The sequence below is a fragment of the Megascapheus bottae genome, chromosome 8 (assembly GCF_031878675.1).
Source record: "Megascapheus bottae isolate mThoBot1 chromosome 8, mThoBot2.hap1, whole genome shotgun sequence".
NCBI classification, from domain to species: Eukaryota; Metazoa; Chordata; class Mammalia; order Rodentia; family Geomyidae; genus Megascapheus; species Megascapheus bottae.
Window position 1 is genome coordinate 2,745,008 of NC_143516.1, and position 72,089 is coordinate 2,817,096.

The following is a 72,089-nucleotide window of genomic DNA, read 5'->3' on the forward strand; positions in this document are numbered from 1 at the left end:
TGGAGGTATCTAAAATATATTAGGGAGATTCGGGAGTGATCAGGGTATTTTTGGCAGAATAAATCATGTCTAATCTTGAAGCATATTCTCTAGGCAAGAATGAAACACAGAACTAGAATCCAGAAAGTGTTGTTTGCAAACTACATGTGCTGAATTTCCCAAGCAAGTGGAGTAGAAAGAATTAGAACTCTATGGGAATTGACCTGGAAATGCATCAAGCCAGGAGGTAGAGAAGGGAAAAAGCAAGACTTAATATCCCACCAGAGGGGCGCTTTCCAATTATACAAACTGTGCCTGTGGAAAACTCATTCCTTAAGGATGCAACATTGGTTTCTGAAATTGAGTTCCTAATACAGTCATATCAGTCTCTCCAAATTCCTGTAGGGTAAAGGAAGAAGAGTCCTGAGAAACTCAGAACGCTGTCATATTTATAGTTAATCTCCACATGGATATCTGATATAGGAACCACGGCCAGTGTCACAGTGGGCCCTGCAAGGCGGCCAGCCTCTTGCAGATCCTGCATTTCAGTCTCGTAGGATCTTCATGCGCTACTGGTAACTCCAGTAAAAAGAGTTCAGGATTTCCAGAGCTAAGTGGAGTCTCCACAATGGCTTTCTAAGAGAATTTAAACTGTATGAGGCATTCCTATTCCTAATCAAGAGGTGAGCTGAGGTGATAATACAGCAAACCACATTTTCCAACAAAATGGTCTTTCTCAAAATAATTCCCAGACAGAATGCAGAAGAACTGAAGGCTTAAGGAATTTATTAAGTTTAGTAGAACTGAAAGTGAAAATCTATGAGAAAGGTACTAACAGTAGTTATAAATACTCAGAATGTTCCTCTGACACAATTGTGACTGAAAATCATAGGTGTTTCCTGTTCCCCTTTTATTCAGTTCCAGTCTGACTTTCTTAGCTCATGTTTTCCTCATTCTCAAGTCTACATTATCGTCTACTGGTAAAAGCTTATGAAAACCCAACAGTGTGACAGAGCAGAACTTTAGCAGATGGAATCTCCCTCTCAGGCTTGAGGGAAAAACATTGGGAAAAATGCTCTCTCATTTTTTTTTCTGGAGGGGCATGGGGCTTGAACTTTGGCCTGCGCACCGTCCCTGAACTCCAGCTCAAGGCAACCGCCCTACCCTTGAGCCACAGCTCCACTACCTGTTTTCTAGTGATTAGTTGGAGATAAGAATCTCATGTTCTCTAATGCCTGGGCTGGCTTTGAACCTTGATCCTCAGATCTCAACCTCCTGAGTGGCTAGGATTACAGGTGTGAGCCACTGCACCCGGTTCTCTTTCCTTTTTAATAATGTTTAAGAAGTGATCATTTTCTTTCCTCCTTCATACTATTTAAGATATATGAACATCCAAATATAATTTCTTACTAGACTAAATTTTGCCATATATCCAATGGGCTTCCTCCCTATCTTAGACAAAACAAAATAAAAATTTGCTGTAATGTTTCTTAGTTATATGAATGGTCATGTGGATGTAGCACTGGAAGAATAAAAAGTAAGAAGTCAAACTTCATGCTGGTTGTGGTTTTAAATTAAACCCCACGTAATCTGGGCAGGAGAAGTGACATTGACAGAGACACGTCATGCTTTTGGCCTGATTTAGGGAATAGAACCTCTTCATACAGTTACTTAATAATAAAGTCTAAAAATGCTGCAGAACATCCTCACCTTGCCGTGCTCAGTGGGTAGCTGGAGCTTATGTGGATTCCATGAAAAAGAGCACTGTCCAGAGAGCAGTCCACTGGTGAGCGGTCCATGACTGGAGCTACGCTCGGGGTTCAGAAGAAAGGAATCGTAGTTCTAAAAGAGATTCCCTGGAATTAAACCTGTTTATGAACGTATACCTGTAGAAGTGTCTCCTTTTTTAGGGGGGGAGAATATGGATGCACGAAGGCCTGAACTCAGAGCCTGCCTGGGTTCTGTCCTTCAGCCGATTTGCTCAGTCCTGGAAGTCCAGCACTTGATCTGCACTTCCACTTCCAGATTTTTTTTTCTGGTTAATTGCATGTAATAGTCTCCTAACTTTGCTGCCTGAGCTGGCTTTCAGCAGTGCTCATCAGACCTCAGCCTGATCCAGAGTAGCTAGGATTCCAGGCGCGAGTCACAGACACCCACCTTTTAGGGTCACTTTTTAATTTCATTGAGATGCCAGCAAAATCAAAATATAGTATGTTTAGTGGTTTACATTTGTGTAGTAACTTTGATCATTTAGTTTTCTCTTCCTAAATCCTATTATGTTTGCTTTCTGAAAAAGAAACAGTAGTATCTCATCATTTAAAATCAGAAGTTTATCTTGAGGCTCCTTTCCCGTAAAATTGCAGTATGTTATTTGCGTTTTTATTCTACATGCTTTCAATAAACTCTAGAATTTTTCTCCGGAACTGAACTGAATGTGAACCCTTTATGGCAGACACATGGGGCTCCACAGCCTGGCCTCCTGGGGCAGCAGTCTCCTCCAAACAACCCCTTCAACTGTGATCTGTATTCGGGGCTTGGTAAAGTGTGATGACCATAGAGTTTGGCTCCTCTTTCCTTCCCAAGGAAAGAATGTCCTGTAGGGTGGCCAGGCGCCACCATCCTGGGTCACCCAGGTCTCCTGTTCCTGTCCATGCTGACACCTAGCCACTCTGATGAGGAGTCACCTCACTCATGGAGAGCTGTGGCTTTCCTTCCCACGAGGGGAAACGCAGACGCCTGGTGTGGGCTCTGTGTGGAGCCCGCTCCCCCTGTGCACACCCTGGACGCTCTGACGGCTTCACCCTGGGCAGGGGTCTTCCATTTCATTTTCATGCATCATTTACAAGTCGCTCGGTGGTTCCACGTAGTCAGCACATCTCGCCAAGTTAAGGCCAAGTGGATCCGAAGGGAGGAGACGCCTTCTGTGGCAGCCAGGCTCGTCTGTGTCTGCCACGGATTGCGTTTAGATTAGAAGAGGAGTCAGGAAGGACGATGGTCACTTCACGGGGGTGCTGGAAAACGTGCAGGTCTGCACTTTGCGTCCTCTGCATGCTTGCATGGAGGCAGTAACGTGACAGACTCGAGCTCTGAGGTCTAAATTTAGAACACCAGGATGGAAGTATTACATGTTTTACATAAATGCAGGGGAGAGGCAAACTCACAACTGCCACGAATTCAGTGGTAATCTTGCCAGTTATTCATTAAAAAAGTAAAAGTCGAAGATTGTACAGAAGCCAACTAAGTTATCCACAAGAGCCCAACTTTCTAGTGTGGAGAACATGAATCCTGATTATTTTGAATATTTAAATTTGGTTAAAATTCAAATTTTTCTGAACAGTTGGGGGCAGGCCCTGGTCATTGTCTAAGAAAGATAAAAAGAAAAGATGTCAACACATTTTAAATACAGGTGACAAAGCACACATCCACGTTATTGCAAAGATCTTTGCCCATGCAAAGATCTCAGCTTCAGATCCCTGATTAGAGTTGGTGAAAGAATTGTTGCTAACTAGTTATCCAAGAGCAAACAAGAGTCTGGTGGTAGACACATGGGGTGGGTGTTGGTAAAAAGAGGGTATAATAGAGGGAAATGGGCAAAGTTATTTGTTAAGTGAGAAACAAATAGGAAAGAACAGGGTTCCAAAGAAATTCATGAAAACCAAGTCGCTTGAGGTGCTGTTTGTTAAGTTTGCTAAGTCGTTAGATGAAACCTGAGAGTGGGATTTAGTCACTGCATCCTCGGGCTGTGTCCTCCCCTGGGGCCCCCGTGGGGCGGGACGTGAGAAGAGTGAAAGGGTGGGCGCCAGCTGGCTCCTGCCTTCTCTGAGGACTCGTCCACAGGCCCCACTCTTCATATCGCCGCAGTGGAGAGTCGGATCTAGCATGAATTTGAGAGGGGACAGCTGGAAATGATAGCAGATCTGCAACTGACCAGTTGCTATGGATTCCGACTGATATCAACCCAAAATGCATGACTAGTTTTGAGACCCGGTTTTCTAAAACGTGTGAAATTTATTTTATGCCAGATTGACTCCAGTCAATGTGGTATAGCGTATGTATGGCACATACATACATGAATGACATGCTTACACACGCACATGTCTATTGTAAATTATGAATATGTACATGCAGTGTATAGTTTAAGGGCATGAGGTAAAGTCAGCCTCTCCCTCGGTGAGATGTTCACAGGACCACACATTCTGCAGCAGTGTCCGTGCCACTGGCATGCCTGATTGGGGCTGTGAGGGTTTGGGCCAAACTCTACTAACATGCATAGATAGATAGATAGATAGATAGATAGATAGATAGATAGATAGATATACACTCTACTAGCATGCACATATATATATATATATATATACACACACATACAAACACACACATATGCACCATAGTTGAAGAATTAAGAAATCATTGGAGGGGCCGGGAGTTTGGCCTGGTGGTAGAGTGCTTGCCTAGCATGCATGAAGACCCGGGTTTGATTCCTTGGTACCATATACATAGAAAAGCTGGAAGTGGTGCTGTAGAGAGCTAACCTTGAGGAAAGCTCCAGGACAGTGCTCAAACCCTGAGTTCAAGCCCCAGAATGGGCAAAAAAAAAAAAGCAATCATTGGAATAACTTTTAGCATAACTGACCTCAGAAAGATCTTTCCAGGAATGTGCACACATTTCATTAGAGTGCACTGAGTTCACTTCTTGAGCTAATTCAGGTGAAGGCTTAGGGATTTGTCACCTGGTGGTGAGCTATGCAGACCTGCTGATGCCAACAGGATCGTAAGTGTCAAGTTTTTATTCACGGAATTCTTGTCTTTAGATGAGCAGAAGCTGGACTGTTTCCTGCCTGAACTCTGGAGATGCACACGACTACTACCAGCTTTTCTTTTACAGTAGAACCTGAAGTTTTCATATCAACACATCCTTTTTAATGAAGCCATAGAAAATGCATTACTTTTTATCCAGTAAGGGAAGAAAATGTTTACAGTGTCAGGTTATATTCCATTTCTGATTTTCTTGATGGAGACATGAGACCTTTCTAAAGGAACACGGTATAAATGGTTGCACACAATGAATGCCACAGTGCTGTTTCCTGACTTCCTAACTGGTCATAAGGGCAAAAGAGTTTGAACAACAACAAATGATGTTTTTCCCTTGAAGATCGTTATAGGAATGCAGCTTGTTGTGAATATTTTATTTACTACTGTTCAATTCTTTATGAGTAGAAATGTGTTTTAACACACAGTCCGTATTTGATGATCAAAATAAAATAAAGGAATCTATGCTAACAAATCTCTACCAAAATACTTACTTTTACACTGATGACCTATGTGGAACACTAAAGTAATTCACCTCCATCATTTCTACTCTTTTCTGCTTTTGTTTATTTTCTTCCAAGATCCAACTACTAGAAGTTCCTACAACAGAATACATAAAACTGGGAGTAGAGTGCAGAGGCACAGGTAGAGCACCTGAATCTGCAAGGAGGATTTAGCCCCCGCTTTGCCTTTCAGGATCGAGCTTTTCAAATAGTTTTAACATCAATTTCTATCCGATGACCTATACCATTAGGTAAAAAATATTAACATTCTCAAAATGTGTTTTTGTAACTGTTACAGGCTCAATTGATTCAAATATTGAAATGCTTTAATGAGTATTCTATGGACTCTTATTGAAGAAAAATTGGATTGCATTTAATTGATGTTCGATAGAAATGAGTAAGGATATACCCATTATTCGAGAAGATACAAAATGTTTGCTTTCTGATTATAGAGTGTTTTCTAGAAACTTCTATTAAGTTTGTCTTTTTATTTATTTAACTCATGGAACACGGATATCCTACAAAATACGAAATGTACTTTGAGATTTGGCTTCTGATAGTATTTTAAACAGTCACAGCTGAAGCCTAGGTAATGCTAATATGGTGTCACTTTGTGATTCACAGATTTAAAGATTTTTATTAGTGAGCACCAACTGTATTTTCTTTGTGTTAAGATTCCAATGCAATTTAACTTTTGGATTATCTTATATTCCCATTTAAAAAATAAGCTTCCATTTGTTATTTTACAAAATAATGGATTTCATTATAACATTTTGTTACATTTATGCAGCATATTCAATTATATTGTACTTCCCCATGCCCATCATGCTCTATTTGCCTTCCCCATTCTTTCCCTCTTCACATTTTCTTGCTTGTGTGTGTTTAGATCTGAGTCTCCAGGGGAAAGGAAGTGTATGACAATGTCTTTCTTCTTATTTCACTTAGCATGATCTCACATCACAGCCTCGTTCCTGCAGTTGGCATTTTTCTTCATGGCGGAATAGGGCTCCTTCGTGCAAGCACACTGAATGGCCTTTGCTCATTCCTCCGCGGATGGGCACGTAGCCTGAGGCTGTGCCCTGGCACCTGTGAGCAGGGGCACTGTCACCGCGGTGTGCAAGCCCCTTTATACCACGCCCTCTCACTGCCTCTGTGTCCATGCCTAAGACAGGACCAGAATCTGGGGGTAGTTCTAATTTTAGTTCTCTGAGGAAGTTCCAAACTGATTTCCCCAGTGCTACACTGATTATATTCCAATGAAGTTTCCTTCCTTACACAGTCACAGCATTTTTTGTTCCTTGCTTCATTGATGATAGACTTTCTGATTGAAATTCTGTAGTAAAGGAAACAAAAACCCTTTTGGTATGTATTATAGCATATTGTATAATGATCTATCCTTCTCAAAAAATCTGGGAAACAGGTATTATTGACTAACAAACAGAGAAAGTCACAAGAATTTCTATGTGTTTAAACATTAACTTTGTGCTAGAAGTAGCACATTTTGGATTTTGTTTGACACAGCTGTAGTCAGATGTGGGGTAAATGTTTAATTCATTTCACATAATGTCATTTTCATGCTTACCAAAATTGCATCTGTAGGAACTGAAGTTATGTGATGCAGAGAAAGGGATTTGCAAGTGCTTCATGGCCCCAGTGATTACAAGGACATGATCACGGTAGTTCCAGGCAAGAACCGCAGGAAAACACACATTGTGGGCTCTTTCCTTTCTTGGGAATTATTTTTACTGTTATTGTAAAAGTGATGTGTACAGGGGTTACAGTTACCCAAGTCAGGTAACGGCTATGCCTCTTTTTTAACATTGTCACCTCTTTCCACCTCTGGAATATCTTGAAAACGTATAATCATTAGATTTATTTTATTCTTTTTGCATGTATTTTTATTGTAATTAATAGAAGGGTTACATTATATTCACCAGATAGAAGGTGCATTACTTCAAAACATTGATACCTTTTCTCATGTCTTGGTCCCCATTTCCCTCTCCCCACCCCCGCCCCTCATCTTGTTTTCCTCCCTTCCCTATCCTATTTCAAATAACCAAATAAACATATATACAATATATCAGATAATGAGGTAAAATATTGTAACAATATGAGATAACCAAGACACAGCAAAAGAGGTAAGAGATAACATAGTACGTGAAGGACAACAACAACTTATTATATGACTTTTGTTTCTATATCCTGGAGGTCCTTACATTTAGCGGCATACTGTATGGCCTTATGTATCTAGGTTTTCTTTTACTGTAAATCTCTGCTAGTAGAGCCCAAGGTTTCTACTGATTATGACAAATGAGGGAAACCATTCAGCCTATGTCCTTTGAGTCTGGCTTATTTCACTTAATATGATTTTTTCTAAGTCTTTCCATTTCCTTACAAATGGGGGAATATCATTTTTTCTGACAGCAGCATAGAATTCCATTGTGTATAAATACCTCATCTTGTTGATCCATTCGTCAACTGAGGGACATCTAGGTTGGTTCCCTATCTTTGCTATGGTAAATAGTGCTGCAATGAACATTGTTGTGCTAGTGGGTTTAGTATGTCCTTGTTTCTGGATGGTTGGGTAAATGCCAAGTAGTGGAATTGCTGGGTCACAGGGGAGTTCTATGTTTAGTCTTTTGAGGCACTGCCATACTGCTTTCCATAGTGGTTGAACGAGTTTGCACTCCCACCAACAGTGTAGTAGTGATCCCTCCTGGCCACATCCCCTCCAGCATCTGTTGTTATTAGATTTCTTGATCGTGGCCATTCTAACTAGAGTGAGGTGGAATTTTAAAGTTGTTTTGAATTGCATTTCTTTTATGGCCAGAGATGTTGAGCATTTCTTCATGTGTCTATAGGCCAGTCTTATTTCTTCTTCAGAGAAGACTCTCTTTAAGTCTTTGGCCCATCTTTTAATGGGATGGTTGTTTCTTTAGAGATTAGTTTGGGAGTGATTCAATTTTTTAGCTGTTGTTATGTTATAGATGAGGCCTTTGTCCGTTGTATGGTTAGTGAAGATCTTCTCCCACTCTGTAGGCTTTCTAGTTAATTTGCTAGCTATGTCCTTTGCCATACAGAAGCTGTCCAAACTTCCTTTAATTTGTTGAGTTTCTAGGTCTTATTAAGAAACTTTAGACCTGTGCCAAGGAGACCTAAAGTATCTCCTATTCCTTCTTGTAAAGTTTTCAGTGTATCTGCTTTTACCTCAAGGTCTTTGATCCATTTGGAGTTAATCCTGCTACAGTGTGACAAAGAAGGATCCAACTTTAGTTTTCTGCAGGTGCTTAACCAGTTCTGCCAGCACAACTTGTTGAAGAGGCTGTCTTTCTTCCATTCTACTTTTTTGCCTCCCATATGAAAGATTAGGTGGCCACAGGTCTGTGGGTTAATATCTGGGTCCCCAGTTCTATTCCACTGGTCTTCAGGCCTGTTCTTGTGCCAGTACCAAGCTGTTTTGGTCACTATAACTCTGTAATAGAGTCTATAGTCTGGTATTGAATTTCCTCCTGTGCTTTTCTTTCTGCCAAGAATTGTTTATGCTATCCAGCGTCTTTTATTATTCCATATGAAATTTTGGATTGCCTCTTCTATTTCTTTAAAGAATGACATTGGGATGTTGATGGGTATTGCATTGAATTTGTAGATAGCCCTTGGCAAGATTGCCATTTTCATGATGTTAATTCTTCCCATCCAGGAGCATGGGAGGTTTTTCGATTTCCTCAGTTCTGCTTTAATTTCCTTTTTCAGGGTTTTAAAGTTTTCATCAAAAAGGTCGTTTACATTCTTAGTTAAATTAATTCCTTAGGTACTTTATTTTCTTTGAGGCTATTGCAAAAGGAGTTGCTTCCTGATTGTTGCCTCATTGCTTCCTGATTGTTGGCATATAGGAAGGCAGTTGATTTTTGAGGATTAATTTTATAACCTGCTACCTTGCCAAAGTTTCAAATCAGCTCAAGCAGCTTGGGAGTGGACTCTATGGGGTTCTTTAAATACAGAATCACGTCATCTGCAAAGAGGGAAGTTTCACTTCCTCTTTCCCTATTTGGGTCCCCTTTATGCTCATTTTTTGACTTATTGATCTGTCTAGGAATTCTAATACTATGTTAAAGAGGAGTGGAGAGAGTGGGCATCCTTGTCTCATTGCTGATTTTAGAGGAAATGGCTTTAGCTTTTCGCCATTAAGTATAATACTAGCTGTGGGTTTGTCATACACAGCCTTTATTATACTGAGGAATGTTGTTTGGATTCCTAGTTTCTCCAGAGCTTTTAGCATAAAGGGATGTTGGATCTTTTCTGCATCTATTGAGACAATCATGTGATTCTTGTCCTTGCTCCTGTGGATGTGTTAAATTATATTAATTGACTTGCGTATGTTGAACCAGCTTTGTCTCACTGTGATGAATCCTGTTTGATCATGGTGCATATTTTTTTTGATGAGTTGCTGAAGACGTTGGCCAGTATTTTGTTGAGAAGTTTTGCATCAATATTTATCAAAGCAATGGGTCTATAGCACTCTTTTTTTGATGAATTGCTGTCTGGTTTGGGATGAGGGTTATTGTGGCTTCATAGAATGTGTTTGGTAAAGAACCTTCATTTTCAATTTCGTTGAAGAGCTTGAGGAGTATTGGTGTGAGCTCTGCTTTGAAGACCTTATAGAATTCAGCTGTGAATCCATCTGGCCCTGGGCTTTTCTTGGATGGAAGTTCTCTTATTGCCATTTCTATTTCAGTGCTTGAAATTGGTCTGTTTAGTTGGATTAGGTCTTCTTGGTTTAGTATGAGTATGTTAATATTGGCTAGAAATTCATCCATCTCTTCTAGATTCTCAAATTTGTTGGCGTAAAGGTTTGAGAAGTATTCCCTCATGATACTCTGGATCTTGGTAATTTCTGTCGTGATTTTACCATTCTCGTCTGTGATTTTGTTTATTTGGGTGTGCTCCCTTCTTTTTTTGGTAAGATTTGCTAAGGGTCTGTCAATTTTGTTAATTTTTTCAAAGAGCCAACTCCTCATTTTGTTGATTCTTTCTATATATTTTTTGAACTCCAATTCATTTAATTCTGCTTTGATTTTAATAATTTGCTTCCTTCTACTGGGATTGGGGCTGGTTTGTTGTTCTTTTTCCAAGACCTTAAGTTGCCACATTCAATTGTTGGTTTGTGATTTTTCCAATGTTTTAATGTGAGCACTCAGAGCTATAAATTTTCCTCTGAGTACTGCCTTTGCCGTGTTCCAAAGGAGCTGGTATTTTGTGTGCTCCTTTTTGTTAAATTTCATGAACTGTTGGATTTCTGTTCTGATCTCTTCGATGACCCATTGGTGATTCAACAATGTATTGAATCACAATACATTGAATCTCCTGGAGGAGAGATCCTTTTATTAGTATGTAATAACCTTTTTAGTCTTTTCTCACTAATTTTAGTTTGAAGTCTATTTTATCTGATATGAGGATGGCAACTCCAGCTTGTTTATGGGGGCCGTTAGCTTGATAAACTTTATTCCAACCTCTCACTTTCAAAAAATGTTTGTTTTACTTTGAGGAAATAATGTCAAGGACAAGGATGATACTTAGGTACATTTCAGAATTTTGCTGGAGGGACATAATATTCCACAGACAGGACAGAACTGATACTGAGGGAATTATTGGTTATTTGAAAAGAAATCTTCACATCAAATAAATAAGAGAAAAGTAATTATCAAGGGTGATAAAATATATTGGTTTGATATTTAACAAGAAATTATTCTTTATTTTAAACTGCCAGAGATTTATGTTGTGTTGCCTGATTAACTTATGAATCCATGTAGAATACATATACAAATTATTCTATAAGTAAGTCTCCATTTGAGTTGGTTTGACTTTAGCAAAGAATAAGTGAAGACAAATAACTTGTTTTCAGTAATATTTAGATTCATTATAAGCTGTCTGATTTTGCTAAATATTTATGACCAGATATGTAGTTTGCTAAATATTTATATAACAAAAATCTATAATAGCTCTACTTACAGTTTTAGGTTTTACTATGTATGATAGAAGTGAACATTTTCTTACATTTTTTTTCATCGTATGAAGAGCACAATTTGGAATGTCCTTTAATTATGAACCTTAGCATAAAAGTCAATTTTTTTCATAAATTAATATAAATTAATTAAAATCACTTTTACTTCATCAGAGTAATACCAAATCTAATTCTGTTGATGTGTTAAATGTATAAAAGAGGAGCTAATGTATTATCTAATGTTCCTCATTTATATGCCAGTATTCCAAATATATCCTACAAAAACTGAAGTCTTTGATTATCATTGGTTTCAAATGTATTATTCCCAAACTTCATGCATGTATAACAACAGCAATGAAAAAAACAGCAGTATAATCGGAGATATCCTTACAGCTCCCCCAATAATTAAATTAAATAGACTTTAAAGCATTAGCCTAGAATGTTTGTACAAAAATAAAAAATGAAAAGACAAAGGTTCACAGGGGTATGCAAAATAAAAGCTCATATAGAACACCTGTATACAAATTAAAAGCAAAATAAAATGTTTGTTTTTTGGAGCAAGATGTATCTCTTGAAGATAGCAGAATGCTGGATCTTGGTTTTTGATCCAACTAGACAATCTATGACATTGAATTGGAGAGGTAAGTCCATTGATAATGAGGGTTTGAACTGAAAAAAAATTTAGTAGTTCCTGCCATTTTTAAAAGCTTTCCTTGGGGCCTGTGGCTTCATAGTTCTTGTGGTAATTAGCTGGTATGAGTGTTGGGTGCCATTTCTTTGTCAGTATCATGTTTGTGTTGGTTTTCAATGTATAGAACATCTTTGAGAATTTTCTGTAATGCTGGCTTGGTTGCTATGTAATGTTGCAACTTTTCCTTGGATTGGAAGGTTTTTATTGTTCCCTCAGTTATGAATGAGAGCTTAGCTGGGTACAGTATTCTTGGTTGGTAGTTATTTGTCTTACGGGCATGGTATATATCCTTCCAATCTCTTCTTGCTTGCATGGTCTCTGCTGAGAAGTCTGTGGTTATTCTGATTGGTTTTCCTTTGTAGGTGATTGTTCTCTTCTCCCTGGCTGCTTTTAGGATCCTTTTTTTTGGTCTCTATCGACCCTGTACGGATTATAATGTGGTGGTGGTATGTCCTTTTGTGGCTGTTTGGGGTTCTAAAATATTCTTGTATCTTGATGTGCCTGCCCTTCTGGATATTTAGGAAGTTCTCTGAGATGATTCCCTGAAGTATATTTCCAATACCTTTGACCTCTTTCTCCAGGCCCTCCTCAAAACCAATTAGCCTTAAATTAGGCTTCCTAATTATATTTTGGGCCTCCAGAAGCCCTAGATTTGGTTTGACTCACTTTCTGTTCTTTCTCTATAAGAAGTAGGTTATCTTAGACCCCAGAGATTCTCTCTTCTGCATCGCCTAACCTGCTATCAATACCTGCCACTTTACTCTTCATCTCCCTTCCTTCCAATTGCTCATTTTTGATGCTTTGCATCTCTTATTTTAGATCATGTATGGAATTCGTTAACTCCTTGATTTCCATTTGAGTGGTTAGCTCAGCAGCTTTACTCTCATTGGAGATTTGTTGGAGTTCAGTCAGCTTTTTGTTGGTCAATTCTATGAATTCGTCCATTTATCTTTGTAAATCCTTTATTATGGCTTCCTCTCATTCACGTATCACCTTCTTTATGGTTTCATCTCATTTAGATATGGCTTCCTCACGTATCTCTTTCTGTATGGTTTCAAACTTCTCATTAAACATGTTTATCAATTGCATTTGTGTAGCATTTAGAGGACTCTCCTCTAGTTTTGCCATTGACTCCTCCGTTGCCTGTTTATATTGGGTGGGAGATGCTGTTCGTGATTTGCCATTTTTCTTGAGTTTCTTGTTCTGCCTATTTGAAAATGGGAGCAAGATTAATACTAGACAAGATTACAGTTTTTCAGATATAACCAACCTAGAGCTCTTATCTGGTGAAACAATAGAAGTTCACAATTTTAGACTGGTCTTATCACTCCCTCTCTCTCTCTTTTTGTGCACTTACAAAGAGTTGTTTTATTTCTTAAAGGCACAAATGTAAAACTCACAAACCCACCCAAGTGAACAGCGGGGTTTGGGTTCACATACTGTTCTCAAACAACTCTCTGAGGTAATGAAAAGAATTTCAAGGGAAGAATTAAAATTTTTGAATGATATTTTTGAGATGAGAAAAGCATAAATTTGATTCTGCTCCAGGCTCTGCCTTCTTCTGTGTAAGAGGATGATGGAGTTAGTGTCTGTATCTCAGGAAAATGGATGATGACATTGCCCATTGATCGACCAGGCAGGCTGAGAACAATATTATAATAATCTATATCAGTCAGCTTGACCTTTCACTGATGCGGCCTTTACCTTGAGTGGAGGAAAAGAGTAAAATCAAGGTTTCCATGTAAGTCAATGAGAACACAGGAATGGTCCCATTCTGGACTTTATTATTATTTATCATGAAAGCACAGCGATCCATCAAGCTATTAATCTCATTACAGGTCTATAAAGTGAGGAAGACAGCCCGTAGCACAGACAGCCGCATCGCATCTGCGTAGCAATGAGCCTTACACATTTTCCAAGTCTTAACAGGAAAATAAACCTTCAAAGCAATGTGGGGGCCTGCATGTAGTCGTCACAACTCAAATATCACCATGATTAAGGTTTCTGGGATCTTCCTACTTAAAATCAATTTCCCCCACCCCAGTTTGGTGCTTTTATTATAGGCTGTATGTCATCATCAGAGAATTATGGAAGGACACTGAGACTTCCATGAGGACTGGAGCCCCAGCGCTCTTCAGGAGATACCTGTCTCCTCCAGTCGGTTACACAATGTGAACATTTCACGCAGGTCTCCTCACTGCCTCAGACCCTGCTCTCCATATCTTCCAGTGCTTGTGAGAAGATCAGCCAGGCAAGAGAGCAGATCAGGATGTGAGGGAGAGGGAGGGATGGAGGGAGGGAGAGAGAGCAAGAGAGCACAAAATCCTCAGTGTAGTCTCATTGCATGACTCTGAGGTGGGCACCAGGCCACTGCCGCAGGAAGCAGTCACAGACATCAGATGACAGCCCAGCAGAGACAAGATTATTTAATGTAGGTACATATTGAAGGCCAACTCTTTCTCTCTGCCTGGAATGTATGTGACAGATAGGAAAGAGAACCTTCCACCGTGGTCTGTAGCCCACATATCTGCACAGTTACTCTGCTCCACTCAGTCTTAGAGGGTATTGTGCATTGGGAGAATGCCAGGGCCAGCCGGCAGCAAACCAGGGTTCGCAGATTGGGGTTCCTGAAACAGGGGGCAAGGACCAGGAAGAAATAGAAGAGAGACAGACACACCCACCGGGTCCGGGATGTCTGCAGTCCAGGTAAAGACTGCCCCGTTTATTTTCCACTCCAGCCCTTCCCTTCTTGAGACCCAGGGAACTTCCAGGTGTTACATTCATATGGTAAATCTCAGGTCATTTAAACAGAATAAGGCCAGAAAACAATAAGACAATAAAGCCATTGTCTGATGCAAATCAAGGTACAGTTTGATTCCACTCTGGCTCCCAACAGGAGAACAGATGTGTAACACAGACAAAGTGCCAGCACAGCTTCCAGTGGGGCTGGCTGCCGTACCCCAAATCCTGACTGTACAGGTTACACGCTCAGTGATGGGGACTTTCACTTCACTCTTGAAACTGCATTTGTAACACGGAGGTAGCGATAGGATCCACCAGGGAGACACGTCTTAGAGCTTTCCCCACCAGTGTTGACTGGAAGTTAGGTACCTCACCAGAACAGCCATTGTGTTAGAATAAATCAAAACGTAGTTATAGACGACTATAACCTAAAATAATTATAAAGTAACTTAAACTGTTTTAGCATATGTAGCTGTCTTAGGCAAGTGCATGTACATCCTTTGTATGTTTAAATGTTATTTCATAGGCTCTAGAGACTTGTATATTCGTGTGTATATATACACATTTGTGCCTATATTTGATATATACACATGCGCAAACACAGATATGTATGCATGCCTATGTTAATACGTTTGCGTGTGTATACTTATATAGAGGGGGGATCCTGCTGTCACAGACCTTTCTCTCCACAGCAGGCTGCCTGGAGGATTCTGATGTGGTAAAGTTGTAATGGAGTCCTTGTCGTTGCTACCACCTCCCCGTTCCAGCCACCCAGGGAAGGCGCCTTCTCCACCGTGGAGGGCTGTGGCACCCAGGTCCTAACATGGGCACTGTGAGTGTGTGCACGTGTGCAAGTGTGTGCCTGTGTGTGCACACGCGCATGTGCATGAGTGTGTGTGCATGAGCGTGCGTGTGCATGGGCATGTGCACGAGCATGTGTGTGCCTGTGTGTGCATGGGCATGTGTGTGTGCACGTGCGTGTGTGCCTGTGTGTGCATGAGGGTGTGTGCATGTGCATGAACGTGTGTGCACGAGCGTGTGTGCAGGAGCATGTGTGTAAACGCGCGTGTGTGCATGAGCGTGCGTGTACATGAGTGTGTGTGCACGCGCGTGTGTGCACATGTGCAAGCCTGAAAGGCTGGCAGGACGGGACTGCGTGTAAAGAGACCACGGCCCGCAGCACAGCCCGGGAGCGCAGGCCGCGCGAGGCCTGGTCATGGTGGGGTGGGTTGAGGTGGGGTGGTATGGCACTGCTGGGGACAGGGTCAGAGCATGGGCCAGGGCTCGAGGGGCGGGGTCAGAGCCTACGCCTCCCTCCCAGGGGCGGGGTCAGAGCCTGTGCCTCCCTCCGAGGGGCGGGGTCACAGCCTGCGCCTCCCCAAGGGCCGGGGTCACAGCCTGCACTCCCCCCGAGGGGCGTGGTCACAGCCTGCACTCCCCCCGAGGGGCGTGGTCACAGCCTGCGCCTCCCCGAAGGGCGGGGTCACAGCCTGCACCTCCCTCCGAGGGGCGTGGCCCCAGGCTGCGCCTCCCCGAGGGGTGTGGTCACAGGCTGCACCTCTTCCGAGGGGCGGGGGTCACAGCCTGTGCCTCCCTCCGAGGGGCGTGGTCACAGCTTGTGCCTCCCCCGAGGGGCGTGGTCACAGCCTGCGCCTCCCCGAGGGGCGGGGTCAGAGCTTGCGCCTCCCACGAGGGGCGTGGTCACAGCCCGCGCCTTCCCCGAGGGGCGTGGTCACAGGCTGCACCTCTTCCGAGGGGCGTGGTCACAGGCTGCGCCTCCCCCCGAGGGGCGAGGTCAGAGCCTGCGCCTCCCCCCGAGGGGCGAGGTCAGAGCCTGCACCTCCCCCCGAGGGGCGAGGTCAGAGCCTGCACCTCCTCCGAGGGGCGAGGTCACAGCTTGTGCCCCCCCGAGGGGCGTGGTCACAGCCTGCGCCTCCCCTGAGGGGCGTGGTCACAGCCCGCGCCTCCCCCCGAGCGGGTGTAGAATTGCTCATCACATTCTAACGTATTAAAAATAAATGCTTCGGTTTCGGTGACAAACCATCACGTGTGATTTAAAAACCTACCTGACACAAAAATGTGACACGCCTGTGTCATTTTTTATTCCAAACTAGAGCAGATTATAAGTATTATTTTTAATTTCATTGTTCACATGTTCATTGGTGTGGTATACGTTTGCATGCTTTTATTGTATCCTGCCATCTTTTTAAACGTCTTTACTAATTCTAGGAATCACTAGATTCCTAGTGATTTCTAGTTTATTGGAATCTTCTAAATAATCATTATATCACCTATAAAAACACAGTATTTCTACAAAATCTTTTAAAAAATGTTGTGAAGGTAACATGCAGAAGTGTTAAGTTGTCTAAGTCGGATATGGAGCACATTTCTTTTTGAACACCATCTCCCATCCCCTCCCTCTTTCCGAGCTTTTCCCTTCCCTCCCAACCCAGGAGTTGTACAGTTCAACACTGTCTACCAAATCTTCTTGCTTTGCATTCCTGGCTCTGGCCTTAGCCACAGGCTGACTTTCCTCGCTCACGCTGTGTTGTGAGAATGACATACTTCCACGATTGTTCTCTGTTTTAGGATGAAAGCTTTCATGTCTTCATCAGTAATATGACCTCGGCCATTAATTTTTTCATAGACGTATTAAAATAGGAATAAAGGAAAACTTCTTTAGCAGAAACGTTTCTAGGATCAAAAGCTCCCGTAACACTGTTTAAAGGAATGATTATTGTAAGCAGTTAGAGCTGGGTCCTGTGTCATCTTATTTCACAATGAACACTCTGTGGCTCCTCCTCTTGTTCCTGAGACAGAGAAGCCACACAATCCTGGTAGAAGCAAAGTCAAATGACCATTTATTTTATGCATAATTTCATAAGCCAAAATTCTGAGTACACACTGCTCAGTCTTATAGTTCTGTATATCGATTATAATTTGTTTTACTTCATGATAAGTCAGTTGATTTTTCCTTGGGATACATCGTGCAATCTTCCAAGGTCAAGTGTGTGTGTGTGTGTGTGTGTGTGTGTGTGTGTGTGCACACATGTGAACGAGCTCACAAACACAAATGCTTGCACTCCATATTATTACCTGTCTTTCAGCCACTCAGAAATAAAATTATTCTTTCTGAGCCTACCACCACAGTTTATGACACATACAAGATTGCAAAAGAAAAGCCATTACTGTTTATAATTATCCATTTTTGTTTCCTAATATTGACTAAATCTACAATAGTTTAGTTTTATTTTTAAAGAACACAAAGCAGACTTAAATAGATATAGACCAATATATTTCACAGTAGGAAATTTGTAGCTAATCTGAATTCAGACACTAAAACTTTGACACTAGTTTACATAATCTACACATGCAAATCAAGAACAGAAAATGTCACATTAAAATGACATTTCATTTGTGTAGCTTCTAAATTCTAACTCTAACCTCCAGGCGATTCAAATTAACATGGTTGCAAACATGAAAGGGAGAAGTAGACATGAGGGCACACAGAACAGGTAGTTACTTCATTTTGCAAAGTAATCTCAAAGTAAGTCGTTCAATCAAGGGAAAAGGTCTCTAATAGGGGACCTGATGGCTGCAGGGAGGTCTGTAAAGGAAAGAAACTATTCTATCTCTATTTCCCAGGAGGTAATTGAAACAGAAAGAAAGGAAGTGATTAATACAAAAAAAGCTAGATATGCTTAAACTATTTGACAAGAAAAGGAAGCCGTATTGCTCCCTTCTCCCCATCATATGTTTGATACTGTGACTTTAGAAATCACATTTCCCTTTCCCATCTGTGACCCCAAAAGGACAGACACTTGTTCACATTGTTCAAGTTACTGATTCTGCAGTTGTTACCTTGCCTTTATTTCTTTTATTTCACCAAGATATAATGTAATTGTGGCTAACTTTTGCATAAGTGATAGGAATCAGCTTTGGATTTATAGATGGAAGTCTAGTGCAGATTAGGTGATAGATTTTAGCCAATAAAATACTTACCTGCATATGTGTAGCATAAACCCAATAAGCTTTTCAGTTATGTGGTTGTTTAGCTACAAAACAAGGCTGTGTCATTAAACTCAGTGGTATAATGACTTGAAGTGGAATTCACTTACATGAGTAGCTCTGAAGCAGTTTTCCTTTTAAGAAAGTATAATCTGAAACGGAAGACTTTGTAAACTGGAAAGTATTTTAGAATCCTAACATATCGTGATGAACTTGGAGATGATGACGGCTCATGAAAGATGTTCTTGAGTAAGTTGTATACTTCCATTTACTACACACAGATACATATTGACACGGAGAGTGTGTTCACCGAGATATATCCATTTACACGAGAAGGAGCATTTTCTATTCCAGAGTGCTGTCCATTGTGTGATTTCTTCGCTCTTCACCGAGTGTCTCCTGGGGTGGGCTGGAGTTAAAATAAAACACGGCCCCTGCTCTGCAGGTGACATCCACATCCAGAGCAGTGTTAACAGATCTCTCTCCAGATTTATCACCACAGTGCTCTAGCTGGCTCTCCTGTCACTCCTATAAATTCCAGTGGCTAAATCACACTCCTTCTCTCAGACATGTCTACTTTACATCCTCCCCTCCTCTCCTCACATGTCCTGCAGGGCTGCTTCTACCACACAGTTGGTTTGCAACAGCTCCTGTAGTTTTACTTTGAAAGGAAATGGAGGCCATGGGGAAAGAAAGACTGAGCAATTGTTCAAGTTACATTTGTCTGAGGATTCATCTCTTAATAGGCGAGCCGAGTGGTTTTAGATAATTGTTGTCAAGCCTCACCACCATGTTTTTGTAGTAAGATGATAAGTAAGCTCATCATTTTGCTCTGGATTTTTTTCAGGGCAGTTACAGGACATGTTTATGATTACAGAGCTGACTGCCCTGGCCCACACGAAGATGCCTGGAATATCTACATCTGTTTACATAGTAATTAATAAATCTCTGCCAAAATCTCAAAGCAGAGTTGTCTCAGTGTGTGGGATCAGTAAACATGGTAGAACCTCACTTTGGAAGACCTCAGGGATGTGCTCTGGCTGTGATTTCATCCCTCTGGTGTGTCAGGGCGAGACGTACTGAACTAGTGTTGATCTTGATTGCTGCCTCATTCTGGAATCACAACTGAATGCAATCTAATAACAGTTGTTTTCTGATTTTTAACACATCCATTTTTCCCTTGCATCCTGTGATCCCCACCCTCTCAGCCAACGGCCTCTCTGCCATCTTTTCATTTTCTTATCATGAACTGTTTCTGGTCTTAGCTATGTTGTGCCTTGATGCAGAATTTCCAAAACATCCACCGTTCCCTCGGCAGCCTTACCATTTATCATGTCGGTATGCTACTTCTAGTGGTATGTTCTCTCCCTGGTCTCCAAGGGCTTTTGCTTCTGGTATAGCCATGTGTGCAGACAGTGTGTTGTGGTCAGATGCTCCCTCCCTCACGCTCCTTCTTCCCTCCAGCTTCCAAACTCTTCTCAGGGAGCTTAATGTTCCTTTTTTAAGTGTGCAAGAGAACTGTTTTGATCAGTTCACCTCCTTGAGCCTCTCCACTCACTGTCCTCATGAGCCCCGCACCTCAGACAGGGCCTGTTTTACATTCCAGTCACTGGTTTTTAAAGAACATACTAATAGTTTAAAGGTGTTTCCCTGGGGTATTTAATGCGTGCATAAGAAATTCCAAAGAAAAACAGTGTCACAGATATTATCAATTTGATTTTAATGAAGTGTTAAGTTGCATGGTAATTTTTTTTCAAATTATACCTACAATACAAACATAGATCCCTGCTTTAAAAAAAACCATTACAGATTCTAGCTCCATCGCATGGTAAATATCCACAAAGAGCCCTTAACTCCATCACCGATCAGCTTGTTTTGTTGAGATGAGGTCTCACTCAAGTTTTTCTAGAACTGGCCTCAAAATCGTTTTTGTTTTCCTCTCTGCATAGTCTGTAATGCAAATTTCTAACTCGGTTTAGCATCTAGAGGGGTGTGCTTTCTGCAGGGGGTAGGCCTGAATGCCTTTGTCACAAAAGACTGATAATGTTGACATTAAAATTGTTCTATTCTATTCTTTGTGTGTGTGTGTGTGTGTGTGTGTGTGTGTGTGTGTGTGTGTGTGTGTTTTGCCAGTTGTGGGGCTTGAACTCAGAGCCTGAGCTCTGCCCTTGGACTGTTCTCAAGGCTAGAGCTACGACTTGAGCCTCAGCACCACTTCCAGCTTTTTTCTCTGTATGTGGTACCGAGGAATCGAACCCTGGTCTTTAGGCATGCTAGGCAAGCACTTTAACCACTAGACCAAACTCTTAACCTCCATTATATTCTTCATCAGTGTTTCCATAGTTCACTGGGACCCAGATTCAGGTCACACATCGTTTCCCTTTCTAAATTTCCCTAAGGCTCTGTATCTCTTCTTTATCTGTTTCCAACTTCCATGAATCCCAAAATATTCTGTGTGTTCTGTATTCTCTGGCATGATAGTCTACCATCAAAGAAAAATCCTGTCTTTGTATCCACTTCAAAATATCTTTACCTTCTTTCTTGATGGGAACTTGACTTTCCTTGCCAGACAGCTGTTTCTGCTGCCCGTGGAGATAGTTGGCTTCAAACGCTCATCCTTACAATCAACACCTTTTCTGAGTCTGGGAATATAGGCATGAGTCTCCATTCCTGGCCATTGTTTTTGTTCTGCTTTTTTTTTTCAAGAATTAGCAGACATTTTAGACATGGTGTCATACCCATGATCCCAAGACATGAAAGCAGAGGCAGGAGATCGTGAGTTTAAGACCGGCCTGTAAAACATAGCAAAAACCTGTCTCTAAAGAACAAAGAAAAAAAAGAAAGAAAAAAACAATAGATAATTGTGTACCAATTCTCTTTAATTTTTTGTTATTGTAAAGGTGTTATACAGGGGGATTACAGCTACATAAGTTAGGTAATGAGTCTACTTTTTTGGGGGGTTGGGTCATGGGGCTTGAACTCGGCCTGGTCTCTGTCCCTGAGCTCTTCAGCTCAAGGCTACTGCCCTACCCTTGAGCCAAGCTCCACTTCCCAGGTCCTTTTGTGCCCAGGCTGGCTTTGAACCTTGATCCTCAGATCTCAGCCTCCTGAGTAGCTAGGATTATAGGCGTGATCCACTTTTTGAACGGTGTCACCTCTTCCCTGGATTTCTCCCAGTTTTGCCCTCCCCACACAAGTTGAATAGCTCATTCTCAACATGGCATCTGATATCACTGATGCATTTGTTCACGCTTTGTCCCTCCATTTCTGTGCCCATATATGTCCCCCAAAACAGATAAACTTACAAGACAAAAGGTACAGAAATCAAAAACAGTGACAAAGGAGAAAAAATACACAGCAAAATAACAAAAAGTTTCCTCTTGTTTTTCTTTCTTGGTGCTCATTTTCGATAAACATTATTAAAGAGCCCTTGGTACTTGCAAGGCCATCAAGATTAGGAAGGAGAACATTTTAAGACACAGAGGATCAGAAAAGGGACAAAGGCTATGAAGCAGCAAGGCCTCGCGCTGTTCTGATGGCATGTGAAGATTGTACAGCAGGGCTGTACACCAAGCTGTAAGGAACTGGAGAAATACTGCACAACCCTTCCCATGTGGACGGCACCTGATGATGGGCCTGGGGTGAGGAAAAGGAAACTTTAGCAGAAACAAATGAAACACCGGAAACAGTGGTGCTTGTGTCTTGTAGGGCTTCATCTCAACACGGGGCCACGAGGACTCCCATCCCCTCTTCTAACAACCTTCAGAGCAGGGAAGAAATTCTTCAAAGCTGTGCTTTTTAGATGATATTTTGGACTTAGAAACGGGCAAATCTGGGACAAAGATAAATGTACTGAAATTGCCATAGACACAGCCGAGGACAAGTCTCCCTCACAACTCCTTTGCCCATTCCTGGGCCCTCTGTGACTCAGACCCGGGGCCGGCTCCTCAGTGTCATGGCAGAACCCTTTCATTGCTCTTTGTGAAGCCTAATTAAATGTTCCCTTTCCTAAATCCTAAAGAGTCACAAGACAGGCGTAAGTGAGGGTGCGGAAATAGCTTGTAATTGTCACTCTCTAAACAATGCACTTTCTGTAGGAAAAAATCCTGAGAGTTAATTAGCAGCTTTTGTGGGGATATCTTTTTGTGGCTGGTGTTCCTGGGCCAGGGCTACTTGCAGTTGTAAAAGGACTCTGGGGTAGGAGGTGGTTGCTGGCCAGGCTGTGGGGAGTCAGCAGGAGATGAGACAGGTCGGTTCTGCAATGTGTTATTCTCAGTATTCTCCCTAAAGACAGTTTAATGCACTAGTGGTCCTTTCCTCTCATATATAACCATTTCTTACTTTGATATTTTAACCCATTTTTGTTTGCAATTTGATATACCCATAGCTGGGTATATCAAATCTAGATCATAAAGAAACAAGCCTAATAGCTCAATGAACAAACCAGATCCAAAGTAATTCAGCTCTTGCTCTGAATTATAAGAAGCGTGGGCCTCTTACAGAGGGGCCAGCTGATCAGTCACCACGCAACTTGATATGTGTCAGAGGAGCACCAGGGCTCTGACTCACTCCTGACCGTCACTTGGGCTACAGCTCCTTGACATTCCCCTGCAGAATGGCCTCCTTTCAGAGCCCCAGAGCAGCCATCAGCCTGGATGCCTTCAGCCAGCTCTGAGCCACGGGAGCCTCATGCTTGAACGGTTCTAGTCTGACCACCTGGTGGGACTGTTTCCACCTCTGTATGGAGGGTCTGCTCTTGCAGGCATTAGACTCCCGTACCCTTCATCCTGTGTGTGTGATTCCATAACCTGTACATCCTCATGGAAGGGCAGTGTGTGACCTGACAGTTGACAGTAGTAACTAACACAAGAACAAGGACCCCGACCGTCAAAGGCCTGGCTATTAAGGGAAATCAGTAGTACTTGGTTAATAAAGGCTGACATTCTGGCCGTCATGCAGCAGGCACTGGGTGAAGGAGGGAGCCACACGCAGCTGAGGCAAACTGATGAAAGCCCTTGAAGATGGGGGAGAGGCAGTGGAGACGCGCTAGAGGACACAGAAGGAGACTGGTCAGTGAGTTGCTCAATGCCTGGTCAATATTTGAATCTGTGATTGCTAATTGTGCTTATCAAAGCTAGACTCTTACCTCCCACAGTTACTGGGACATGGGAATGGTGTCTTTTTGATGACTGCATTTGAAACGGATGGCTCTCACTCCTGGAGAAAGACGTGCCTGGCAGGAGGCTGGGACATTTAGAGCTTTCAAGAGTAAAGAAATTGACAATGGCAGAAGCCCATAATGAGGAAGAAACTTTCTGCAGTTTAGTCAATCTTAGAGGAATTGTGCGGCATCTCAGCAAAGACAAGAGAAGCTGAGACGATAAAGGAAGATTTGCTCTTCTAATGGATGAGGTAGAATTTCAGTGTTTGTGTTTTCTTCATGGCCAGAGATGTTAAACATTTTTTCCATTTGTCTGTTGGAAATTGTTACTTCTTCTGAGAAATCTGCTTACCTCATTTGCCTGTTTATTAATTGAATTATGGATTCTTTGAGGGTTAGAAGATGTTTGTTTTGTTTTGTTTTGGTTAGTTGTGGGACTTGAACTCTGGGCCTGGGTGCTGTCTCTGAGCTCATCAGCTCAAAGCCAGCGCTCTAGCCTTTGAGCCACAGCTCCACTTCTGGTTCTCTAGTGGTTAACTGGAGATAAGAGTCTCATGGACTTTCATGCCCGGGCTGGCTTTGAACTTCAATCCTCAGATCTCAGCCGCTGAGTAGCTAGGATTATAGGCATGAGCCACAGGCGTCTGTGAGGGTTGGTAGTTTATAGGCTCTGTGGATATTACCGCTATTAAGTCTGTCCGATGTTTAGCTGGCAAAAATCTTCCATTCTGTAGTTTGGGTTTTCAGCCTGTAAACTGCATCCTTTGGTGCAGAAACACTTTAGTTGATGCAGCGCTTGGGTGTCAGTCCTTTCTTTGAGCTGCTGGGGTTTGGGATCTTTACTCAGAGGAGTATAAATCCCATCTTGAGAGGTGATCGAGAAAATGAACTCCCTGTCCTCCTCAGCTGTTCCTGTTTGATCATTAAATAATCATGGAAGTCTCAAGGAGTAAATTTATGTGAACAACAGGGAACGAGATTGGGACTGACAAGGGAGGGCCAGGTTGAGATGAAATGTGTCCCACTGGCCTTCCGTTGTGCACTCCGTCTGCCGAAGGCCAGAATGCCCGTGGTCGTGATGGCTGTGGGGCTGCTGCAGCTCGGCCTGCCTAGTCTTCACCTGTGTAGTCTGCTGCTGAAGAATTCTGCCCCACGGGGGGAGACTGGACATCGTTTAGGAGATGGAGGATGAGTTCTGAACAGGGAGAAAATTAGGGCTCATAATAAACTTTGAACATGTTCCTCTTTTAATATAAATTCTTTGAGCAATAAAAATCAAAACTGTTTCTGTCCCTGGAGGGACATTTTAAAACTTCTTTAAGAAGACAAGTGCAAAGACTACATGCCTCTGGCTGCAGTGGCTCCTAACTGCGATCCTAGCTGCTCAGGAGACAGACCAGAAGAATCATCCTGAAGGCTTGAGCAGAACATTCATGAAATCTGTTCTGAGCTAGTAGCGAGGGCTGGCAGCAGGCACTTGTCCTCCCAGGGGTTTTGGAGAGGGGAGGTCAACAGGGGCCAGTTGTTGGGCTGTAGAACGTTCATGGGGCCCCAACTAAAAAGAAGCTGAACACTATGGTATGTGTGCACCATCTCAGCCACTGTGGGGATCATAAAGTAATAGTCATGGTCCAGCTGGGGAAAGAACACAGCTTAACATTCTCAAAATTACCAGTGCAAAAAAAGGGCTGGAAGCTGGCCGCTGGTGGCTCATACCTGCAATCATACTTACTCAGGAAGCTGACATCTGAGGACTGCGGTTCAAAGCCCGGGCACGAAAGACCGTGAGACTCTTATCTCCAATTAATCACCAGAAAACTGGATGTGGCACTGTGGCCCAAGTGGTAGAGCTCCAGCCTTGAGCTGAAGAGCTCAGGGACAACATTCAGGCCCAGAGATCAAGCCCTACAACCAACCAAAAAAAGGGGGGCCCTGGAGTGGAGACATAGCTCCAGCTTTGATTGCCCGGTGGTCACTAGCTCCAGAGTTGAACAAAAAGACTGTGTGCTCATCATGGAATTGAAACAGTATAAAAGGAGAATAAGGATGCAATTCTGTTGCCAGATCTATCTGGAGATGAGGATGAGCGGGGAGAATTAGGGTACTCTGAGTCATCTTCTTGGAACCCCATGTTAGAGCCAGTGGCGCTCTAAGGAGAGACAGACATCAGCTGTTTGCTCATTCTCCCTTGCCATGTGACTCTCTCTCCACCAAGGTGTTGTAGCAAATGTGAACATTTGGTTTTGGATCCCAACCTTCAGAATTGTGAGAAAGAACATTCTGTATAAACTACCCAGTCCATGGCCTTCTGATGTGACCGCAGAAAGGGAGACAAGACCTCGCAAGTCACCTGAATCCAGCATTCATTTGTTCCTGTTAAAGTACCTCACTCAGGAAGTGATCGGAGCAAGTGACCATTTGGAGAGGAGCTGTGATAACCAGTGCGCTGAGAGGCTTACATTTTTGTCATTTAGGAACAGAAAATGATCAAGAAGAACGTCAGAGTTGCCCAGAAAGGCAAGTTGTATTGTCTAGGAGCCAGGGCTGAGTTGATTTTCAGTTGAATAGCAAGTCAACTCAGACTCTCCTTTTTATCGCTTCACTAAAATTTAAAACCCACTAAGTTTTTTAGAAAGGAATAATTTGCTATGGAGTTGCTTTGCATATTTATGAACCTCCTAGAACATTTAAACATTGTTAAAGCCTATCAAACAATGCTCCTACTTAGCCAAAGCATAAACAAGTCTCAAGAGCTCAGGGGCTTGACAGTATGTCACAATAAAGAGTATCTAAGTAGATTGACTTATTAGGGAATTTACATAAATAATGCTAATTGGAGAACTATAAGGCCATTGGCTTTGTTTTACATAGGCAAAGCATAACAAGAGAAGTTTGTCATAACCACCATCTAGTCAAGAGTACAGGACGATGATGGATTACTGAGAGAGGATGATAAGGAGAAACAACCGGAAAACTGACTTGACTTTGAGCTAACGTTCTCCGTGCTGAATAATCTATCAATACACAGCAGATGTTCTGTGTGTAAAGTCCTCCCATATTGTCAAAAGCCCGGAAGAAAAGGGAGGGGCACCCACTCCTCTTAAGACTGTGCAACTTGCTAGTAATTATTATTTTTATTTTAAATTTAGGAAGTTGTGGCTCAGCTTTATGCATTTGAATGCGCATTTTTCACAAAATAAAACACTGCATCAACATGGAAAATAAATAAGAAACATTTTCATGCTCATTTAGGAAGAGTTGATACATGTCCTCCTAGCATGTATCTCTGTCCCCAGTGACTTGGGTAATTAAAGAAAGTACTCACATTCAGACCTCATGCAACTAAGTTAATGATTTTTGCCACTGTCATTCACTATTCACACATTAAGCAATTAATTTAATAAGCACAGGCTATGTGCAAGGTACAGTGTTGAGCTCAACATATAAAGTTAAAAAATATTTCTTTCAAAAAATCACCAATAATTAAAATACTTTAAATTTCTGAATGGACAGGAAGCACTGTGCTCATAATAACAGCATTCCCAGAAAACTCCACCCAGCCAGTCCAACAGGCCAACACTTGCTTGCCTAAATGTGAATTTAGAACTGCTTTTGCTTACCTCATCAACTTCTTAAAACTCCCCCGTTAAGGCACAGTAAAATAAGGATAATGGCAGGCGATATCACAGTAGCATTTCATCATGGCTACAGATTAATGAGCAATATTAAAACTTCAGGCCATTCTAAGAAAGAGCTGAGAATTTATCTCCAAAGTAATTCTCTAGTACTACACTAATTCTAGGCGCTGTGGTCTGTACAGTAAAAGACCACACATCCCAGAAAAGCAAGAGATAAATGTTAAGGGAACTTCCTGCTTCGTGCCTCCACTCTGGGGCACTTACCACCCTCAGCTCACTGGAGGAAGCGCTTCAGTGGTGGTCAGTCGTCTGGGGACAGCAGCTGGTGGACTGAGTCCCATGGGCCCTGGACACGCTGCCCTACCATCTCAGCTGACTGTCTCAGGACTGTTTCTTTCCAGAAAAGACAATCGATTACAGTGCCTCACTACTGCTTAGGGCCGTGAGATATGAAAATGTCCATCCTATTTCAGATTCCACCTTAAAGGAGTCTTGGGAAGCAGGTCATGCTTAGCGGCAGCCAGGGTTGTCTGCAGCAGGCTGGCCCGAGCGAGCGGGTCCAGTCTCTCCAGTTGTACCTAAGATAAGCTAAGGCTATCTTTCAAGTTGTGGCTTTGAGAAAATCCTATTGTCTAATCATGCAACTAAGCAAAGCTAAACTACAAGATTAGCATCATCATATCAAAGATATGAAATGGATTTGCATTGGAGCTTAGCAATGAAAATTACTGAGAAATAAAAAAAACAAACCCTGAGTATCTTTTTCAAGAAAACAAATTTCAGCATCAATTGTCTTCTATTACTCGAATCTGATGAGAGGGACTTTTTATTTATACCACATTGACACTGCCCTGCACTAATCTGTACAAAAGGAATGGCATAAATCTTAAGAACAAAAAACCACAACAAAACAAAACGGTAACAACACCACCAAAGATTGGGGCTAAAAATAGCTTCCCAAGCCAGAGTCAACTTGTTGGGGAATTGTTCTTTAATGAATCTATTCCTATGGCACTTAAGCTAGCCAAAGTAATAAATATAAAATGGTAATTCTTTCTCCATGAGCTGTTTCTGCAGCTCCCACGTGAATTTCTCCCACCCAGGGGTAATATAAGGGTGCCTGCTAGCAGACGCTTGAGTCTGTGGAAAGAGGCATTGTGCCTCTGCTACTTGGTTAAATGTGCTCTGAAGAAGTTAGCAATTCCAGTGAATCCTTCTGCCTGTGTCTATTTCCGGAGTGTGAGTGTCAATGGGGTGTTACAAGAGTCAACAGCGGAATGGAGCACAGCCCTTTACAAACAGCTGTACAGCCTCGCTCCCCCTCTCGCTTCCCTGCTCAGGCAGGGAAAATGCTGAGCAAAGAAGCTCTGTTGCTGTCACAGTGTGCTCTGAAGGAGAAACAGAGTCAAAAATCAAGCCATATGTGGTAAAGAGAGTACCTGAGAGAAGAAAAAAAAAGAATCAAAGTAAAGGAAACTGGAGACTCCACAAATCAGAGGTGAAGTGTTCTGTCATATCACTGCCCAGAGATCATCCTCTAGCTACTAAAGCTGTTATTAAATGTGAACATGCACTAATGACTTGGTGTTTATAAATTGAAATGAGAACAGGAGGACATTGGTATTTTACACAGGCTGTTTCTGAGGCTTCGGTTTCTCCCTGGCTGTGCAGGAGGCGGCAGAGCGGCACAAAAGCATCTGCAGTAGACCTTGAACCTCATGGCAGCCAGGAAGCAGCTAGGAGACAGACAGGAGAAAAGACTGGCAGCAAGGTCCGTCGTCTCCCAAGTGATCTGCTTCCTCCAGTCCTGCCCAGTCCTCCACGGTTTCCACTGCTTCCCAATGGTCCACTTGATGGAGACTCTACCGATGGATTCATCTGTTCACCGAATCAGAGCCCTCTCTGTCCTCTGACCTCTCAGTGGCCGAGTCTGTCAGCTTGAGACCAAGTCTTCAGCACACGGGGACATTTTGTATCCAGGTGGCAACAGTAAATTTCAATTCATCTCCTCAAATGTTCCCTGAAATTCATTATGTCAGCCAAAAAGGTTCTACAGCTGCTTATGAGAAGCACTCTAAGCAAACTGGAAATTGAAGAGCATGTGCCAAGCCAGGTGCTGGTGGCTCACGCCTGTCCTCCTAGCTACTCAGGAGGCTGAGATCTGAGGATCACAGTTCAAAGCCAGCCTGGGCGTGAAAGTCCATGAGACCTAAGGTAAACAGTGAACTCTGCCCCCGCTAACACCAAAAATAAACCAGACTTGCCATACATCTTTCATCACACTATAGGGAGACCCTGAGCTCTATGAGGTGGGAAACAGACTTCCATGCTCGACAGAAGCGAGGAAGAAGACACACAAGCCTCAGTTGACTGTCAAGAGACTCATAATGACAGACACCTTGCAAAAGTGGGTAAAAGGACTGAAATTGGAGATTATTGTAAGTGTGATTTGGAAGATCTACAGTAAAATCACGGGCCTCTTTAGGACTCATCTTCAGGAACTCCTTTAGGATTCTCACACAGAGTAGCTGCCACAGTTGTGTCTGTTACAGACGGGGCTACACACCTTTCCCAAGTTCATATGTAGAAACCCAAACCTCTAATCTGACTGCATGTGGGAAGAGAACTTTCAAGAGAATATTAACGTGAAATTGGACAAAGGAGTGTCCCACAATCCAGTATTAGTGGTCTGATAAGAACAAACAGAGACATTAAGGATGGACAGAATAAAGTTCAACTCACTGACCCAAGACAGTCCTGAAATTCAAAGCACCAACACCTTGTTTTCTCACTTCCAGCTCCCAGAACTGTGAGAAATAAATGGCAGCTTTGTTTTGGAAGCCCTAAGAAGCAACAGTTGCATCTTTCCTGTATTCTGAGAGCACTTACCAACCATAAAGCCGGAAGGCCAGCATGTGCTGAGGAGGTCAAGTTTAGGGGTTAGTTATTGACATAGACGTTCAAGGATATAGGCTTGCCCCCATCACAGTACATGGTAAAACTGCCCACCCATCCCATCTAGCCCCAACTTACTTTCTATGCTTTCATTTACTCATAGTCAAACTTGGGACAAAAAATTAAATGGATGATTACAGACATGTGTAAGTCATACATTTTAGGTTGCATGGCATCCTGGGAATGGTGTTGAAACATGAGGTGGACCTGCTCTGCTCTGTCCTATCTGAACTATCAGTCATCTGAACTACCTGTGAGGTCTGTCCATCTGGGCAGGGTGGTGTCAGATACTAGAGGAGCAAGAACAGGCTTTAGTCCCCCCCGCCACTGCCCCAGTCCAGCTGCATTGCATACCTGTGTTTCCCCTCCCCTGCTGCCCCAGTCCAGCTGCATTGCATACCTGTGGTCAGTCTGGCCACACTACAAACACTCCTAGCCAAGGAGCAGCAGAAACAAGTGAGTCAGAGCTTTGGCAGAGCATGGAAGAAGCAGAGAACACAGGGTCCCCTCCCAAAGTCCCTTCTTCCTGAATGTCAGTAGAGTCACTGCCGTTTTAATTTTGTCATCCTCATTGTCTCAGGCTCACTCATTTCTGCCGTTCCAGCACCATGGAAATCCCAGAGCTCCCACCAGGGCATTGTGTTCCACTTGATTATCTGTGCAGACAAAATACACTAATTGTAATTATGTCTTTTCTACTGCCAGGTAGAACGCTATCAGAGAGGCCATCAAGATCCAAGCTTTTGCAAGGAAATCAGGGGGGCACAGTAGTTTAGAGTGAGGATAATTAATCAGACCCAAATGACAGAAAATCAACAACAATCACTGTTAGGTCCTTTAACCCCAGGCTTGGAGGTGGGCATGCACCTGTTACCTACAACGGTGTGTTTCCTATCGTGCTTTGGAACAGAGTCAGCCTTCTTGACAGGCTCTTCATGCTCTTCCTTGCCTTGGCATCAAAGACAAAAAAGTGGTTCCCACTGGCTCAGTGTTTTAAAATCATTCTTTATTATATTCTCTTGCACTCTGGGATAATTGATTTGAGGAATCCACGTTGGTCTTTGTGCATTAAGGGCTGGGAGAGAACTTCGTGAGGACGGTAGTGATTTAATAAAGCAGCGTTTAAGAATTCTGTTGTAGAGGCACGGTGGAATGTGATGCAGTGGTTACAGACGTTGGCACGGACCCACAGGTTTCCATTTTCTGGACTACTCTCGACATTCCGCAACGAGAGCGTGTATGTGTAGTCATATGCTTGTGTCCCAGCTAGAAGAATTTCTAGCTTCTGTCACCAGATTTCCACCAGGACATTCACTCACTGTCAGCAATACTTATGTCCCCATCTGCTCCATGACTCTCTTGGATTTAAGGTGAATGAAAGTCTCCGCTCTCATCTGTAACCCCGGGGCTTGACAGTACACTTGGGTTTTCACCTGCCTTGTCCCTGCTGTGGCAAATAGCATTGTGTCTTTTACAGTAGTGCCAGGTGTTACGGTGACATGGGGCATGTCATGATCATTACTGCCGTTATGACTTTTATCATGGTGATCATCATCTTCTTGGTCGATCTCATCTTACCGTGCTATCCCTTTAATCATTGTGTTCATAAATTTTCCTGACCTGGATCATGAATCTACACTGTAGTTCATCATTTATCTTAAAATGGTGACAATATATGTATAAGTCATAGTTTTCAAGGTTGTCTGGAAATGAGAGGATGCATTACTTAAGCACATTTTTAGATATTTCTAGATGTTAGGTATTGTTGCTATCATGATCTATTACTAAATATTTATCTGTTTCCCCAGGTCACTTCATTCTTAATACAAGCCATTACAATTTGCATGTTGTACTAGTTTGTGTTGAGGCTTCAAACATTCGTACCTATAAGTGTAATACAACTACACAATAAGGGGCGTGGATTGTCATTCCCTATGGCAGGAGTGGAGGAGCAGCATCCCTGCAGTATCAAATGCATCCTCTGCAGGCTTGACTTCATGCATTGTGCTAGATAAGAGATTAAAATGCATAGAGTGATTTAGAGAGGCAGATGTGGGAAGTAGCTTGGGATAAGACCATTTTGCCTTTTTTGGGAGAAATATGTTTCTTAATTTTTAGCTGAAAATATTGATATAACAAAAAGCCATTTAAAATAACAGATTTTTGGAAGAAAATCTGTGCAACCCAAGAATGTAAATAAATGTAGCTCTTGAATAATTAAAATGTGCTTTTCCTTTCTGATGTTCATAGATTGGATGTTCTCTAAAAGGGTTGTTGCATTAATATCATTAACAAGCAAATGATTAGGAAAAGGTATGTGTGGATTTCACTTACACTCTAAATATTTTTCTCTTCACTGTTTAGGGAAAAATATGGTAAGATTCCCAAAGCTCTGAATATGGAGAAGCTGAAATGAGCCTCAGTTTGTCACCAGTACTACAGGATGTGAGGTGGTTAGAAACAGAATTATAGGGAATGTTGGAAATAGGATTGGTTTTATTGCCTAGTGAAGGGGAAGAAGGGCACACAGCACGGGGGAGCTCTGGAATTGTTGGTGCTGGAGCACTGTGGAGACCGGCCTGTGAGCTGAACCTGAGGCCAGGAAGGAGGTGGAAAACCAGGAGCCCTGGCATGAATGCATGTTGCATTCTGCACACACCCAGGAACCAGATCATTCATTTGCTATGTACACTATAGGAAACAACAGTACTATTTTTAAAACTTGGCATTAGCTTAACCTTCATACCGAATACCATCAAGTACTATTTACTCATTTTAGGAAGAGAGTGAGTTGGAAATGAAATAAACCCTAAATGATAGGCACAAATCAGACCAAGATGGGTTTTCTTCAAACATGGCAAGCAAGGAGACTTTGTGTTATGAAATTTATGATGCCCAAATAGCAGAAATCCTGCTTCTAGGTTTAAGAGACATTGGCAGCTGAGCACTGGGGACTCACCCCTGTAATCCTAGCTACTAAACAGGCTGAGATCTGAGGACTGCCATTTGACGCCAGCCTGGGCAGAAAAAGTCCCGTGAGACTCTTATTTCCAATTAGCTGCTGAAAGACCAGAAGTGGTGCTGTGGCTCAAGTGGTAGAGCGCTAGCCTTGTGCACAAAGAGGCCTAGGGACAGGGCCCAGGCCCTGTATTCAAGCCCCACAATTGACTAATATATTTAAAAAAACAATGGTGTTAGGACAGTTGTCAAGTTAAAAAATGAATTTCATTTCCAGTTAAAATTCATTTGCGCATAAGGACATATTGACTGTTATTCTGTTATTATTCTGAGTTGTTAGTGATTTGTAACAAAGTCTAAAATTGTCTCCCATCATGTAATGAGAACGTAAGTATGTCATTATGCCACACTTAAAAACTTCAGCTTGATTTATAAGTCCATGCAGGTGAGATCCTTTGCAAGCATTGTCCCCAACAACAGAAAAAAAAAAAAAACAGAAAGTCACTGGTGCTTCACCTGGCACGTGTGGGACACAGACTCAAAGCCAGGGTTTAAGGGCTTCATTCTAACACTTGCTTCTATCCAGAAAATAACTTACTTCGGCAGCACTGAATTCAGACAGTCAGGACTAAGACTCATGGCACTACATTTGAGAATGTGTCCTTAAGTACCAGGATATCTGGGAAGTTCACTCTGGGGTTTTGCTTTGGATTTCCAAGGACTTTTTTCCTTGTACTTCCTATAACTGGTGAGGGAATCCTCATATTTTATGACATGTACTGTTGTTATGCTGGGAATATTAGTGAAAGATCAGTCTTTAACTTATCTACCATATTGTTTATAGATCCCATAAGCTTGAATTATTTCCATAAAATGACAAATCATACAACTGACTATGAAAGTAGTTAATGCAAACATCATTTATTTAAATATTGAGATTGTTTAAAGGAATGTCTACTATAAAATGATAGAATATGCACATTTACTGATTGCAAAATAAATATAAAAAATCAATAAACAATCGGTAGATTAAGCAAAGACCATAGGAGAACATATTGATAATGAAAAAGGATGCAGCACAGTCTCAGTGAAGTACAGGCATCATACCCAGAGCAGGATGGAATATTTCCTTCTAAAATAACGAGAGAGATATGCTGTGTACCCACAGACAGCGCCAAGGAAGAGTTTTTATCCTTGCAGGGTAAAGAGAGTAGACAGCAAACCTGCGGAGGGAGAGGAGGTGTGGGAAGCCTTCCTCAGGAAACCCCAACTTTGAGGTCAGGAATGGAGGAAGACGCCCTGTGACACGCGTGTTCACAGTGGATGAGAGCGTTAATCGAGTATTCTCCTTATCAACCACACCCACTGTATTCCCTGGAGGAACTAGAAACTGAGAGTCAGGATGTCTGCCCTGGCCAGAGGACGCTCCGTGTCCCTTCCTCCTCCTACACCTCACCCCTCCAGGTGCGGGCCCGCAGTCTGCTGCCCTGCCTATGCCAGACAGGAGCCCACAGGCACCATCCTTCTCTTCCCATAGCCCTCCTTCGTGGCATCCAACCAGTCACCAGCATTTCTTGCTTTTCCCATCTAAGCGCCGCTTACATCCATGCACTCCGGCAGCTCAGGGCTTTGGCCAGGTCCGACGGTGAGCTGCTGGTTTTCGGGATGGTTCGGGCTCTTGAGTTACCAGAGTCTGCAGAGCCACACATTCTCTCTGCCTCAAAGGACGTTGCTCTTGGCGCCACTCTGAATGTGCACATGCTGCATCTATGGAGATTCCTGATGTGCCCGTCCCGCAAGGAGTGCAGTCGTTTAAGTCACTAAAACGTGTCAATCTAAAGAAGGGAAGGTGGCCTCGCCAGTGTGAAGCCAGTCGCAGTGTCTGAGTAATTGTGGTTCCATGGTGGTTCCTTGAGCTTTGGTCTCATTGATATTCAGTACTTGATATTTCTTGGAAGACTTAACACGAACCCGGCCCTGGGGACTGTCGTTCTTGCCTGGCTTTGTTTGTGGTGGGGTTTGGAAAGGAGCGCATGTTCTTTGTGAGGGGATCTTTGCTTAGAAAACGCTGGCATTGCCTCCGAGGCCACCGAGCAGCCTGCTGCCTTCTTGGTTCCCTCCACGGAGCCCCCGAGAACAGCACATCAGCCCCCCAGGCCTCCTCTGGCTTGACTTGCGGGAGATGGGCATCACGCTTCTTGTTTCCGAATCTGAGCCGACAGCTTCCACTGTCGAGCAATCCAAAAAGGAGACAGCTGAGGAGAAGAAGGCACCAGGCTGGGCTCTTCTCCAGCCTGCAGAGGAAAAGGCTGCCCACAGCCCCCACCCCTGCATGGAGCCCCTCCCCTACATCCACAACTAAGCACTTCCCTGGTCCTCAACTGACACCTGGGGCTTTTGTGACATCAGTAAAACTGGAGGTAACACTGTGAGGTCTGGAAAGAAAACAATAGACTACCCTCTTCTGACAGTCAGCCAGGAGCTACCTCAGACCCGGGAGACTGGGAAAGGTGCTGCCATGGAGACTTCTCCCAATCAGAGACAGACCAGCGCCACTCACTGTCACTTTCCAGGCAGGCCCATTAATCTCAGTGCCCCACTGTGCTAGCGGGCTTCATTTGCATCCAAAATTTACCTCTTCTTCTTTCTTGAGTCTAGTCTGGCTTCTCTTTAAGGACCTGGTGGTTAAAAATTGAAATTTCCAGACTTGCTGCATTTTAAATTTATTCCAGAGCTCCTTAAGAAAACGCTTTCTGCGTGCTTAAGCACAGGGCGTACGGTCTCCCAGGGTACCTTTGTTCAGACAAGCTCCTCTGCTCCTGAGTTTTGTGACAAGATCCCCGCTCCTGTGGGAGCTGTGGAAATTCTGGTATAAATGCCACCTCCCAGGAGGGTGCTTCTCCTCCTTAGAACTTAGGCCTAGGAAGAAAGCATCCCTGCTGGCCTGTGCCCAGCATGCATGAGGGGAGGCTCACCTCAGCTGCCTTTGGCGCCCTGTGTAGAGCGCTCTGCAGGAAGCCAGGGTTGCGGGAGGGCCTCAGCTTCACCTAGACAGGAACCTGCAGATGCTTCCCTCCATCCAGGAGCCCAGGCGGCGAGGAGCAGCTAGGACAGGGCTGAGGGCAGGAATGGCCACCGACGGCCTTCCGTGAGTGACAGTGTCTTATTGTTACTTCTTGTGGGTCACTAATAACAGCAACAAAAGAACAAAGCTTAAATAGAATGAGTGGCTGTATTTATTTCTCTTGTACAGGTAGAAAATGGCAGGCATTTCAGATCTGAGAAGTATTTCTGATTTGAAAATGCCTTTTTCATTTACACGGGCCCACCCCTGTCCTCAACCTGGACTGATCCGAGTTCTGCACACAGTGGCTATGTGTCCATTTTCCCTGCCACACAGATACATGTGGTCTGTACATCACATGGAGCCTAGCTAGTGCCTGCGGCAGGGCCTTCAACAGAGACTGCTTTTCCCAGTGAAGTCAGAGAGCTTGAGGCCGCCCATTCAACTGTCGGAGGCTACAAATCAGTGCGGTTGATTTAGAGGCCTCCGTATATGAACACCACCACACCTGTAACTGACACGCACATTCTACAGAGGACCATGGGAAGTTCTCCGTGGGGCCAGGTGATGTGTTGCTCCTTGATGTGGCAACAATTCACTAGGTAAAGACCACCCGATTTCACAAGAGGTCTTTATCCAAAGCTTTCGTGGGGAATTTAAATCAGAATCCAAACAGGTGTGGAACTGCAGGCACCTAGATTTACCAGCTCCAGTAAGACAAGATAAAAACAATTTGCAGATGCTGCAAATTAACTTCCCTCTTCTTATGGTCCAAAGTTTGTAGGTATCGTTTGTGCTTTTGCTCTGTGTGTTTCCTACTTCTGTGTGATTCGATCGGTATTTATAGCAAATGTGAGGTGCCAGCCTCTCAGCTTTCACCTTTTCTTTCAAAAACCAAGTGAGATACATAGACTGTTAGAGAAGACAGTTATCTGGAGCAGTGACGCAAGAACTCTCGCAATCAAGCTGTCAGGAGGGAGGAATCACAGATGCTGAACTGGAGGCATCTGGTCTGTGCATACCACTCTGTGTCAGAGGATCTGAGTCTAGAGACGACCGTCTCTCAGTTCTACATAAAATAGCTCAACCTTAGATTCACATTAAAAACCTGGGGTTTGGCCTAGTGGTTAAAGTGCTTGTCTAGCATGCTTGAAGACCTGGGTTCGATTCCTTGGTACCATATACATAGAAAAAAAAAGACGGAAGTGGTGCTGAGGCTCAAGTGGTAGAGCTCTAGCCTTGAAAAAGTCCAAGGACAGTGCTCAGGCCCTGAGCTCAAGCCCAGGACTGGCAAAAAAAAAAACAAACAAAAAACAACAACAAAACCTGGGGTTCCTTTCCATAAGGCATTTATGGGATGATTTTATAAAAGTAATGTATGTATAAAAACAATGTCTTATAAAGCACTTATTAAAAGTGAATATTTTTATGAAAACTATGAAACTAATAATTAAATATACTATACAATTTAAGTATTGAAATTGCTATTTTATAATGCAACAGGAAAATATGAAATAAAGGCTTACAGTTCTAAGTTGCCAATGAAGATGTGGTATGGGTGGTACGGGTGAAATTGACATGAATAGCAGATACATGTTAGCTGGGCATGATGGAGAAGGCCTGCTATTGCAGCTACTGGAAAGGCTGTGACTGACGAGATCACAGCTTCAGGTCATTTCGAGAAGGAAAGTTCAGGAGAAAACTTCTCTGTAGCACCGGTTGGGTGAGGGAGTGAGAACCTGCCATTTCAAGTATAGCGGAAAGCCTAAAATAAAAGGGTCACAGTCTAGAGACGTCCTTGAACGATAAATAAGACCTTATCTCAAAAATAGCCAATGTGAAAAGTGGGGTGGAGGTGAGGTTCAGCAGTGGAAACTTGCTCAGGGAGCCCGAGCCTGTCAGTTCACATGATAGTACCACAAAAAAACAATCCTTTTAGATTCTGGCTGCCTTTCATAATCCAGTTTTTCCAGCTCCCCTACCTTGTTTGAGGGGATCTTAGCCTATCTCTCTGTGTGCAATTGTAAGCCAGTGATACTCACTTGGCATGATTTCAACCCAGCCCGTGACTGAGTTCATAGCTCCACTTGCCCCTTTTGTGACCAAGGCACCCAACATGGAACGGTGATGTCGTGCAAATAGGGCCGATTCCCTGAAACCAGCATTTCTGTCTTGGAAAGGTTCTCACATATTGTTCTGCCCTCACGTGCCCTCTGTTTGCTAGTGAGGGAATCAGCGAAAACCATACTTGACTGAAGAGCGGCCCGCAGCTGAGGCAGCAGTAGACAGAGGCTAAACTCAGCAGAAAGGCCAGACCTTCATCTCAGCAAGGAAGCGGGGAAGCTGGCTGTCACCGTGGCTTCCTGGAGGGACACCTAGGTACAGTCGGAAGCTAGCTGTTTCTGCTGGGCTCTTTACCTTCCAGGAACCATCAGTCTATCCTCTTCCATGAGTTAAACTTCCTGAAAGTCTAGATGCAGATGAAGGAAAAGGCCTTACATCAGGGAATGCAGACAGCCCGTGAGAGCTGGGGGTAAGACAGGAACTCTCTCTTGAGATTCCATGAGGAATCCCTCAGTGTTTAGATGCTGACTTTTCTCCACTGCAAAAGTAATTTGAGACTTCCAACTGCTAGAACAATAAAAGCTAAACAAACAACAACAAAGCCTATGTGATTATTCCTATTGCGGCAACCGAGTACTGAAAAGGTATCTCCTCAGAGTCCTTTTGTGACCACTTCTAAAGTGAGATAATCTTTGCAGTCTAATTCTCAACTTCTTTTTTTAGGACTTGAAATTATTTGATAGTAAATATTAATATTTAGTAAATATTTGCTAATTCCGTTTCTCTTCCACTTCAGGAGAATCTAAACTCCACGAAAGCACAGGTACTGAACGTTTAGTTTACCGGTGTCCGTGCTAACAGCAATCTGTGGTGCTTGCTCAGGTGTCTGTTGAGTGAAAGCTGGACTTGGAGGAGGAGGGAATGGCGGCCTGGCCCATTGGGCCACTCCTCATCTGCACATGTCTTTTGGTATTACCTCTGGGTCCTTCCTGTTCTGACACCACTGTCCATACCTCCTTATGACACTTGGAAAATCATTTTTATGTAATTACCTTTATAGTAACTGTTGGACAGCTGTTTTGTGTTTTGTACTTGTAATACAGCTTTCCACTAAGCTCGGAAGGGCAAGGCCATATGCACTTTGTATGATACCAACAGCATATCTATAAAGTTGACTAGCAGATACAAAAGTCTTACACACAGACAATGTCATCTACTGCATTCTAAGATTCCATTACCTTCAAAACCAAGTCTAAATTCTGTCCATTTCTAGTCATAATACCCCTGTCAAGTCATTAAGCATTTAAGCATTCTTGTGTTAAAATTATAGTAACTACCAGACTTAGCCTCAGAACTGTCATAGAGCTTAACTGAATTTACACATTTTTTCTTCTTTTTTTCCCGTGAGTATTAACTATGGAAGATTTACAAGCTTATAATGTTCAGAATCAAGTAAGAAACAATCTGATGACAAATGCTACACATCTTTTCTAAAGACATTTACTATCTTGGCCTTAATTTCTACGTATAAATGACCAACAATCAAAGCCAGATTCCTATCTCTGGGTTTCCTCTTCAGTTCAGGGAGAGATGTACTTTTATCTCTAAATAGAGTTATGACTATCCTCACAGCCCCAAATGTACCTCCTTTACAGCTCACAGTTCAATATATTATTGAACAAACCTTTGTTAAGTGCCAGGGACACTGCTGTGGGCATTAAAGCTTCCTGTCAGGGCGAAGATGTGGTTGTTTATAGTTTGGGAGAATCATTCCAGAAGCACTGGATGTAAGCTGAGGTTGTGCGCAGGGACCAGACTCAAGGTGTGAAGATCAATAAGGTACTTTTCATAGTAATCCAAACAGGGAATACAGCACCTCTAACTAAGATGAGTGGTACTATGGATTTAGAAGAGTGTACTGGTCTTGGAACTGCAGAAAAAATAAAATACACAGATTTAATGATTTGTCTGGTAGGAGGAATAAAGTACATTCACAAGATCATGGCTTAGGTGGAGAGATAATTAGCGATCTTAATTATTGCAGAAGGAGCTTGTTTAGGGGAAGATGATGAATTTAACATATGGCTAATTATTTTGGTAGGATAATTCGAGGCTCTCAGACAATGTGTAGTTGTCAGGGCTATGGATAACTGATGACTGCATTTTTAAATTTTTATTTGCGGTACCGCTGGCCTAACCTGTATTAGCAAGTCTTAAGTTGTGATAATGAAGTAGACATTGCTAAGTCATCACACTGAAAACCTCAAGTGCGAGGGAATAAAACTGGAGAAGTGGCCTTATCCTTTTGAATGACAAAATGACTGCAGAGCCCAGTGGCAGATTTTCATCTTCCTTCTTAATGAAGAAACTGAAGCATTAACTTTCCAAAGAGCCATTTTAACAACTCTTATGAGCACGCACATTAACTGTCCACCATGACACATTGCAAATAGAACCATCACAACACATCATAATGGAGATGTGAGTCATGCATTGATTTTTCTGGCTCACCCTGGATCTTCATTAACAGACATTGTGGATACTTTTTCTCTGAGATCTCATGTCATTTCCTTGGCAAAATGTGTTCCGAGTGGAGATGTGACATCTGATGTGACAGGCGCTGCTTTGCAATTACTGTGTGTGTGTGTCTCTGACACTGACATCTTCTAATTCATGCCCACAGAATTTTTGCGCATATAGAATCATTAGAAGTTATTTTTATATGAAAAAATTACTGAGTGAAGTGACAAAGTAAGAGTACTGTCTAGGAAGCCAACACACTCAATGTCAAACCTCGGCTGTAGCAAAGTTGTCTCTTTGATTCCTAATTTGCTCGTTAATAAAATACTGTACACAAAATAAAAATATATCAACAATGTAACAGCTAGTGTTATCTAATAACAGTTATGGATGTATTTAACAACAGCTGGCCCCATATCCCTTAAGCCATTTACAAGTATTTTTGTCTCGTTTTCCTGCAAAACTGAGTGCAGTGAATGAACAAGGTACCTAAAGAAAATCACTGGCATTCTCACAGCACTGCTTATTTGTGGATGAGGACACTTATGTGACACTACCTTGGGAACACAACTTGTTGAAATTCCCAAGCTCATAGTCCAGGCATACTCAAAATGATCAACACTTGTGATAGCTTGGCTATGCTTTATATTTAGTTAATCATTTTTTAGTGGAACTGATGATGATTGAATCAACTAAACCACACACTTACTCTCTTTTTTTATTGTCGGGATAATGAATACAGAGGTAACAGTTAAATCTGTCAGGTAGTAGGTGTGTTACTTCTCACACATCGATACTCCTTCTCATGTTTCTGTCTCGTCCTTTTGAGGATTAAGTGTTCCCTCAAATAGGTTTCGTGCTTTTGTGGAAGCCGACCTCTGAGGATAATGCTCAGCTCCAGGGTGCCTGGGGAGGGCTCAGGGGCTATCAACTTGATTGGTGTAGGAGATCCCCAGAATGTCAGTCAAGCCCACCTCTGAGTGGTCCTGTGAGTGTGTTTCAAAGGACAAGTGTGTCACGAGAGCTCTGACGTAATGGATGGCTTAACGCTCTGATCGATCCAAAACCTGAAGGCTGTTGGGAGAGGGTGAAACGAAAGTCTGCCCCAGGGGCTGCTCTGGAGGACGTGCTCGAGCCACCTCCTGTTCCCATGTGGCCTGCTCTGCCCATTAGGCTGTGCCTGACTCAAACCTCCAGAACCATGAGCTGAGTTAATAATTCTACTAGGTGTGGTGATGCACACTGGGATTCTCTTTTCAATGTATGCTGGCAGAAATACTAGTAAGACACTTGCAAAAAAAAAAAAAAAAGAGCTGAGACCCCCAAGAGACAGAGTGCTGGCTGTCTCCGGAGCATGGGCTTCCGTGATGCAGAATGCCCCTCTGTACCAAGCAGACAATCAGACAGGAAACCAGACAGTGCCAGAGGAAGGGACAAGCAAAGTCTCTAAAAGAAACAAAATGCACACCCTGTTCAGAGGGATTCAGAGCCATTGAAGGGAGACTGCTCCATTCTGGGTCTGGTTTCCTTCTATTTTAATTTAATTTTGTTCTTTCTTTATATTTTGTTTCATTTTCTGTTCTGTTTGCTTTGCTTCTGGTCAAAGTTAACTATATTCTGCCTTTATTTTTTGATCATTTTTCTAATTTTTTCTTTTTTAAATATTTTTATCTTATGAAGACAGCATGGTGACCACATTGTGCCCGTCATCAATCTCGCCCAGCCTTCCCAAACCCACTCCCCGCATGTGTCCTAATTCTGTAGGATATACATGGCATTTTAACTGCATTATCCCTCCCTTCCCCCTTGACCCTTTCGTGTATGTATCTTTTTAATTCTATAGAAATAAGTGTCATTTTTCAAACCTCTTACTTCACTGTATAACAGTATCCACTTTCTATATACATAAATGATTGGTTTTGTAGGTGTTACTATTAAATTTTAACTTCATATGAACATCTGCTTTGCTGTTAGTCAATTAATTAGTTATTGTTGAATGACCCCTTCAGGCTATGTTGCATCAACCGTGCCACTATCCAGTGATGCCAGAACACGGGATAATTCAAAACCCCAAGCCATGAGCTGACTTCAGAAGAGAAATCCTCCATGTAGGAATGCAAGCAATATGCAAGGAAAGTAAGACGACGTTGCAGAAAGTCAGCCACCACACAACAAGGCATCTGACTAGCAGCGAGGTGATTCCCAGATACTGAACTCAAAGGAATTAGTAAGAATAGTGAATTATGATGTATTCCATGAGATCAAGAGAAGGTGAACAAACACCTAAACTGACTCAAATAAATCTCAAATGAACAGCCAAATAAAAGTCAAAGCAAATACAAATAGATATCTAAATGAACTAGATACAGTAAACAGCCAAATGACATAAAAAGTGCTCATTTAAAAAGCAATCATTGTGAGATATGTAAGAACATCTTAGTAAAGACACAGAAATTCTGAGAAAAAATAGAACTGTCGTCTTGGATAAAAATAGCTGAGATGAAAGTTTCTTCAGCTCTGAATATCAGAGCTTAAAGATAGATATAATAGGACCATCCATAGATGAAGGAAAATGAATGATGAAACAATATATTTGCATTCCAAGATTCCACTAAAAGACCAAACTTAGAAAGATAGGCATGCAGGAAGGAGAAGTGATATCTAAAGGCATAACAAACAGCCAACAAAGTAATAAAAACTTCCCAGATATTGAAAAATGAAGCCCATCTAGGTAAAAAATTTAAAGAAAACTTTTGATATTTCAAGCAAATAAGACACGAAAAGAATCAATGGGAAATGCTTATGGGATTTTAATAATCCTGTGGGATTTGACAGGACATCAGGTACAGAGAGCAAGAAAAGGATATTGAAAGCTCAAAGAGCACATCAAGTCATCCACAAAGATAAGCCCTCAAAGTAACATCCTATTCTCCCTCAGAAACCTTAACAGAAACGAGGCTGTGCTATGATGGATTTAGAATGCTAAAAGGAAACAATTCAAACTACCAAAGCTATCATTAATAACAGAAATAAAAACCTTCCACAACCAACAAAAACTACCTTAAACCCAGCACTACCCAGGATACTCAAAACATCCTACACAGACATGAGGATAAATGTAACCATGAAAACCAGAAAGAAAAGTACTCCAAAACAGTAGATAAACACTATGAAACAAATAAAATGGCAGGAATTGCCTCATCCATTTGAATATTAATCTATTTTCAGGGTGGCTTTACTGTTGAACTCCCTCTAATAGTTCTGACCTTCTATTTTAGCGGTCAGCTCTCTTCAGTTTCTCTCTGTGTAGAAAGGGAACAGCATCAGAGACATCTTGTTATGAGAGAAAAGGTAATGCATGCAGAACACTCACAATTGTACCTTCCCTGTGTGGTAAGAACACTGCAAGTGATGGCGATGTATTATAAAGATGCTTTAATTGCAAAATTCAATTTAGAATGTAGCTAAATTAGCATAAATTATGACAGGGTTTATCTCTTCACAGCTCCATCTGCTTTGTTAATCATAATTTAGCTAACATTGGTTACCTGAAAACGTTAATAATTAGGCTTTCAACAAAAGCAAGCATTTATATATATATAAAAAAAGGTGCCCTTTTTCATTCTCAAAGCAAACAGACTCCTTCAAGGGATATCTGCTTGAAGGTTTGCCAACAATATTGCTATAATTGCAACTCTGCCTTATGACCGATGTCAAATTTTCATAGATTTCCTTTCATTCATGCATTCATTCATCCAGCCTGCAGCATGGACTTTGGCTAACCACAAGGAACAAATATCTCCTTGGAAAAAAATGCTGGAATGTGGGATCACAATATATTAAACAAAGGAGAGAAAGGGTGAGACTCTTTCCCCCAAATGGTAGAAAATACTCTGGATTCTGAAAGAGCCTCTCACATTTGTGTGCACAGGAGAATATTTCTTGGATAATCTTGTGTCTGTCACATTATTTTAGAAGTTTACTCTGAGTAGTTGATGAGGTGTCCCTGGAGCGTGTTTCTCTCAGATCAGTGGTGGCTCACACACAGGCAGCTGTGGTAGGGTTTGTGGCAACCTTGCATTAGTGTGGTAATGAGAACCAATTAAGCTTGGCTAGCTGTCAGCTCGAGTACTCTGGTTTTTTCAGCTTCCAATTGCATAGCATTTTGTTTTGAAAAATGAAACTGCTTTGAAATGTTCCTGTTAAAATGTCTCCATATTGTATTTGCAATCTTCACTGTTTTATATGGCCATTAAAAGTTTAAACTTAAAAAGGAAATTAAAAACATTATTTTTTGAAGCCTGAAACTGCGTAAGAATGCAAAAAGAAAATCAATTCTCCTCAAGTCACAAGTCTTTTCAGGGCTGCTCTGTCATCTGCTCTTCCCCTCTCTGTCTGCTGGGTTCTTCTTTTGTCCGTTTTTTTTTTTTTTGACCATGGCTCTCTGCTGTACTAGAGGCAGAACTGCCATGAAAAATTAAATATTTTGCCACCTGCAATATCTAGAGATGAGTAAAATTTATATAGTCCTTCTACTATGTGAAAAATCATAATAATTCTGGATTTGGATGTTTACACATGAAATGTAAGGAAGAATAAGATGGTTAAAAATGTGTTTTCAGCAGACGCTTGGAAATGGACATGGGAGTACAGTCCCCATAGTTCCTTAGTGTCATTTGGAAATTCATTATTGTGACTCTCCTCTGTATTTCCTGCTTCCTCTTAGCCTAGCTAAACTGTGAAAGCTAAAAAATAAAATCCAATTCAAGAATTAAAAACTTTCAATATACTGACAGATATTCTATGGAAGGACAAAAAAGGTAAAAAATAAAAAGCTGTTTATGTGGAGGGCCTCAGACTGAGACCTGAGAAATGTTATCCACATGTCTACCAATAGATTGATTGGGTATGGGCTGAGAACCTTTCTAAAGATAAAGCAAATTAGAATCTCTTCGTTGTGATTATTTAAAAAAATTGGTCTACATATTCTATAGAGACTGAATTATGATCTTTTCAGGGCTCCCTCCAAAATATGAGCAAGCATGCCTAAAATTTCCAGTTAATTTTATTCACTTGGCTTAAAACTTTAAATTACAATTTTAAATAGCAACGAACACACTCGGGTCTCTACTTTCCAGAAGCCAAAGGCAGAGGATGGTACTCTCAGACTTGGGAAACCCTGGTAATGAGACTGACTCTCTCACTCTCACAGGTGACACCAAGAGAGCTGAATGAGGGGCTTCACAGCACGAGGAGTTCTGGCAGGAATGGACTTGACTTCCACACTCTCTGTGCCCCTAAACACTGGTAAGGTGAACTGGGCAATTCCCCTTTCCAGAGACCTGACTTAGGGTCTCCGGCAGAAAGTCTGGAAAATTCTACTCTGCAAAAGAAGGTAGACAGTGGTTGTTACTGGGAAGAAGTTTGGGAGAATTGGGCATTTGAATCTGAGGAAGAGTCTCACTGAAAACGCTGGTGTCTCTGATCTGAAGAGACACTGATGCGAGTCCACAAAATACATGGCCCTATGGCGTCCTCTCTGTCTCAACCCACCGAGGACCAGAGTGAAGAATGCTGACAGATGACAAAGCATGTGGAAGTGCACTTGAGGGGCCGCAGGTAGCCGAGCCTGAGCTAAGAATCTTCCAGCCATCGGGATCCGGGGGAAGGTCTCCGCAGGGAGTGAGAGGAGGGACAAATCTCCCAGTGCCCAGCTTGTTTGCTTTCCTTCCTCACCAGGCAGAGGAGGCATCAGTGTGCTGGACAATGGATGGGGCCCTAAGTTAACGCCTTCCAAGAACGGTTCACAGAGGTGATGGTGTCATTTTTCTGATGCAAGCCAAGGCCTCGGCTGTCTTTCATCTGCCACGGTGCATAGTGTTGTCTCAACCATGGCCTTGCCCCAAGGTGGGACCCTGAAGTGACAGGAATGTGACAATCCCCCAGTCCCTTCCTCCAAAGTACATGAGAGACAAAGAACCACTGGGGAAGGGCCTTAGACTAAGCCTTCTTTCTGTTTTTTAGTTCATTATCTCTGAGGAGTTGTCTAAAGGGGTTTCAGTTCAATATGTCATATGGACTTCTACCACATAAATGTGACCTCTTTTGAGGAGCGGCAGGATTCTGGCATTGAGTGAGCACATTTCACCGCAGTTGGGCTTACAGTCATGGAGGACAACATACCGAGATTCTGTTCTGAGCCATTAGTTGAAAGCTGGTTTGTACCCATGCTTGGTTACTCAAAAATCATCGTTCATTTATGTCAAATGCCAAGTTCATTCCACAAAGAGAAATTTGTAAGAGTGCCATACTGTATATAACTAGGACTACTCAGATGGCACCATGGGTGAGTGGTAAACGTTGGAATGACAACGACAGAAATCCCAGCAAGGCCTCCACACCTGTCCACAGAGCCTCCAGCTTGAAGCTGAAAGAGAGCAGGGCAGGGCAGGCATCAAGAGCAAAGTCCACAGAGCAAAGCCTGCCTTCACTTTAAAGGTGTCTAACTGTTCAGCTGCTTTTAAGAGGGCAGAATTTGCTAAGTGTTTATGTAGGAAAACACGACAGAATGCACTCTTCTGCTTTGAATCGATTCTGATCGCAGCTTGAGTGTACACAGTGCTGTACAACGCCCTGAGGCCTCGATCACACGGGACATTTTCAGCAAGGTCACCACGCAGACAGGGCAGACCTCGGCATTGACCTCATTTCTCCAGCCCTCCGAGGTGCGGAGTAACCTCTGACGTTTGCATGCTCAACTAGGCCTGCATTGACCTCCCAGATATGGTGGAAACATTGAAAAAGAAGCCCAAACCTATTAACTTTTAAAACTGCTACTTAGACATTTAAGATTAAAACAATAAATTGTCCTTCTTGAAGTGAGCGCTCTGTGGCCTGGACTGCCAGGAAACAATTTAGAAGAATTTCACCGTTGGTCATACAACCCGATATGAAATGTTGATTAAAGCAGAGCATGGGGATTATTTATTCATTGCATATCTCCATAACATATGATGAAGCCACATCTTATATTAATTTATTATGGAAAGAGTAGTCACTTATAATTAATCATATATTATAAAATGAGTTTCCTTTATCTCTGCTATAGTCCTACTTTATTTTATGTAGTATTATTCATGCAAATGCTATAAATAGCTTTAGCAAGTTAAACAACTGCCATAGACCATAATGACAAATAATAGGAGAGGAAGAAGTTAATAAATAGAAAAAAGTGAGAAGAGATACATTATCAAATGAGTACAGGGAAGGGATTGCGCGTATAATTTAAAGTCCTGCAGAAATGAATTGGTTGTTTCCAGAAAGAGCATTTACATCATGCGCCAGAGCATTTATCAGCCCGCACACTCTGAGTCATATTTCACTCTGGTAAGAATAACAGAGGCGTTGCACATGCTGCCACTGTTTCAAGGGCAGAGAATTCAGACTCCAGTGAAGAGATTGGGCTATTTGAGTCATTTTAGATATGGAAGTTCTGAAGCCCACCAGCTCTCAGTATCAAATAGGAGACTCTTGTCGACGTTTTTGAGGTTTTTTTTTTACTATGATGGTTTCTTTTTTATCTGGTACTGAGCTAACTCTTTCTGTTCTGTGTGTAAAGTATTTCTTTCTACCTCCTCAGCATAGAGGAAAAAGTAATTGATTCACACCAATGTTCATTTTCCTGACTGTTACTGTATTATCATTTTCTACACTGATTGCTTTCAAGCATCGGGATTTTCTTTTTTATCAAGTTGAAAATGTATGCTACCTCTAAGCAATCTATGGACTAGATTTTTCTATTAAAAATCAAGGAAAACCCCAAATAACAGTCACAGTAGCTTTTACCAACTTGCCTTCTTTTAGAAATGACCTTTCCCTGTGCTAAGACCAGCCAAGACCCACCAGTACACTGTCTCAGGAAATCACTTACCTGACCTTTCACATCCCCTTCAGGAAAGCATGGCCGAGTGGCTGGGCAGAGGCTCTTTCCAATAACCACCACACAGAGTCTGCTCCAGACGGAGTGCGGATTGCTGCCGGCCATTGGAAATGAACAGAGGGAAGCCCTCTGTTATTGGCTAGCGTGGAAGTGCTCTCACTCCAACCAGGCTTAGTTAGCTGTTGTTCACAGAGCTGAGTTAGTTCACAGTGAGAATCCTAAGCACAGTTTTGTTTCTTGAATGATTCTACTCCTAAACGTTTAGAGCTATGTAGGAGAATGAACATAGGCTGCTTTTGAAACAGACAGTTTGAACTGTCAACTGCAGTGATGTAACATGGGGAAATCCCAGCTTCCCTTCCCTCCTGTTCCTGAGTGAGGACATAGCTGTTAGAATGGGAAGCCAGCAGATATCACTATCACAGGGACCAGGTTTGAGTTGTGACAACAGGCATGTGCAAAGTTATTGATCACATTCAGCATACTTGTCAAATTTTCTATGTGAAAAATACTTCTACAGGATTCACAGACGAGTCACATAATTCCAGGAGAAAGACATAGCTCTTGAAAGGTATTAAACATATACTGTTTATAAGACCTAGGATAAAGTTAGAAGTAGTTGCAGCAGAAGTCAAGGAAATGAATGACCACTGAGAGGAAAGAGTGACAAATAAATAAGTGACATATATGATACACATGGTTTGGTGTAGTTACATAGATGGTTCTAATTACTTTGTATGGACAACACATACAGTTCTGTTGCATTACTCGGACAGCAGCGCCATTTTCCTTTCACAGAAAACAAGAAACAACTTACTTGATCAATAGTTTTTTAGTATCACTGACTTATGACCATATAAAGGCAGCCTTTTTCCTGAATTTAATGTTGCCACAACAATCTTTATAAGGAAAGGGAAATTTAAGAAATGGATGGATATAGAGGAAGAACAGGAAAGAACAAAAAGAATTGTCTTCGGGTAGGAACTAAGAGTATGTGTCAGTAAGTTCATTTTGTTGAAGCAGAAACAGCCTCCAGGTAAATGAAGACATAGCTAGCATTCTCTGTTTACACAGTGCAAGGTGGCTGAGGTTTCAGCCAGGACTGATGTTTGTAGGGGAGACACTCAGCAGTGGAGCAGCCGGTACTGTGGACATTTACCCAACTTGCTGGGATTTCACTGAGCGTCTCTGGAAAACCCATCCAATGAACTGCGTTTTCTGAGCTCCCGTTATGGAGAATAGGGTCAAAGGATAAACAATAATGGAGTGCAAAGTATCATGAAAAAATATCCACTCGTACATCCTAATGCAGAATGTCCCATGTCCCTGGTGGGCCCGAGCCACCTAAGATGTAAACAAACTGGACCCTCTGTGATCGGTGCCTGGGACTCTGGAAACCTGGGCACAAATCCTGAAAGATAATAGCAAAGAATCATGACTGCGAATCCACTGAAAACTAAAAGAAAGGCTCGTCAAAACAGTACTAATAATTAAAACTATAAAATTTTAGTGTGTGTGTGAAATTTTCTAGAGTTTCTTTTGGCTTGTTTAAAAGTTTTAAAAGTTATAGGCATTTTTCCTGTCGACTTTATTGGTAAAACTTAATCCTCCAGAGTCACACACATCCAATTCCAAAATGGTAAAGAAAATTCAACTTATTTTGTAACTAGGAAAAATGCCAACAGACAATCTACCACCTGGAGAACTTTGACCATGTATTATATACCATGTAATTTTAAAAAGCATATTTTGTGATAATCATACTACCTTGCTTTCAGAAAATGTAGACAACAGAAGAATATAAGATTTTTATAACTATTTATCTTGTGCATGCAAACATAGAATGTTGTACAACGAAATCTAACAAACTCTGAAAAAGTAAACCATAAGTAGTGATATTTATCCAGGAATTTAATAATCATTAGGTGTAAATAATCTATAAATGCAATTTTCTAAGTTTAAAAAAGGAAAACAAGCCTTAGAACTATTTCAGTAGAAACAGAAAAATTAAGCACTTGAGTAGTTATTGATAATGTTAAGTATTTATGATTTTAAAAATCTTAGCAAATTAGGAATAAAAGAAATTCCTTAACTAACATAGAGTATAATAAACTAGAGCAAATATTACTCTCAATAAGTTGTTTATTTACACTACTGTGGTTAGAGACTAGAATGGTTAGTCAATATTGTAAGAGTAAGAAAAGAAAAATAAGTATGTGGAAAGGTTTTAAGGAAGAAGAAAGTGAACACATCATTTGTAAAGTCTCATTTCCTTGACACCATGTACCTAATCAGGAGGAAAAAGCAATAATAAATGTGAAACATATTGTGAACATGTTTTTATATAAATGAATACCCCACAAAACAATGCCATTTCTACAGTGGAAACACTGAAAATGAAGAAGAGTATTCAATTCCACAGTGTTCAATTAAATGTCTTCTAGGTAACAAATATATACAGTGGTGTAAAAGACTTGAAAGGGGAATAAAACGTTTAAATAAACCAAAGATAATGTATTAGAAAAACAAATTTTCATTAAATGAGTTTACATTTGATTTTAAATTTAAATTTTAAATGAGTTTACACTGATAAATAACCAAAGAGAACTAGGAAGCGTGGCATAGGATTAAAATAGTGCTAACAACTCTCATTAGATTTCTATATTAATGAAAACAGAGGTTTTATTTTTTTTTTTAGTCCTGGGCTTGATCTCAGGGCCTGAGCACTGTCCTGGGGTTTTCTCAGGGCTAGAGCTCTACCACTTGAGCCTCAGCACCACTTCTGCCTTTTTTTCTATGTATGTGGTACTGAAGGATTGAACTCAGCAGGTCTTCGTGCATGCTAGGCAAACACTCTACCACTAGGCCAAACTCTCGGCCCAGAAGGCAGAGTTTTTAATTCTGTTTTGTTGACTGGTTGTTCCTCTTTATCTGAGACCATTCCTTGTGGAATGGAAGACCGTGCAGGAAGCCATGGCACTGGGGCAGGGGAGCAGACATATGCCTGCACCAGGGAGAGAGCAAGCAGATGGCAGGCGCATAGGGTTTACCGTTCCAAAGAACACCAGCTTGGCTCAGGTGAGTAACAAAGCAAAACGCATAATGTCAAGAGGGAGCCATGGCACAGTGGGTGCTCACCAAAGACCCTGTGGCAGCTCGTTCCTGAACTCCAGAGTGCAAGGCGAGTGGAGAACGGCGGGCATCCTTCATTTGTAAGTTAGCACTGGACAAGGCCCACGTGGCATCTGGCACCATGCCTTACACTCAGCACTGTGGTAAGGAAATGATCCTTCAATCATCTGCACATGTGATTGCTTTTTGATGCACAGTCTTAAAATATTCACATGAATTTAAGGAATAGTCATAGATGCTTTGTTGTTGTAGGCTGCAGTATCTACATGAAAGTAAAGTAGCAACCCGAAGGAACAAACGACCAGACATTTCTTTGCAGCAAAAAGTGTGGAATGCTTCATGTGCAACTTCAATTTATCTTGCCATTTTTTTGCTTGTCAATTAGAAAACACTTTCAGATGTTACAATAGAATATTTAAATGACATTATTCATGTTAATATGCAAAACCACGGTTGTAAATATGGAAATGTTAAGTAACTCACTATGCTGAAGTTGGTACATTTTCATTGTGAAGAATACACTCTGTATTTCTGGCCAAAGTTTTAAGTAGTGTTTACAATGGTATTTTCATTATCCTGACCCCAAGAATCAAAGGCATCGCGAACAAGACTCAAGGTGATTCCACACACCACAAACACAAGTAGGTTATTAAAGGTATGTTTTACCAATGGTCAACAAGAAAGTGGGGTCCCAGGGAAGTGTTGACGACAGAGAGAAGGGGAGCATGCCGGCTGGCAGGGCTCTCATCGAGTGGAATCAGTGTATTCATCGACTGACTTGCTAAGTGGCAACTCATTCCCATAACTACTCAAAGATAATAATTTGGGGGCAAGGAGTGTGGCCTAGTGGTAGAGTGCTTGCCTTGCATGCATGAAGCCGTGGGTTTGATTCCTTAGTACCACATACATAGAAAAAGCCAGAAGTGGTGCTGAGGCTCAAGTGGTAGAGTGCTAGCCTTGAGAAAGCCCAAGGACAGTGCTCAGGCCCTGAGCTCAAGCCCTGAGACTTGAAAAAAAATATATATATATATATTTTTGCCAGTCCTGGGCATGCCTATGTTGATCTTTTGAATGCTTGTTCTACAAGTTTATGACAGGCGTCCTTCTGTTTCTTCTGATGAAGTATTCATTACATTTTCCTGGGAAAGAAGACTGCATCGGGCAGGGGATGCAAAGTGCCGAGACGGGAGGTGCAGCCAAGCGTCCGCTCAGCTCTGTTACCAGCTAGATTTAGAAGACATTGGTATTCTCGCGCCGTTTCATCCACCATGGCTGGGATTTATGGCAGTTAAAGCATTATCTAAATGAGCAGATGAAAAAAATAAAGTGAAAGTCTCTTACATGCCTAACTGTAAAATACCATAAAACAAATACATTAATTCAATTGCGTGCTCCGAATGACATTTTCCGAGCATTGCTTTTGGTTAATGTCTCTTGGGGAGAAGGATTGCTCGGCTCTGCAGAAAGGAGTACATTTTGAAAACTGTTCCTTGATAATTGTCACTGATATCTTTCCAATTTACGAAATGCTCTGCCTGGAAATGAAGAACGCCCTTTGCTGTACTGTGGGGTGGCAGAAATGTTTTCTCTGGGCCATATTTTCTGAAATGCTGCAGGTTTATCTGCAGGGAAGGTAGACGGTGAGGAGACCGTGGAACAAACACACATGAGGACATTCACGTTGTCCGATCTCAGGACTTAATCCGACGTTTCCTGTGAATGGCGGAGGAGTAGTCAGAACCCCACTCCAGGTGTGGGACTGGGAGACGCTCTGAGCAGGGGCTGGGCATGCACTATGGAGGGTTGTGGCCCTGGGGGTGATGTTTATCATGGAACCTTCCCCAGGGTTCCAGTACAGAGCCCTGGAGGAGAGATGCGAGTGGGAGTAGATGGCTGTGCCTGCTTTCCCAGACGCCTGTCAGCCTGACCCACCTGTCACAAGAGGAGTGCCAGCCACGTGTCTCAGGTGGGCAGTGCTCAGGCCAGTGTCCCTGCCTTCTGAGTCACCAAGGGGAGGGAGGGAGGGGGAGAGAGCGGGAGAAAGAAGGGGGGAGAGGGGGAGGAAGCAAGGACAGAGTGCGGGCAGGAGCCCTCGGACTTTTCAGCTCCAAATGGCAGGAGGACACCAGTGCTTTCCTCCCTTCTCCAGTCTTCCAGGGGCTCCTGTGCACTCAGTATTCGCAGAAGGAAAATCGAATATTTATTTTATTTCAACATATATTTCTCGAGCAGCTCTATAACCATGCGTGGAGAGCCGGCCACTGGATGAATGGCTGTGCTTGGAAAGCAGAGGTGTGGTGGGGAGTTGTGGAAGCAGAGCTGCGGGCAGGGCGAGCCTGTGCCCTGGGCAGGATCCAGTGGAGGGGTGGAGGCTACTTCAAAGGGCGATAGAACACGGTGGCCTGAGGTGGGAAGGACAAAGTGGCTTCAGTCGTGGAACGCCTTCCGGTCCTGCAGGGTGGAAAGTGAGCACCTGGGAGGTGGGGAGGGCACTGCTCTGTGTTGCTGTGGTGAGCATCAAACACCAGGAAGAACCCTGGCCCCAGCTGTTCAAGATGGACACTCCTCAGGGGAGAACCCTGAGTCAGTACTGCTTTGCATACTACCTCATTTTACCCAAGGATGTGAGTGAGTGTGGGTATAATTTTCCTAAAAACAAAGGGAATCCAGTGCAGCTTCTAGGAGAATTCATCCTAAACTTGAAATTCACTGTTAATTTCACAAGTTTTAAACATTCTCTACTTGTTAGAAGAGACTATTCCTTGACAGCTTACCCACCCAGGTGGACATTCTTCATAATTGATTATCTACTTTTGAAAATTAGAATCAAACTTTATTTGCTGGGAGGTATCTTCTTCCTGATAAATAAAACACAAATCGTTTCAAAAGAAAAATAAATAAGAATCTGTGCATCAAATTAATTACCTTTGCAAGCATTAGAGGCACTGATACCGCAATTATGCATTGGTGTGGGAAGCATCCCAAATGAAGATTAAAAGAGAAAATAAAACTAAGTTTCTTGTGCGTACTGATTTTGTGTATTTTGAATGTGCCTCTATAATGACAAAATCTAGGAAAAATAGACGTTGTGTTGTATAAGTGAAAAAATTCCTACTAGTTTACTTTCGCGTGCATCTTGCTTCAGAAACAGTCATGCATATTTAATTCTTTTACTGGTAGGTGGGATTATCAAAGCTTCAGGCCAAGGGCTATGCCCAAACATATCTAGAAACTTGAGCGATACAATTAAGAGATATGAAGTGTTGTCCTTTTCAGGAGCCACGCTGGGGCTTTGTGCTTACAAGACAGATCATTACTGCTGGAACTGTGCCTCCAGTCCTTTTGGCTTGGGTCATTTTTGAGCATCAAGCTGCACCATAACCTCCTATTTATACCTCCTATTTACACTGCAGCTGAGACGGCAGGCTGCACTAACATCCCAGTGCTTTCTGTTGGTGTTGAGATAGAGTCTTGCAAACTTGGAACCATGGTTTGTCCCCAAGCCTCATTAAAGTAGCCAGGATTACAGATACATATTAAATATTATTATCTAATAAATATAATACTTTTTGCTTAAATAGCTACAAAATTTTGCTCTAGAAATAACTTCTGCTTATGTATGTCCCCCCCACCCCGCCATTTCCTGGAAACAACATTTTGTTTAGCAGGCATGAAAAGTATTCCTCTTAGGCAATTTTAATTTTTTACCAGACTTTCTAGAGACCCACTTTAGTTCTGAGAAACTATCAAGGAGGAATATCTGAACTCTGCAGCCTCTAATTAGCCTCACAAATTTGAATATGGGCTTGACATTTACCTTCTGAATTCTGGAACCAAGAACCATTAGTGATTCAACAGGTAGAGTGGTATTCTACTTATAATGTCAAAGGAGAACCTGAAAATGCTGGGAAATCCTAAATCAGAAATCCCATTACTCCACTGAAAGCTGCTATTATATTTTTTTAAAGCCAAGACAAAAAAAAGATTTCTTTCTAAAGCATTTGATTATCAGTGAACATTAGGCAGTTACACCATGTCTCTGCTTTATATGCTGTAATGTGTGAAACCTTTTAACGTGAGGATCGAAAACGTTGTTCTTTTAACAGTTTGGAAATTCTTTGGAGAACCTACCTAAGTGTACCAATTAAAAGGCCTGTTCCCTGGAAGAAGAGTCCCACTGCATGTACTGCACAGACCAACAACCCTGGAGGAACAACAGGCATTTCAGGTCAGGAGACGCCTCAGAGGACAACTAAAGCCAGATCCTCTCCGCTCTGTCTCTGCCACGTTGCCCTGACTCAACACCCGCTCCCTTCCCGGGAAAGGTGAAGCTGGATGGCCGCCTGAGCTCAGCCAGGGTCAGCCTTCTCCGCGTTCTGCTGGCTGTGAAACGGGCTAGTCTGAAGGAATGGCTTCCCCAAGAGCTGTTTGTCCTAAGCAGACGGGAGAGGGCGAATGGCTGGCAGCACAACTGGCAGCCAGTTTGAATGAGAGGAGGCAGCCCTGATGGTACTTCACGCTGCCCCTGTGCTAGATCTCTGGGGTCTTTAATGCAGAGGCCCACCAGCCCCTAAATCCACCTGCACAGAGCAGAGCCCAAGGGCGGGCAGTGCAGCCCTGCTCCTGGCCCAGCTGGAAGCTTCCCTCTCGAGCTTCCCCTGCAGAGGCCTCTTAACAACCTGGGCAGCAAAGCAGGATTCAGGCTTTGAATTTGCCATCGCACATTCTATTACTGCACATCAGGTCTCCACTAAGGAGTGAGGGTGCTGGGGTGTCGGAAGGTGGGTTCTGCTCTCCTCTTTCCTGGGGTCTCCGTGGAGGTGGAAGCTCTGATGTCCTCACGCGGTGAGTGTCGGTGGTTGTTGGTAAGGGCAGTTCAGTGTGCCCTGGGGCTCTCCATGGCTGGGGTCACGCATGGAAACAGAAAGAGGGAGAAAGCCACGCTGTGTTGCACAATGCTGGCCCTGTGTCACAGAGCGATGACGTCTCATTAGGAATGGAGCATGGCTCACAGGTGTCTTGCGAGGGCCTCAGGTGTATTTAAGGAGGCGTCTTGATGAATGCTCAGGTGACTACATGTAGACAACTTTCCTTCTAGTGTCTTTATGTGGAGCAGTGAAAATGAGCGCATCACGTGGCATCACCCTTCCGTAGAATGGATTTGAATTCTCCGAGTAGGTAACTTGGGTACAGTGAATCCACGTGTTGAAAAGACGCTGTCGTACAAGTAGACAGTGCATTCTGGAGCTGTCATCCACACTGCTAACACTCATTCCCAGCCCCGCCTGCCTTCCTGGCTGGCAGCATCCCAGCTGAGTGACCACCGCAGGTCATCGGGGAGAGGACGTGGCAGCTACCTCTGAGGTCCTCACCAAGGGGAGGGCAGCATCTCCCACGTCTTCATTTGAATGTGGAAGCAATGTTTCGAGCTGGCCATGATCAAGTGTGGGACAGAGAAGGAACAAGACAGGGTGAGCCTGCCCCTGACCAGGTCAGGGAAATGCCCCGCTTGCCCGGTGAGCACTCAGTGCTTTGTCTCTGAGTCAAGGGACTGAATTTCAGTGATACAAGGCCAGCGAAAATTTGAATGTTTGGGGTTTGCTGAAGACTCTAGAAATGATCTGTGGTGTTAATGACTTGCTGATTGCTTTGGATAGCAGCTTAAGGAATTCAGAGTCATTTCCTGTTGTTTTCCACAGTTGTGTTCATTCAAGTTTTGGTATTGCAAGCTCCAGGGGGCACTGCTCACTTTCAGTGCAAGGGCAGTTTCTGTGAGCCCACATCGCATGCCCCCATCAACAGGATCCACAGAACGGGCCCATGGAGCCCTACCTCACACCGCTTCCTGCTCTGCCTCCTCCGCCCCCGGAGCCCAGGGCCTCACTGTCCTGACCTCCGCTGCACGGTGCCCTGAGGGTGGGCAGGCAGTTGAAGGGTGCTATTTAGTGAGGCTCAGTCTGTCTCCACAGACCGCGGAGAGCCAATGTTCTTGAACGCATCCGAAGTTAATTATGTTTCATTGCTGAGTGCCTTACTATTTGTTTGTCCATTCTCCTACTGAGAGACATTTGAGGTTTTCCATTTTGTGGCTATTATGAATAAAGCTGAAGTAAACATTCTTGCAGACGCATGTTTATTTCTCTTGTGTATGCATCCCTAAAAATGAATGATAGCACGAGGTGTAATTTAATTTTATTATCAATTTCGGTAATTTCTATCAGGGGTTGAGGCATTTTGCATTTCCACTAGCGAGGTGTAAACCTTCCTAGCCTCATGCTAACCATTCCTGTTGCCATGGCCGCAGTGTATCTTATCTCAAGTGTTCTGGCAGCCTATAATTGTGGGTGTTCTTGCTATTTTGGCCTCAGAATGTTGCCCGCATTATTTTGGGCATAAAACTAAAATGGCTTGAAATTTTCACCCTAAATATTTGTAATTTTGCACTACAATTTCTATCCTAGTCGACGTCCTCTGCAGAGAGGAGGGAATCTCCCTGTGGCAGCTCAAGGGCCGCCCAGCCTCCTTCCGCCTCAGCTTAGAGGCCTGAAGCTGGGAGCACATTCACGTGCTTTCGGTGTTTTCACAGCGACAATAAGACGCTTGTGTGCAGTGCTTCTGGGTTTTTGTCTGTTTGTTTACTTGGTATTAGAAATTTCACCCAGAGCCTGTCATATGCTGGACAAGAACTTTACCACTTGAGTTACGAACCCCTTTGGATTCTATTTATTTGCTTGTTTATTTGTGAATAAACAGTAACTAAGCCAAGTGCATGAACTTGCTGGGGCTGAGGAGCAGGGGAGGGAGCAAGAGTGCTGCTGGCGTTTCCTCGTGAGCCGGAGAGGTGGACTGTGAGAACCACTGTTCTTGTGGACGTCACAGTTCGGCAGCCTGGCGCATGCCACCACAGACGTGCTGAGCGCTCCGCACAGGGCAGCAAGTCCAGCCTGTAACCCAGATCCGTGTGCACCACGGTGAGGTCTCCAGAGAGGAGGTCAGGGAAGCCAGTTTGTATATTCATGTGTCCCCAGGACACGTGCAAAGCAGGGAGTGCTCCTGCGCTGTGTCCATACATACATTTGTGTGAATTTACAGCTGTTAAGGGCAGGCATTTTCTTTGCTTGCTGACATTTTTCACAGATAAATGACAGCAAAGAACTCTTAACTTTCACATTAGAGAATATTTTTTTTTCTCGGTAACTCAGGATAACAATGTTCTCTCATTCAAAAATAATTACACTTCACCTGAACTCCTTTGAAATCACGATTGATATCTTGCCTCTGACTGGAAGCCTATTACTTTTTCTGATCTCTCTGACATATTTTGAGTCATTCAAGTATTGCTGGAAATAGACATACACAGAAGTCTCTCATAATTTTGTGGTTTGCCAAATAGACTTCTGCACATAGAACAATTCAATTCTGATATTGCTTCAACATAAAATGTTATTTACAAATAACGTTTGAACATTATTAAAAAGTAAACAGAAATGTTGTTTAAAATGGACAAAAAAGAAAAATATTCCCCTTCTTCCTTTAACTCCGTTGATAATTGTATGCAAATACTCTGTATATATCTTTTGGAACTTTGTTCTCTTTAATCTACCCCACATTGTGTACAAAAACAAAAAAAAAACAAAATAAAACAAAACAAAAAAAACAAGAATCTTACACTGTACTTTTTTTTTTCTTTTTTTCTTTTTTTTTTTTTTTTGCCAGTCCTGGACTTAAGCTAAGGGCCTGAGCACTGTCCTTGGATTTTCTCAAGGCTAGATAGAGCTCTACCACTTGAACCTCAGCACAATTTCTGGCTTTTTTTTTTCTGTATATGTGGTACCGAGGAATCGAACCCGGGTCTTCGTGCATGCTGGGCAAGCACTCTACCAGAAGGCCAAACTCCCAGCCCTATACTGTACTGTTTTAATTATGTTACAGCAATTTAATTGTACTATAGTAACTAAAATATCTGGCATGTGCTTGAATTGCAGTTCCTATTTTATTTAAAATATATTAGACATTTATTAGTACACATTCACATAGAACTATTAGATTTTCTTTAAAAATTGTTTTTGACTTACGTCCTCTCCATATTTATTTCCTTTACTATTGATATGAGCTTCCCATTTTATAAAATTCTCTATATAGTAACGGTGTAGAAAGTGTAGAGGATCCTTTAATTCAAACCGAATGGCTTTAATTCTCTTCAAATATGTCAATATCTAGAATAAAAGAGCCACTTATAGCCCAAGATTTTTCAAGAAAGTGATCTCAGAGGGCTGCTTGAATGCTAGCCTACCATGGCTTTTCCAAAAGGGATTAGAGGAACATGCATCTGATCTGGAATGCCAATTGCACAGGGGGTGAGGACGGGGGGACCAGGACGCCCCTTCTCTGTGACGTCCACTGCACGGGGGGGAGGACGGGGGGACCAGGACGCCCCTTCTCTGTGACGTCCACTGCACGGGGGGGAGGACGGGGGGACCAGGATGCCCCTTCTCTGTGACGTCCACTGCACGGGGGGGAGGACGGGGGGACCAGGACGCCCCTTCTCTGTGACGTCCACTGCACGGTGGTGGTGGGAGGACAGGAGGGACAAGGACGCCCCTTCTCTGTGATGTCCACTGCATGGGGTGAGGACGGGGGGACAAGGACACCCCTTCTCTGTGATGTCCACTGCACGGGGGTGAGGACGGGGGGACAAGGACACCCCTTCTCTGTGACGTCCACTGCACGGTGGTGGTGGGAGGACAGGAGGGACAAGGACACCTCAGCACTTGGGACTCCGCAGCAGATGCAGAAGAGGAAACAGACTAGGGAAGTTTGAAGCCGGTGGTGAATAGGAAATGATTTTTAAACAGTAAAGCTTACACAGTGCTCAATTATGGGCCATAGGTAGGAAGAAGCAATTTGTCAGGTTTCTCTGTGCAGTGTTGGACATTTAACAAAACACTGCAAAACAGTGTAAGGAGAAAAAGTGTCAAAAATAAAGAGTCTCAGAAAAAACAACATCCAGAAGTGAGAAATAAATATGTTGGAAACATCATACAACTATTTAATATGACAAAAAAACTACCACCAAAAATGACTAATGGGTGTGAAGAGATGGGGAAATATTCAAGCTCTGAAAATGCTTTTTAAAAGGGAAAGAGCTACAACAAAATCCTTAACTGTTGTGCAGCATCAGAGCTGACAAGAATCTTATCAACGTGGTACTACACAAGAACAGCAGAATAAGCGATTAACTAAGCCAAAGTCAATAGCATTAGCCAAAATATAACAATTCAAAGGAAATCTTAAGAACACAGAAGAATCAAAGGCCCAAAAGCATTCTGGGAGCGTCACTGAGTCTAACTTGTGCAGAATCAGGCCATACTCCTAGAAAGGACACAATAGAACATGTTCAAGAGAGAGAAGAAAGTCCCCAGAACTAGTGAACGATAGCCAACTCCATGTCCCCAAACCCAGAAATGTCCAAGGCAATGTATACTAAAAGAAAAATAGGGAAAATTTAAACGGCATAAACTTTTAAAAACAATAGTGAAAATTATCAAGGAGTGAAGAAAAAGCACATGATCTATGGAAGATGAAAGGAAGAGGAGCAGGAGGAAGAAGGAGGGGGAGGAAGAAGGGGATCCCGAGCATCTGGAATTATTTGTTACATCATTTGCAGAACACATGCATGAGAAACAGAAACAAAATTATAGAAAACATGCTGATCCTGATTTTAGTTCTTAGAGAAATTTGAGTCCAGTTCACTAAATGATATTACTTAACACGACCAGAAAAGCTAACATGAATTAATAACAATGACTGAATCTGCATATAGAACTCAAAGCAATGGTAAATTGTAAAATAGATGATATTCTTCCATACAATTTTAAGTAATACAAAACATTAAATCCATTTTTGAAAACACAATTAGCATATAAGCAGTATTTCCACTCTTAGATTTTTTAATTGGGAATTAAGAAAGCACATGCCTACAAATAGCTATATGTAAATTATAAAGAATCTATTTTTATAATAATCAACAGATAAAACAACAAATAGTCATCAACTCAAAAGGTGTGGCAAACATAATGGAAAACGTTGAGTTTAAAGAACAATTTTCAGGGGTGGAAAGGGGAGGTATGGAATACTGAAAATGATGACATGTATTAAGATATATTGTATTCGTAAGCTGCTTTATGTTTTGGCAATTTCATTATACAACTTATTAAAATAATTTTAAATTATTAAAAATAAATTTAAAAATTCAAAATACCCATATTCATAATATAGAATTTGTCCTATGTTGACAGCAGGGGAATGTTTAGTTCCATTGTATTTTGCCAGCTACCTAGAGAAGGGTCCTTTCCATAGGTAGTGTCCTAAAACATTCCAGGAGACTGGATGTTGTTAGCCAAGTTGGTCAGAAGAGTTTTTTGATTAAGTTAGTATTGAATTGTATTGTTTAAATTATGTTTTAAACTTTGAAATTCTTTTTTTAATTCTTTTTTTAATGTAAATGTTATTGTAAAGTTGATGTACAGAGAGGTACAATTGTATACGCAGGTAATGAGTTTATTTCTCACTGAGCAGTGTTACCCCTTCCCTGATTTTCTCGTACTTTTCCCCTCCCAGCCCCTCTGCCTACCAAGTAGTGAAGTTCATTTCTAACATTATGTCTGGTGATTATCACTGTTGAATTGGCTCACCTTTCATCCAACTATATCTGTGATTCTCTTTCCCTTCCCCAAATCTGATAAACTTATGTACAAGACAAAAAAAAGGGTAGAAAAACAAAAAATAATGACAACAGTGGATAGACCAAAGAAAGAAAAAAAGAAATAATTGAAAAGAGTACAATTTAAAAAATCCCTTGTTTCCATATCTTGGAGTTCATTTTGATAAGCAACATTTTATATGGTCACATGCCTATCTCTATGGAGCTGTTGGGGTCTTTTTCTAAGACTACCCTCCTTTGTTCTCAGTATTCGAATGGCCAATTGTGTCCAAGTGTAATTATTTGTCTTTACTATCCATTGGATTAACTGTGGTGTTATAGACATCATCTGGTTATTACAAATGAGGGAAACCATTGAGCCTAAGTTCCTTTGAGTCTGGCTTACTTCACTTAATAAGATTTTTTCTAAGTCTTTCCATTTCCTTACAAATGGGGCGATGTTGTTCTTTCTGATGGCGGCATAGAATTCCATTGTGTACAAATACCACATCTTGTTGATCCACTCATCAACTAAGGGGCATCTTTGCTATGGTAATAGTGCTGCAATGAACATTGTTGTGCTGGTGGATTTAGTATGCCCTTGTTTCTGGACGATTGGGTAAATGCCAAGTAGTGGAATTGTTGGGTCATAGGGGAGCTCTATGTTTAGTCTTTTGAGGAACCGCCACACTGCTTTCCATAGTGGTTGAATGAGTTTGCACTCCCACCAGCAGTGTAGTAGTGATCCCTCCTGGCCACATCCCTGCCAGCATCTGTTATTGTTTTGTTTGTTTTCTTTTGGTTGGTTGTGGGATTTGAACTCTGGGTCTGAGCTCTGTCCCTGAGCTCTTCAGCTCAAGGCTAGTGCTCTCTTCTTTGAGCCACAGTGCCGCTTATGGTTTTCTGGGGGTTCATTGGAGACAAGATTCTCACAGACTTTCCTGCCCGGGCTGGCTTTGAACCCCGATTCTCAGATCTCAGCCTCCTGAGTAGCCAGGATGACAAGTGTGAGCCACCGGCACCCAGCTTATTGTTAGTTTTCTTAATAATGGCCATTCTAATTGGGATGAGGCAGAATATCAATGTAGTTTTGATTTGCATTTCTTTTATGAACTGAGATGTTGAACATTTCTTTATATGTCTATTGACCATTCTTATTTCCTCTCCAGAGAAGTCTCTTTTTAATTGTTTACCCACTATTAATGGGGTGGTTGTTTCTTTGAAGATTTGTAGCTGGGGATTTAATTTTTTGAGCTGAGGCCCTTGTCTGTTGTATGGCTAGTAAAGATCTTCACCCAAACTATGGGCTTTCTATTTATCCTGCTGGCTGTCTCCTTTGTCATGAAGAAGCTCTGCAGTTGAATGCAATCCCATTTATCCAGCATTTCTTGGATTTGTTTTGTTTCTGGATCTTTATTTAGGAAATTTCAACCTGTGCAAAGAAGCCCTAGTGTATCCTGTATCCCTTCCTGTAATATTTTCAGGGTATCTGCTCTTACCTTGAAGTCTTTGATCTACTTCAAATTGATTCTGTTGCAGAATAATATATAAAATTCTAACTTCAGTTTTCTACACATGTCTATCCAATTCTGCCATGTGTTGAAGAGGTTTTTCTTCCATCCTGTGTTTTTGACTCCCTTATTAAAATTAGTTGGCTATAAGTCTGTGGGCTCACTTCTGGGTCTTCTATTGTCTTCCTCAGGCCTGTTACTGTGCCAGTAACCAAGCTGTTCTTTTTTTTTTTTCCATCGTGGGGCATGAACTCTGGGCCTGGGCACTGTCCCTGAGCTCTTCCGCTCAAGGCTAGTATTCTAACACTTCAACCACAGTGCCACTACTGGTTTGTGGTAGTTAAGTGTAGATAAGACTCTCACAGACTTCAGTGCCCAGGCTGGCTTTGAACCACCATCCTAAGATCTCAGCTCCTGAGTAGCTAGGATTATAGATGTGAGCCACTGGCACCTGACTATACAAGCTATTTTTTAATTCTTACAGCTTTATAATAGAGTTTGAACTTTAGTATTACTATTCCTCCAGCATTGTTCTTCCTGCTAAGGATTTTTTTTTCTATTTGGGTCTTCTATTATACCACATGAATTTTTGGATTGCTTCTTCTATATCACTGAACAATGTTGTTGGGATTTTGATGGGCATTGCAATATTTCCATTTACACAATGTTAATCCTTCTAATCCAGGAGTACCGGACTTTTATTCACTTCCATAAATATGTTTTAATTTACTTTTTCAGGTTTTTAGTTTTCATCCGCAGGGTCTTTCACATCTTGGTTTAGTTAATTCCTAGCTATTTTTTTTTGAAGCTATTACAATTGGAGTTGTTTTCCTGATTTCAGCCTAGCTCTTCTCATTATTGGGGGTTAATTTCATACCCTACTACTCTGCCCAAGTTTCAGATAGGTTCAAGTGTCTTGAGAGTGGAATCTATGGGGTTCTTTAAGTACAGAGTCATGTCATCTGCAAAGAGGGAGAGTTTTATTTCTCCTTTCCCTATTTGTATCCCTGTTCATCTCTTGCCTTGTTGCTCCAGCTAAGAATTCCAGTATTCCATTAAAGAGGCTCAGAGTCAGTGCACATCCTTTCCTTGTTCCTGATTTTAGGTAAAATGGTTCTAACGTTTCACCATTAAGTATAATGCTGGATGTAGGTTTATCATATTGCAATATTATATTTATTAAATTGAGGATGGATGGATGCATGGATTCCTAGCTTCTCTAGAGCTTTTATCATAAAGGCATTCCACTTTGAACTTTTGACCTAACAAGAAATTGGCCAGAATAACTTATCCAATTACTGCATAGCTTTAAATATGCTAAGGGGAAGGTGAACGTCTACTCAAAGCCACTTCCCTTTGAACACTTCCAACCAATCATGGAAGAATGAGGGGCCATTTCTCTGCTTTTATTGATTCTCATCCACAGGTACCCACGAGTAGTGGGAAGAGATCTTTCGGTTCCCCTCATTATACAACTTAGTTTTAAAAGAACGTCTGCTTCCTTGTTTATTAAAATGTTATTTGGGCAGGGTTGGAATGCTCAACATCTGCAATAGCTCTCCCTGCCTTCATTGCTTTTTGTCTTCTTTTTTTTCAAATTAAATTCCAGCTTTGGAGAGAAAGAGAAAATAGCATAAAGATAAAGACAGGGCCCCCTGCGAACACCAGCAAATTCCTTCTAAGGAACATTCAGTTTGCTCGTTTGTGCCAACTAGTTTGAATTTCTATTTCAGCACTTTGCATTTGTTTTGGTTTAAAATGTTGAAAATGACTTAGCAAAATTAAAATACAATGCATAAAACAACAGTATAGGACTATAAGCCACATGAATGATTCGTGCTGTATATACTGAATCTTAATAATTATTATTGTGGTATCTCCATGGTGAACTTCATATTATAGACAACAAAATGTTTGTTTGTCTAGATTCTGGAAGAGATTAGGTAGTTTCCTTTACTTGATATAGCACTATCCAGAGATCCTAACATTTTCTAATGGCAATCTTAGAATGCGGTGGGATCCATGTGTTCAAGCATATGCATATTATACAAATGCTGAAAGAAGGGTTTTTTTCCTCAGGTTTTAATTGTGTTATGAAATTTAAATAGTTTCCTTTAACACCTCCCAGGGAGATGTTAATTGCTGTGTGATAAACCTTTTAACTAGTTCTCCCCTTGCTTTCCTTGTTTTTCTGCTAGCACTTGTTCTGTTATTTCACATAATCCAGGTCGAAAGAAAGCAGTGATTCCTGGGGTGTGCTGGAGGTGGGGGCCAGATGGTGCTCCATGAAAATCCTCCTCAGTCACAGATGATGCTGGGGGGGGGGAGGAGTTCCCACGGGCTGGGGAGGAGACGCTGCGGCCCCAGAGGAGGCGGGGTGGGCTCCACTGAAGTTGCCCTGCATTCTCTTGTAGCTCACAACATTCCGACATCAGAGCCTGGGACAGAACCTGCGATGCTGAATACCCAGGAACCGGCATCATCGTCAGGGCCTTTCCAGGTCAGCCAAGGCAGAAAAGCCTGGAACATTCCATCTCAGCAGAGGGAAGCTGGAGGTGGTAGCCTGACAGTGTCATTTTGGCAGCCATAAGAACCTTAAACTATGGGCCGGGAGTTTGGCCTAGTGGTTAAAGTGCTTGCTTAGCATGCATGAAGACCCGGGTTCAATTCCTCGGTACCACATACATAGGAAAAAGCTGGAAGTGGTGCTGAGGCTCAAGTGGTAGAGCTCTAGCCTTAAGAAAGCCCAAGGACAGTGCTCAGGCCCTGAGTTCATGCATCAGGACTGGCTAAAAAAAGGAGGAGAGCCTTAAACTAGGTGGGCTGTGCTCCACAGCCACACCTGAGTGGGAAGGAAGACATCAGCTCAGAAGGAACCAGTGAAAAGCAGGGTAGAGGTTCAAGTTGTAAAGTACCTTCCTGTCCAAGTGCAAAGCCGTGAGTTCCAGCATTACCAATGAATCAAGCAGATAGATGACAGATAGATAGAGGTGTACCACCAGTCAATCAAATGGGTAATGAAAGATCAATAGATGACAGACAATAAGTGAGAGCTACCAGAAAAATAGATACTTAGAAATACTTAGAAAAATAACCAAAACACATGGGTACATCCTGATGAAGAGTTGTGAGGGGCACTGGTCGAGGACAGCGGTGACCTCCAGAGCCCACGCGTCTGGTCGTGTTTCCTTCCTGCCGTCAGGAAGGGGAGCAGGCTGTCATCTTTCAGGAGTGGCGTGTCTCAAGGAGGTCGGGTGGACCCTGCTGCACACCTGTCTGCCTGGAGTCCTCCGCATAGACGGGTCCTGTAAAATCACACGAGCCAACAGTGGCCACCAAGAGACAAAACAGTGCAAACTAGAGCTGAGCACTGGGTTTCTGCGCGGCTCTGTGACTGAGTGGGGGCAGAGGAGTGGGGGCACCGGGGAGGGCACCAGGAGGAGAAGGCTGAAGAACCTGACCTCCAGGAAACCCAGACGGGCTCTCTTCTGCCACACTGGCCGTTCCTGTAATACTCAAAGAAAATTGGGGATCGAAACTTAGGAGCTGAAGAAATAGACATCTTTGAGATAGAACATTCCGGAACACATGTGGGTATTTACAGTCTGATCCCGCCTGGCTGTAGAAACTGACAGTATTGAAGGTGATCCAGGGCTACGTGGAGGAGGGAAGGCGTGGGGCGCGGGTGAGGGTGGGGCGTGATGGTGGTGAAGAGCGAGGCCTCTGAGTCCTGGCCAGCAGAGAAAGGAAGAGGTCGGTGTGTCTGTAGATTGTGCCAGCTTCTGGGTAGAAGGGTGGGAGTGTGAATGCAGAGGCTGCTGTTTGTGTGCCGAGTGTTCGTCTGGTCTGACAGCGATGGCAGTCAGTGGAACACAGCGGCCAGAGCACGTTGACGTCGGTGAGTGGAGCTGAAGGCCTGTGTAAGATTCGGAATCAGAAACAAGGGCAGCCCACTCACCCACTCACCAACGCGCACGTCTGTAGTCAGCTCTGTGAAAGGGACATAGCTGATCCTCTCTCTCATTCTCTCTCTCTGTGTGTCTCTCTCTGTGTGTCTCTGTCTCTCTGTGTCTTTCTCTGTGTCTCTCTCTCTGTGTGTCTCTGTGTCTCTCTGTCCCTGTCTCTCTGTCTCTCTCTGTGTCTCTGTCTCTGTCTCTCTGTCTCTCTCTCTCTCCGTCTCTCTGTCTCTCTGTCTCTCTCTCTCTCTCTCTCTCTCTCTCTCTCTCTCTCTCACACACACACACACACACACACACACACACACACACACATATACACACCCCAAAAGGAAGGACTGACAAGTCCTACCATTAGCTGAAATGTCAAAGTTTACATTTGCATAAAGAATACAATCTTGGAGTGCGGTTTAACCCGTGAGTGGAGAGGACGGGGGGAGGGGACTTGGCCCTGCTCCCCCCGCCCCCCGCATGCACAGAGGAGTGGGGTGGGTGGGCTCAGCTAGGATGGGAGGGGTTAGAGGCAGGGGCCAGGCCGAGTGTCAATCCTAGTAAGCTGTTGATGAGAAAAAAATTAGGCAAGGATGGATGGAGACACGGATAGGGAAATAATGCAAAGCATTTTTTCACAAAAGAACAGGTTTAAAAAAATGGATTTTTCACATGACTGAAGTAAGAAAGAAGGAGCCATCTGAGGAGACTCGACTAGCTCTTAGCTGGAAGTTTGCCTTTTTTTCCCCTCTGTCGGGTCTCATGTAAATTCATCCTTCTCCCTGCAAATTGAGCTGAAGTCGTGCTAGCTGGAATAGCAATAGGCGCAAGGTTTGATAGTCTCTTTCCACTGGATGCACAGAGGAGATTCGGAGAGATTTTATGCACCATGTTTATTCCAAGTGATCTGGGGAGCTGAAGTCTACCCGGCTGGTTATTCTTCTAAATTCCACCTCAGGAGGAGGGGTTTGGAGGTAGGAGACTACAGGTGATGATCAGGAATGGCTGAGGGGCCCCACCCACTGGCTAATCAGCAAGAACTGGAGTGGATAATTACGATCTGCTCTGAGCTGACAGGAAAAGCTTCAGCCTGCGTCTGCGTCTGCCTCAGCAGCCTTCCGGGGACGGCTGGCTCTTAACTGAGCACGGATCAAAGCCCAGCATGGCACATGCCCTGCACACCCCTCCTCAGGGGCTCAGCTCCCCACCTCCATGCTCACCGTCCTGGCAGGGCATGCTCCACCCTTCCAAATACGGCCCAGAAACCCATCCAACACCTCCACTCCGCAGCCCCATCCAGCTTCCTTCCGTGTCTCCTTTTCTTCATATCTCCATCTCTTTACCACCCTGTGAGCAGGTATTGTTTATTTCTCTCTGGTATTCAGTGTTCCCCATCCGATTCCAATAGTGCATTGCTTTCTTCAAACCCCACTTGTATTGTGCTATTCCTGTGTCTCCAAAGCACTGAGGATGCTTCCAGCTCTCCTTGGAGTATACCCAAGCTTTCCCGCTCTCCTTGGGGTATACCCACGTTTTCCCGCTCTCCTTGGGGTATACCCAACCTTTCCCGGTATAGTCTCAGTTCCATGTGCATCCCGGTGTCCTGCAAACTCCAAAGGACGTCTAAGCTCTGGTCAGCCTGCCTGGGCACACAGTTCTACCACATGGCTCACTTCTGCTACCCTAGCAAACCTCATCCATCCCTGCCAGCCCCACCCCCCAGTCTGCCCTGCCTCCCGCTGGGCTCAAGAGCTGTCTCCTGAACACAGCTGCTGAGCACTGACTGCTGATTGACCTCTTATGCCTGGGACACTTTTTAAGCTAAATTTGGAGCTTCTTTATATTTTAATTATTGTTAACGTTCAGTGATGTAGACAAGAATACATAGCAAGAGAATTTATCCACTGTGGGAGTTTAGAGTATGTTAATATTTCAATATAGGTAGAGAACTCATTCTTTTAAAATATGTACTAAGACAGGGACTTATGTTGGGCTAGAAAAATCATAAAAATACGATCACTTTCAAGGAGGGAGAGATTGAGAAGGAAAATATCCAAAGAATTTGACTGGACTGTCATATTTCTTCATTCGTTCCTTCATTTTCCTTCCTTCCTTCCTTCCTTCCTTCCTTCCCTTCCTTCCCTGCTTCTTCCTGTCATTCTTGGGTTTGAGCTTAGAATCTCACATCTGTTCACTTGAGCCATGCTTCTAGGCCATTTTGTTTTAGAGACTTTTCAGATGCTCTCATGATTCTTGCCACGACTGCTAAAGTCTATGATCTTCCTACCTTTGTCTCCCATCTAGCTGGGTTAATTCTCTTGTCTTCTCAGAAAAGTATTCACTAAGATGTGTGCCTGGGTTGGCCTCAAACAGTGACCTCAGATATCTACCTCCTGAATACGGGGTGTTGTGGACATGAGCCGCGTTGATCCTCCTATACACATTTCTTTTTTCCACAAACTTTTCTGGTGAATAATATGAGAGGGTAAAGTCAGGGTAAACCTGGAAGGAAAAATATAATGTAAGAATCACTTAAGTACTTCATAAGTTCTTATAAAAGTTGTGAAGGTAAATTTGCCTGAACTCCTCAAATCAACACCAAACGAAGAACAGCACATTACAACAGAACACTAATTCCTTTGCAAAAGTTTGGTTCTATGTTCACAACCGGACAATTATAATGCCCATTCTGCCTTCCCCATCTCTTAATTCCTCTGCAGCAGAGCAGAGAAGCCTTTCTACCCTCCCACCAGAAGCACCACCGCACCACCATTCATGAAATGTGAAAATCTTTCCAAACTACATCTTTTGCATAAAAGTGGAAAACAAACACAAAATTCTCAGGCAGTATGTTAATAAATATTGGTGACGTTCAAAATGCAGTGTTTGCCATTATTAATATTTATGACTCTCAGTAACTAAAGGTACTTGTTTCCTTTTACTTTCCCTATATACTGCCAATTTAAAACACTGCTATTCTTTTTCTACTAGCAGACATTTCATGTGCCTATGTTAATTCTCTGCAAATCTGCATCTGATAAGGTTTTTGATTATGTTAGCTTCGGTGATGGATGGCCAAACTTCTCATATAGAAGATATGGCAAAGAGAGTTAAAATGGGACTTAATGAAAAACTATTGATGTAAAGTACCTACATGTGTTCTTCTAGATAGCTGGTGTGTACCCTGTCAGAGTGTCCCCAAGTCACCTGAGACTCATCTTCCTCACAGCTCTCACAGAACACGCTCCTTTAGGGCAATCTCCACTTTGTGTTTATTTGAACACCTCTATTCCCCTGTAGACCATGTGTTCTCATGGTCACTAATTTATTTTGTGATTTCCTCACAGGATATATTCATTTGCAATGAATGCAAGAGAGATTAATTAAAATATAAGCAAATAGGTAAAATTTAAGAAAAGGGAAGAACATTTGTACCATGTCCAAAACTAGGTTAAGTGTTTCTGTAATACTGCTGTAGGTAATAGTAGAATATAAAATATCTTTTAGCAGAAGAATAATCATCATTATGGTAATTATGATAGCACATAATTAATCAGCTGGAAGGAAAAAGGGTTTACAGAATAAAAAGCCAGCTTGACAGAGATCCAGCAATAAAAATATTTTTAAATGACTAAAGGAAAAAGGTTTCTGAGACCAAAGTACTTTTTGTAGACATATTTATATGGATAACTAGACTGTGAGCCACGTAGTAGTCATAGCCTGCAATATATGCTTACCCTCCTAAGCACAGTGGAATAAATGAATACA